This window comes from Cryptomeria japonica, chromosome 6 (assembly GCF_030272615.1).
Source record: "Cryptomeria japonica chromosome 6, Sugi_1.0, whole genome shotgun sequence".
NCBI classification, from domain to species: domain Eukaryota; kingdom Viridiplantae; phylum Streptophyta; class Pinopsida; order Cupressales; family Cupressaceae; genus Cryptomeria; species Cryptomeria japonica.
The window spans coordinates 238,858,242-238,930,330 of NC_081410.1; the positions used below are offsets into that span (position 1 = coordinate 238,858,242).

The following is a 72,089-nucleotide window of genomic DNA, read 5'->3' on the forward strand; positions in this document are numbered from 1 at the left end:
AAATAAATTGTTGGTCCCCAAAGAAATACAAAGAATATCACAACTGCACATAACATCACTATGTGACTAGCGTCTAGCCACCAACGAGGAAGGAAGGAACAAACGCCTAGCTATTGCAGTAGCTCATCATGTGGTGCGACATAGTCACACTACCCACATGGCATGGCGGTGTGCACTTCGACATCACCCCGCATCACGTCATCACGCGGCATGGCAATACCCCAAGCGGAGAAAACACGCAATGGATGTATCCTGCATGGTAGTGTACCTTGCAGAAAAAGCACACACAGGCCACATCCCACATAGCGACGTATCTAGAAGGATACTCGCCGTAAGTCAGAGGTATACATGAATAAGGTCCACCCACATGCCCACCAGCACATACTAACTGGAAGCTCATGTGGATAAACCTACCTTTCATGAAGACAAGGCAAAGGATCCTCCAAAATACACCATCACTATGCACAAGAAATGCCATCAAAATGCTCAAATATAGGAGAGGAGTAGGCTGCCACACATAAACCTATAAATAGACTCATCAAAAGGGAAAGTATTGAGTACACCTTTGATACAGTTTTATAGTATAACTATATCATTCCTCGAAATAGAGAAGCTAAAGTCGCTTCGCGCCGACATTACTCGGACACCAATCCATACTATTCAAGGAATGGTGACTTCTAATACTACCCCTAAACATACTGAATTACCCACAACCTGAGGTTTGGTACTCAGTAGGGAAACAAATAAGCAACATCGTATAAACAGTATGGTTTCCCATACTCATAAGTAACATATCCTCCATGGTTGATTACTTCACCAATCCATGGGCACATATAATAAGTACTGGTTTCTTACAATACACACGAATACACCAGTACTGGTTTAATCACATTTACACGGAGTACTTTTCAGTACGCTATCATCTACTCAAGGAAGGTTTAAATAATGCTTCCCACATGAATAACTGAATAAAGTTTACTCTAGATTTAGGTACTGAAATTATTAACAATTCACAATTACATAAGGAAATAACATCATTCCTCTATCTTTCTCGAATCTCACTAAGCATTCGTAACTAAATTACTAGCTATGCAAATTCTTTTCCCAAAGAGGACTTTCATCTTTCAATATGAAGCCAAAATGCAATAGTACAATTTCACATGTTTTATAAACATTCTATTTAAATCAATGCATTCTTCGTAGCATTTCTAAAAATCTTATGATTAGGCAAGGAGAAGGGAAAAAGAGTTTGATAACCAAACTATTTCCTACATAGACACAAGATCAACAAAATCACACTATAATATAAAATTTCTCACTGAAGGCCTATCATTTTAACTGCACAGTTTTCATTTCACTACCATTAAGAAGGATGCTAAAATAGTCTGACATGACGTTTCCAAGGATTATGGTTGCAACAGAATGTTCTAGTTTTCCAAACAAAACAAAAATCAAAACAGGCAATCTTTTCGATAATACCAGACCTCTTGTGAACACTCACTTATTCTTAATACAATACAGACACATGTCATAATTTGCAACCTATTATAGAAAATCAATTTATGATCGGAAGGTAAGCGAGGAGCTATCAACAAAATAATACATATTAATGCATGCACATCAAACAAGCTTTTCATTTGCACTTTCTAAACATAATAAGGTAATTACATATACCCAAAAGCAAGTTCAATTGAGCATTGCTAAAATAGATCCTCAAATGAACTGGTTTAATGAAACACATAAAACAATCTTTCGTGGAACACATTATCACTCTCAAAGCTACTTTAACATGTTCCCTCTTTATACATATTTTACAAACAAGCAGTTTCACATAATTCAACTATTCGCATATTAATGCACCTTACTAAGATAGAATGTAATTATGTTACTCCTACAAAACACATGGAGAATTCTTTAATGTAAACATATAGTTTTCTCCCAATAACTAAAATGAACTTTTAAACCCATAGCCCTTTTATAATCTAAAAACATAGAAGCGTCATAGGGTTCACAAAAGGGTTCAAGAAGTCACACCTTTCTCTTGCAAAAAGAAACCTCATATAAGAGATCATTACACACATCACAAACATTTTTAATTTCCAGAGAGAGAGAGGGATGGTCATAATCATTCAATTTGCTACAAAAAGCATTCAACATTTACCATACTAGTCTTTCAAGTGGACAACACTAAGCTAGGACATAATCTTAAACAAGCACATTTCGCACTTTCAGATTCCAGACAAGCATTGCCCAACCCAAATGGATTAGACTAAGGAGTACAACAATCAATGAGGAAGGTACATACGAATCTCTTTCATAATATAAGTAATCGTAGACCAAGACATCAATAAGCACAAAAAGCACGATCAATCACTCAAAACACCAACATCAAGAAGGTGAGAACAAGCTGTGAACACACACATTACACACAAGTTAAGGTTTTCTCAATCACTCACATACACAAGGGAGGACAAGCATGCACGTAAGGTCGATACACCTCACAACAACTAAGGGCACAATGAAACTAGAGATCCCAGTGTTTGCAACATGAGCTCTGATACCAAATGTAATGCCCCGCCAAGAAACCCCGAAGGGATAAAGTCATAACACAAGAATAGAGTGCAATAACTTTTTTTAAAAAGTTAAACACAACATTAAGATACAATGAGATATCAAAATTCAGCTTACATAGCAAAAGACATCAACTAACACCTAAAGAGTTTCCCAACGTGATTACTTAATTACACATTTAACTTAACTCACACAATTAATCCAATAAGCTAATTATCTTATAATGAGATAATTCTTAAACAAGGATAATTTCTTTCAAAAGATGGAAATATAATTCACAAGATAAGGTTCATCCATTAAGATTTATCTATATCCTTCATTCATACTTTTCATTAAAATATAAGTCATGCATCTAATATTCTAACACACTAGAATTTCATCATAAACATATGAGATCTTCCATGCACACTTAATTTCCTTAACAATGACTGAATATAATCCATAATCACAAGCTACATTCTTTCATAATCCAATTTACTACATTCAAGAAAGATGATTGCATACATGCATTTACAAGTAATTCCATCTTATCCACTTATACATTCTATCAAAATGCCATTCATACATGCTAACACTAAACATGAAACATAAGAATAAAAACATCACATAACACCAAGATGATCTCGGAGTTCACCCCTAAAGGGCTACATCTCCGGGTCTACTCAATTGCACGACCCCTCTGATAATTAATAAAGTTACGAATACAAGAGGTTCTCATTATTTACAATCTAGCCATCAAGGTGAAACATAATCAATATACAAACGACCACATCGGTCAATAAATACATAAACAATCCCTAAAAAGGAAAGGATCCAGCTGAACATAATCGAAGCTAATACAAAGGTCCATTAGAGCATCCACAAAACTGAGTCATCACCACCCAAGGTCTAACATGAAACCCGATACTCACAAGGGCATATAAAATAGGACGACCCACAAACGTACTCCTATCAAGACAATACAACAACCCACTAGCGAACATAGGGACAAGTGTCATCACACAACCTAGTATGGTTACCAAGGCAGGTCTTCATAGGTTTCGGCCCCATACACTAGGTTACCCTGGCAACCTAATCCGTACCTCCATTCCATCCAAGCCTCATGTGGACCCACACATCCTTTCGTGAAGACAAGGATGATGGTTTGCCATTTCAGGCCTTCTCACAGCATGTCGAGTCTGTGTTAGCACTCATCCCATGTGTGAGGCACAATTATCTTACTTAAAGATTAACTTTCTAATCTACTGTTAGGTTATCACTCATTAGACTCACTTTCGATGGGTTACCCAACAACCACTTTGGGCACGGCCCCCAATCGAAAGCCACTTTCCTATACGACACTAAACTATACTCAGACGAACTCAAAAACCCAGGAATACACATGGTCGGACGAACGGAGTTCAAAAAGGAGGGAACATCCATTTGGTCAAACACGACTCAAAAGAGGCACACTTACTGGCGGTACTCTAACCAAAGGCCTAACCAACTATGGTCAACCACGACTCATCATTCGACACCCACATAAAGGATATGACCAACTACGACACCACCACAATACAATAGTCAACTCGAAACCGAGGACTGAAACAGGTACCCAAATCAATCCATACGACAGGGTCCAATCGAACAAATCAAAACTTGTCATTACTTAAGCAAAAGCGAATACATAAATTAAACTCGCATAGGCAATAACTAGCAGAAACAATCTTTTCCGAAATGATTTAAACATTAAAAGTCGATCAAGTTTTCTACATGATCTATATTAGATTGCAGTTATCTACCTCATCTAGGTATAGGTTGTTCTTGGTTTTCTAACTCTCTATGGTTCATTGCATCAAACACACATAATAAGCCATAATGAGTTCTTAAACCAATTTCACATGAATATAATCAAACAACCATTAACCAATTAAATAAGATATTTAATCTTCAATTAAAACATCATTGACATACTGGTTCAAAATAAATCCTACAAATTTGTCTTTTCCAGAACCAATTTACACTATACAAATCAAGGAAATATACGTATTTAAGGAAGCCAAATAAAGAAAATTCATTCCCAGATTAACAGATTGTTTCCTTGAGCATATAAAGAAAATTACTAAAATTAACTAATAATTAATGAATATATTTATTAATCCATGATTAATTAAATATAACAAATTAATAATTAATAACGAAATTAACAAATTAAGTATTTAATTACAAAAATATGCATTAATAATGAAATACAATTTTGAAAATTAATTAATGTATATTGCCTCTCATACAATTAATTAATTACAACTAATCATAATTTATTAATTAATTGCCATATTTAAGCTTTATTTAAACTTAATTTAAAAATCATATTTAATAATAATAAATTATTATTATATATATTTTTATCATTAAATATATATATATATATATATATATATATACATATATATATATATACATATATATATATATATATATATATATATAACATTTTTAATTTGCAAGTATAAAAAAATATGGGGGAGGGTACCCACGTGGACCCCCACGTGCCCCCCCCCCCCTTGGGAGCTCACGCTTCCCCTTGGGGAAGCGCTGCTTCCCAATGGGAGCACGCAGCCCCCATGGGGAGTGTTGCTGCTCCCAAGGGGACGCAGCACAACACTCCTCCACGAGGTGGGGAGTTTAATATTTTTTTTAATTAATAATTAAAAAAAAATTTACTGTCATAAAGAAAACACAGTAAAAAAAATACAGACCCAGCAACATGGTTTTATTTTTATTTTTTTATATAAAAAGATTTAAAGTAAATCAAAACCATTAAATTTTTTGATTGAAATTAATCTCTTATCCAAAAGATAAACCCCCATTTTTTTTAAACAGACTCATCTTGAGACTTAAAATGAAAATTTCCTGCAACATGTTTTATATTATTTTTTTTTTATCAAATACCCAGATTCAAGAAGGGAAATTTTTCCAAAACAATGCCATATTGGCAAAATGATAAGGATTAACATCCATTATCCAAACCCAGGCTGATTTATCTAAATGAAGCTTGGATTGAAAGCATTTATTTGAGAATTTTATCAAATTTTCAATGTAACCAGCCAATCTAAGTTTATTTTTATTTTTAAAACAATCAGAGCAACCATGATCTAAACTTGGAATGGAAACAAATGAGAAGGGTTTGGATTGGAAATTAACTTGCATCTGTTTCATTTTTCCCAAATAGCTGAGATTTTTCAATCTTCCCAAACAGATTTCTTCAAAATCCAAATCAATTTCTGATAAACAAAGAAACCAAAAAAATATAAACCAAAATCTTACCTCATACAGCATTCCTGGAAAGGATCTGATGAAGAGCCCCAACCTGCAGCTCAAGAAATCCTTCTCCTTCCAAAATCCCCAAATTTTCCGTCCAAAATATTTTCCAAAAATATTTTTCCCCAAAAAAATTCAATCCCCAATATTTTCCAAAAGTCTAGGTTAAATGGGAAAGATTGACCAAAATTTATTTTTGGAATTAAAATTTTTATTTAAAATAATTCACAAAAATCATTCTTTTAAACTATATCAATAATTTAAATTTGCTCTTCAATTTAAAAATTGATTTTCTCAATTAATGGAAATTAACCTTTCTATTTCGAAAATGCCAAAAGATAAAAATTAATTCTATTTCAATTAAATTAAAATCTTTCTTTTCATAGGCATAAACATAATGCATTTAATATTTAAATTTAACCATTTAATTGAACTTGCTACCAAACTGACTCGAGCAATTCAAATAGCGATTAAACACATAAGGAAACCCTGTTTGATCTAGTCCATTAATCTTTAATGCATGAACACATATTTAATCATATTAAATACTAAGGACCAATTACTCAATTTCACCATACACACCAAACACGCAACCCAAGAAGCCAAACAGACAGATGACCCGCATACCCAACCAAAGGGGATATCGACGACGACTAAGGACGCTCACTTGAGCACGACTATGGTCAAACGAGGTTATCACATCCACCTAATCCAACTCTAAGGATTAAAGAGGTACACTCAAACCTGCGAATCTAGGTGAAGATGAACCTCGCACTCATGCGGTACTGTACCTGAAATCTCCTGCAACCAAGAGTCATACATGCATACATATATAAATTTAATGAACGCGTTAGCCTAAGATAATAACATGGAATAGGAGAATTAATAACTTACATACGAATTGGTGCGAAAACCACTTCAACAGCTATGCACTAAAATCACAACATCTGACTATAATCATTATATTATGATAAACTAACTTAGGTCAAACTGAGATTAAAATTTGATTAGGGCAGGGATACTACATGAAAACTTGTGGATTTTTATCCACATTGTGTGCAGGAAATTCGCGGGAGAGAGGGCCTGCATTGACTGTTTGTGCAGGCAGCTCGGTCTGCAGTAGGGGGCTGCCACAACACCATCGACAGATTGGACGCACGGTGGTGGCAGGGACCCCGTGATCGTTGGTGAGTGCAGGGGACGAGATGATGGAGATCCCGTGGCATGAGAACAGGCAGGGAGCTCACAGGAGGAAGCCTGCAGAGGAGGCACAAGCCCCATGGGGACATGAGGGTGCGGGGAGCAGAGCAGGGAGGGCCTGTGGGGTGGAAGGCCTGCGGGAAGCTCGTGGGAGGCTTGTTGCGGTGGCGAGTCACGCGAGGAGGGAGAGATAACTGCGGGGAGCTCGCAGGAAGGAGTGCAGGCTGCAAGGTGTGGGGACTGCGTTGGGTGTGTTGCACGTGAGAACTACGCAACATGCCATGGGGAGTATGAATCATAATATGTAGAATGCTTTGGAGGTGCAGAGCACCGTGAGGGATGCCCAAACAACGTGGAATAACATGATCCATCATGCTCACCGTAATAGTGATCAACCAAGTTTCCTCTAATATCAGTGCTATTTTTGGGGAGGATTTGTTCTGTTTGGCAGACCCCCAATTTCAGAATTGAACGAAGACCATTCATTATTGGCACTTTCTTCATCATTCTCAGACTGAGAATTGTATTCAATAGATGTAGACGTCATAAGAGCTCCCACTAAATGAGAGACCAGAGACAAAGAGTTGGTAGTCGAATTCTGAAATAGAGACATAGGGACATATTCTGTCTCTGATTTATTTGCATCTTGTAGCGCAGGAAAGGAAGTTTCATGAAAAACTACATCCCAATTGCGAACAATCTTCTTGTGAACTGAATCCCATAATCTAAAACCAAACTGCTCTTCTCCATACCCCACAAAGATACATTTCAGCGACTTTGGATCCAATTTCGTTCGCTTTTCCTTGGGTATATGCGAGAAGGCTTCACATCCAAACACATGAAGATGCGAATATGAAATCCTCTTCCCTTGCCATTCCTATTCTGGAATACCAAAATCCAATTTAGATGATGTAATATCCCCACATTTTTTTTCAATTTTTTTTCAGTTACAATCACAACAAGAACGTGTTAAGGTTAGTAAATGAAGATACAATAATGCTAAAATTGTAACCCTTCCACTTTCTGATCACCAAGTGCCCAATATGGGAAGGTGAGAGCATACGGTGTTGAGGGGATCGTTAGCTTCAAATAATTGGAAATAATACAATGCTTGGGTGGCAAGCCAACCCCTTCCACTTTTCAGCGGGATATGGAGAATATTAAAAATCACTTGGCGGTAAACCAGCCAAGGATGACGCAAGAACTGAAGAAAATCACTCTACCACTTATGCAACAGGAGGACTAGAAATGAAATAGCAATCAACTCCACCGCTTATTCAGCGGGAGGACTGAAAATGAGATTACAATCAATTCAACCGCTTATTCAACAGGAGGACAAAATTACAATAGATAAGAAGGTGGCAAGCCAGCCTCTTCCACTTATGCAATGGGCCAAAGAACAACAATCCAAGTATATAGTTGTTAGTACTACTAATCAGCTTTACAATGCAGACATGGATTACAAAATTACTAGAATCATTGTCCAAACTAGGCAACAAGGCCAACCTCTTCCACTTAAGCAGTGGGACTAAGAGTGTTCAAATAAATTGTTGTTAGTACTACTAACAAGCATTACAATATGATTCATCAAGGATATTCAAATGTCAAAACCCAAACTAACAGCTGCATCTTATTACCAAGACTCTTCACACCACACCCATAGACTCACACACCTAAAAACCTGCTTCAACCCCAAAAAACTAAATCTGATATGAATGAATAGTAGGCTGGAAATACAAACCATCAATATTAAAATCCTCACAAACACTTCTAAATCACTCCCCACACAATCAAATTATCTCTAAACACACTCCATAGAACCCACACACTCTAAAACCAACTCCACTCAAGGAAACACTCCAAACTAACAATTTTTCAGATTTTGATATGTAACCCATGCGCTGGAAACACACAGACTAGCAGCTTAAAAACTCACAAAAATGCTTGTAACTCTATTCACACTCAACGAAATTACCCCCAAACGGATGCAAATGAGAGATACAAGACAAGTGATGAGATTAGAACTAACAAATTGCACCCAAAATCCCCAAATGAATTTATACACGCATTCCCAGGCAGCCCAACATAGTACTGCTAGGAAAGAAGTACGATTTGCATTTAGAAATTAAATACTCAACATTAAGCTCTACAAACTTACAAACTTGATCGCCTGTGGCATAGGAAGAGAACGAGCCACTACCCAGAATGATCTGACACATGAACTGAGAGTTATGAACTAAAACGTGCTACAGCCACACCAAACACCAGCAACATTGAAATCCACACCACACTGAAAATCTGCAAATGCACACTAAAATCGAACCACACATTCAGAAGATCCAATCAGAGCTAGGAGTGATATCTCACACTCGAAGTCTGTCAGGAGCCCTAGGAGGTATTCACCCTCAAAGACTGTCTAGAGTCATTCCGACAACATAACAATATGTTTTCTCTCGATACCAAAATGAGAGCCCAAGTCACTTATAAATTTTTGCCAACCAAATTCAAATTCAAATGCACTCCAAATATGCCCAAACCAAATGCCATTCCATTTCATCCACATTTGGCATTGCATTTCATTTCATTTCCTTGCACAAGTTCGTCCAATTCACATTCACCCAAAATTGCCCTTTATAATAAATATAAGTGTCATAAAATAAAGTGTAAAGTGGGCGCCCAACTATGACTTCCAAATAAAAAATATTACTAAGGCAATATACTTAGAAAATCGCCCCATTTGCCTTGAGTTATAATTTAATTATCAACACCATGATGACCACCTTGAAGTCATATGCAAATTTTGCCCAAATAGACTTAGGATAAAATTAATATTTTCTCCCTTCCTAAGTCTTCCATTCATAAAATAATCAAATATTAATACCTCATACCTAAGGTATTAATATATTAAAAATACCTTCTCCTCAAATACTGATTATTGCCAAATTGAGCCGAAGACTGAAGTGCTCGAAATCACCAAAACTGAACTAAGTTGGGGCTCTGAACTGAATTGCTAAAAATAGTCATTTGAGTGAATACAAGATCCTGCCAAAATAATACTACCAGAAATAGCCACTGAGCTGAGTTGCAGAATCCTTGCCAAGAATAGCACCAAAAAATGCTAAAAGACCAACTGCTCAAACTGACCTGCTGGAAATAGCCATCTAAACAGGCCTGTTGACATCCTGGTAAAAATGGTACTTACTAAAAATAGCATACTGCCAAAAATAGTAAGTGTTTCCAAAGTGATTTTAACCACATTTTGAGCAGTCGTCGCACTTACTAAAAATAGTAAGTTTGGAAAAAGTCACCCAATGCATATGCATGTCAAACCATCTCGAAGCTCTCTGAAAACCCAAAAGGAATCCAGAATCCAAACTATCAAACTCCCACATATACCCCTTGAAAACACCAAAGAATCCTCCTAGAAAATAGGAAACCCTAATTTCTACTCCTGACTAGCCTACGGGCCTCCGAACTAGGCTAACGGCCAACTAAACTAATCACTGCGGAGAAGGGGACATTATAGATGATGGACTTCGGTTGATTAAATATATGGTTGTGTTACACGCTTCTGCCCAAAATTCTTTGCATAAACCTGCATTAGACAACATACATTGTGCCTTTTCAAGAATTGTTCTATTCATCCTCTTGGCTACACCGTTTTCTTGAGGAGTGAAAGGAACAACCTTGATTCTTCTAATCCCATTTTCAACACAAAAATCATCAAATTCATGTGAACAAAATTCCCCACCATTATCGGTTTGTAAGCATTTAATCCTATGCCCAATCTGATTTTCAACTAAAGCCTTGAAAATTTTAAAATTTGAAAATACTTCAGATTTCCTAGAAAGCATATAAATCCATACTTTTCTTGTACAATCATCAAGAAATGTTACAAAATAGTTAGCTCCTCCAATGGAGGTTACCTCGGTCGGTCCAAAAACATCCGAGTATACAAGCTCCAACGGTGTTGTCTTTGTGTCACGCCCACCTTTCAAAAAACTGACTCTCTTTTGTTTGCCATAGAGGCAATGTTCACAAAAGGCCAAGTCAACAAGCTTGAGGCCCGGTAGCTGATTTCTTGTATGCATAACATGGAGACCTTTCTTGCTAATGTGCCCAAGTCTTTGATGCCAAAGATCCGCTTTGCTGTCCTCAATCACCATTGCAACTCCCACTTCACCATGAGTCTTAAATATGTATAGACTTCCCACTTTATTACCATTTGCAATTAGCATAGTACCATGTGTTTCTTTCCATGTATCTGGGAGAAAATTAACATTAAGACCTTGATCAAAGAGCTATCCAACGGATATCAAATTCTGCTTCAATTTTGGGACATGGCGAACATCTTTGAGCAGCCATGTTTTACCACCTTCTAATGGCAGCAATACATCCCCTTTGCCTGTAATTTCACAAGCTTTGTTATCTCCTAAAAAAACATTGCCAAAATGACCTTCATGGTAGTTAATGAACGCTTCAAGACATGAGGTAGCATGATAGGAGGCACAGGAATCAAGCACCCATGAATCTGGAGTAGTGTCGGTTGTTGAAAGGATTAAAACACTATCATCTTTATCATAAACTGTATTTGCTTCGTTGTCCCGCACTCTCTCTTGTACTCTTTTGAAATTTCTGCAATCCTTTTTCACATGACCAGCTTTGCCACAAAACCAACATTCACCATTTCTGTTTCTAAACTTCGATCTCTTTGCTGATTTCAAACGTCTATGGTAATTATTTATGCCTCTATTATGACTTCTACCTCTATTATCGGTGCTGACCACTGTTAAGGCTTCACCGGATGAAGGTTCATCATTCTTTCTTCTCAAATCCTCGCTGAGAAGAGTAGCTGTGTAATGCCCCGTCAGGAACCCTATAGGAAAAACATCATAATCTATGCAGCTAAGGGTGAAATAATTTTATTTTTTTTAAATTAAGTGCATGAATTTAAACCTTAGCACACCTAATAACATAGCGGAAGTCTAACACCTGAGTTTCCTAAGGGTTACCAACGAATATTACTTCGTAAATTAAATATTTAAGATAAAATTTCCACAATGAAAGAATTTAAAATACTTCAAGCAATCATATATTATATACAATAGAATTAAATAATTGAAGTAGCATACATTACAATATTTCTTTGCTTTCAATATTCGAAAATACATGTTTTCAAAAAGAAATTACATCATGAGCTAAAATGTTACAAAATGAAAGTTACATAAAGTTTCTTTTCAAAACCTCTAGTTTTCAACTGAAAAATGGATATGTACAAGAGTCGGTACATGAATCTCGATCCAAGAACATCAGCGAAGTCCTTCCTCACCTGAAGATACGTACCAGAACATCCGATGGGAAGTGACACTACCACCCCACCGTGCTGGAGATAGTAGATAACCCTCAAGCAAGCAAAATGAAACAAGAACGAAAGGACTACAAGACTCCACTTACAATCATGTGACCCAACTCACAAAACACTAGTGACTCTAAGGAGAAAGTGTCATCGCATGTCTTACGATGGATACCATGGTACAGCCTCCATAGGTCTCGGCCCCCATCCTGGGTTATCCTGGTAACCTCTCCCGAACCTCCGATTCCAACTAAGACTCATGCGGACCTTACCAATCCTCTCACGAAGACAAGGTGGTAAGTTTGCCATTCCAGGCCTTCTCGCTACATTATGAGTCCTATACTAGCACTCACCTATGTGCGAGGCACATTGCTTTATTTAACTTTTATTCTACCCTTCCCTAGTCATTTATTAGATTTTCACTTTCTTAACCAACTTCCAACGGGTTATCCTGTCACCACTTTGGGCACGACCCCCACTCGAAAGCCACTCTCTCTCTTAGGACACTACGGGTTAGTTCTATCTACAGAACTCTATGGCGACACAGACAGCCATTCCCAATCTTGACCTACCTCGAATGAAAGATACATAATTACTAACCTAAGGTTGACCATTACGAACAACTCACAATGGCTCATTTCCTTAAGGTTATACATCTAAATAACTGGCCAAGACACAGTACACAAGACATACTGACAACATGACTTAATATACTTAGTTGTGACCACCATATAAAACAAGGTAATCTTACGTACCAACACCTATCACAAAATTAACTGGTGATATGAATATACGTTGTCAAGACATGAAGAACAATATGGTCGGTATAACACAAAATTTTACACTTATTGACAAGTTTAAGAGTTCAATTACTCTTGTTAACTACTATAGGTACGCCACCTTAATAATTTCCATTTATACCATAGACGAGATTAAAATAGATATATTTATTTCATCAAGGAAGTCTTACAATAAGACATAACACATTTCTTCATAGAATAATGTCTTTATTTTTATTTATTTTTTACACTAGAGTGTTACATCATTCTTCCGGAAAATACGAAGAAGTGCACTTGTCAGACTCTATATGATCTAAAGGAGTATATCCTTCAGATTTGCTTTCACTCAGGGGAAAGTACCCCACAGACTCATTATCACTTAAGGGGGTATACCCCTCCGACGAGTCAGAACTTATAACTATCAGCTTTTCTGGTGAGCACTCTAGCTTGGGTTCTTTCCCTTTTCCAACAGTAACTTCTTTAGTTGGACTCTGAGTAGGACCTTTATCTATCTCTTTGCTCTCTTCAGGAGCTGGGTTCTCTTCAGGAGCTGGGTGGTCCTCCACAATAGGTTTGACAGGTGTCAAAGAATTTTTCTTGACTTTTAAGTAGTGAGCATAACCTGCTACGGATTTGCGAGCTGTCTGTTTGACTCGCATCATCTCTGTAACGTATCAATAGTAAACTATTACTTCCCTGACTCTCCTAGAGCAACGTCTAATAAATCTTAATAACTAGGTTTTGAACGCAACCATACATTTCTTCCATATAATAACAAGTGTGAAATTTGAACTTAAACACTATTCCACTTCTATAGTCATCACGTATTCACAACTTCTATTATATGATTTTATTTAACAATCCCTAACGATAAATAAAACATAACCATAATTATTTCATAAGCAAGACAATAACATGACATATAACAGAGATTGTAAATAATAATGAACGTAAACTAAGAAATTCCTGACCTATTTGAAGTGTTGATCAATATGCAAGACCTTAACGCCCTCTTGCCGATAAATGCGCCTTGCTTGCGATCCTTTTCACCAATACTTTCCAACTCTATCAAAGAAACAGGCAAACAACTCTCTTGATACTATCAAACACTATCCTTCCTAAACAACTCTCTCTTGATACTATAAAAACACTATCCTTTCTAAACAACTCTCTCTTGATACTATAAAAACGCTATCCTCTCTAACTCTATTCTTCTTTCTACAATCTACCGTCCTTCCTTTGATGTCACAAATGACTTCTCTCCCTTTCCTCTCTACTCCCACCCCTATTTATACTGAAAATCATCCATCGCTTCTCCTAAATCTGGGGCTTAGTAATAGTTATCAACTAAAACTCTTTTACCTCTAACTCTTCTTCTTCCTCCACGTGAGGAGTCCATCTCCAGTTATCTATAGTCTTTTGTGCTCCTTGATTGTGGCTATAACAATTATCGGCTGGGTGGAGAGATCGATTCATTACTTCAAACACTTATGTGTTTGCAAACAGCGACTTGTGCGTTTAATCTGCCAGGTCTGCAGTCAATTAAGGTTTATGATCCAGTCTTCACCTTACGTGTCAGTCCATTCTCCTCCTAAACCGGCCAATCTGCAGTTGAAGGAAATGGATTGCAACTCGTGGAAGAGTTCGGACGTGGAGAAGTGTTTGTTTATCGCTTTGGACTGCGAGAGGTGTCATTCATTACCCACTGACTGAAGTGTAAATGCAGGAAACCTCACATCGCTCGTTGGCTGTAGTGTTAGAGGGAGTACGTGGTATGTGAAGGAGGAGGGTAGTCGGTGGTAATACCGACCCCTCCCTATATTAAAGGGGGTGGTCAATATTACCATCGACCACTGTTGACCAAACTGCAAACTTTAACCCCCGCCACCTTTTATAAAGTCGAAACTATTTTATTTGTTTTAATATAATTGTCATTATTATATTTTAATAATTAATTAATAACTTTAATTAATATAAATATTTAAATATTAATCCTTCTTAGCAAATTATATTTGTAAATGTATATTTTGGTTTCCAATATTTATAATGAGTGGCGTTTCATATATATATATATTCAAACAATTGAATTATATATATTACACGTTCGAAAAGTTTATAAAATATGATATATTTATAATTCTAATTATATACATGCATATACAAAAACATAATAGTTCGAATTGACGATATTGTCTAATGATAGTTCATTCACTTGAGCATTATTTCAAATAACTACATATAATTGGTAGTTGCCCTCGTGTATATAATATATTTATATATACTCAAACGATCAAGTCACAATTATTGAACTATCATGCATATGAAATTCATATATTTGTAAACACAATATTCATTAATGAAATCACATCTACTTATAAGTGACTATTGCCTTCCGAGTATATTATGTCCTTACATATATTCAAACGATCGAATTGCAACTATCGAGCTAACAAGTTGATAAAATTCATATCAACTCATACCAAGATATTAACTCGTCCTTTATAAACAATATTAAGTCACTAGATCACTTGATTCTTTTTCCTCCAATTACCAAAACTACTCTTTACTCTTATAGACGTAATAAACATAACAATTACCAATGACATACAAACATTGGAAACACTGGACACGCAAACTGAGCAAGCATCATGCAACTTTTATAAAGATCAAACAATAAAATATGAAGACCAAACCAATTGACAGAACGACTAACTGAAGGCATTCACCCGAGTGTAACTGACTAAAAATAGGGTCAACTACTATCTCCTTCACTTCCATCAGAAAATATAAGGCACGCTCAGACCTGTGTAGCTAGGTGGAGACGATACCCCGTACCTACCCGGTACTTGTACCTGCAACATCCTGCATCACCGACCACACATGCATATATACATATATAGAAATTTCAACATACACACCGATGAAGGAGATTCGCGACGTTCCCTGTCTCACCGAGATGAGTGAAGGAAAATCGTCCCCATGCATCCCATACACTCGCAGATACACAACACATAGTGCATAGATGAAGTAAAGCGTCAGTACATAGCAATGAACCATATAATGCCATAAAACATAAGTACATAAATACTGCAAATAAATCATATATCTCATAATCAGATAAAACATGGAACAATGATATATAATTCTAAATAATAAATGATAATGTATCCACTGAGAATAACAAGAACAAAATATCAGTTCAAATGAGTAAGGGTATTACAAGCTGCTACATCATTAAAAACTAACTTATTTTTACCGAATATAGATGTGCTAACTGCTGTTACAACACCATCCCAGCTGCTTGGTAAAGAACATAATAATAAAACAGCCTTGCTTTCATCATCTTGTGTCATCTCCACCGAAGTCGCTTGACTAATCAATGTATTGAACTCATTGATGTGGTTTGCCATAGCACAACCTTCCTTCATTTTCAGTTTGTACAAGCGCTTCATAATAAAAACTTTATTTGTAGTCGATGCCATTTCATACATGGCTGAGAGTCTATCCCATACATCTTTTGTTGTTGCATCACCCGTGACATTGAAGAGAACATTATTGGATGACGAGGGAAAAATTGTCGCTCTCGCCTTCTTCTCCAATTTTTCCCAATCTTCATCAGCCATCTCAGCTGGTTTCTTTGCTTTCCCTTCAAGCGCGAGTGAAAGGTCTTGCTTTATCAGCAAAGACTCCATCTGCACTTTCCATAACCCGAAGCTCTGACTAGAGAACTTCTCTATCTTCGATTCTTCCATGATTCTGGAAATTCAAACACCAAAATCTAAACAGCGATCTAACCTCGCTCTGATACCAATTGTTAGGATGAAAAATCAAATTGAAAACAACAGATAAACATAAGTAACAATACACAACACAAATAAAGAGACACAGATTTATCATGGTTCGGCAATTGCCTACATCCACACTTGAAGCAGGGGTATCAATCTATTAGTCACCAATCTGGTTTACATATACACAGCTGCAATCAGCTCCAGCAATTAACTTTTAGAAATGAATTACAATCAGCTCTTAAAGAGCTTGCAAAGAGAATATGAATAGCCAAGAGTTTTGGCGACAAACAAGGAAGGAGTCTGTTGGACTTCAACTTCCAACACTAAGAACACGATCACACCACCTTAGGTGTGAGACCGGTAGGTGGAAGATACCCAAGTAAACATGGGAGGAAAGAGCTTGCATATTCTACAATATGGGGTGGTGGAAACAAAATGGCACTTCATCATGGAGTGCATGGCTTATGAGGACATCTGCACTCGATACGAAAATAGATTAAAGGTTGACAACATACACCAATTATTTGAAAAAGATAAAATTAACCAAACACAAGCCTCCAGTCAAAATCAATAGTAGAAGATTTGACAGAGAAAAAAATCTGAAGATTAATTAAGGATGTCATTTTTGGTTCTATATGAACGTCATTAAAATCTTTCATTTATATAGAAACTTAGGGTGTGCAAAATAAGCTAAAATGACTAATGGTACCCTTCCCCCAAAAAAGAAAATTGGAGAATAAATGTATAAAAAAGGAAAATAAATATATATATATATATATGTGCAGCCATGAGAAAAAATTTCCATTGTGCAGTTGCCCCATAACTTCAAAGCCCCTTTCTCATAGTATAGTTTCAATTACTAAAACATAACTGCGTAGAAAAAGATTTTAAATGATCATATCTAATTACTACCAGTTCTCAAATTTAAACAGACATCTTTGCCTGTGCCATGGACTGGGTTATATTAAACAGAAATATTTGTTTGTGCCATGGACTGGGTTATATTTAGCGTAACATTTGTTGAATTACCCGAGATGTAAATTTTTATTTCAAAAATAAAGGAGATTTTCTGTTCTTTCCATTAGTTTTAAGGAATATTGTTCTGGCTACTAGCTTTACTGATATATTCGTCTTCTTTATGCTGCGATTGAATCTTTATCAATGGTGAGTTTCAACATGCAAATCTCACAATAGAGAGTTCTGTATTTTTCGCTGATATGATTTCGGCATTGCTTATCTTCTTATATTTCCCTTCTATTCTGCTGTGTTCGATTCTGACCTGCAATATCATTATTTAATTGGCAGTAACAGAGCAAGTTTATTTAACTGGTCGCAACAGAGGTTCTCTTCATCATAATGCCTCTGAAAACTTTTCTTGAACTGTAGAATAGAGGAGGTTATAAAACAATATGTAATCCTCTTGCTTTAAAGCCTTACGTGAACTGTTGAACACCATTCATATTTATTAAAGCAATGGGTGGCATTTAGGAAGCTATTCCAAAAAGTGGTAGATACTGTGCAGGATAGAAGAATACGGTTAAAACTGGAATTGAAGCGGATGATTTATACGGTTCTCACAAGAAGATAAAATAAACCTATCTGATACATTGGATGAATGTGCAAATGCCTATCTTCTTTGGAAATTTAGCTTTTTAATGGCCAGACCAAACGAGGTAGCAAAGCCAACAGGGATGCAAACAATTACCAATGCTACAATTCCCAGAAAGTCAGGTCTTATCCCAAAATAATTCCTTATGAATTCAGACACGACCACTTTCCCATCTGCTGTCTCCATCTCCGTATCTACATCAGCAAGCTGTGATGCAACCAAACCATAGAATGTCCAGGAAACAGGTGTCACCCAGTTGTACCATCTCCACCACACAGGCATTCTCTGTTCAAAGAAAATAGATTTGATTGTGTTACTAATCATTATGACTTGCTGCTATACATTTTAAAGTTTATTCTAAACTGTAATATATAAAGTTTGCCTCAACAAAAAAGCTTTAACATGGCCTTACAGGTCGAGGAATGATGAAGCCACAAAAGAGGTTCCATGTAGAATAAAATGCAGATGCAGTGATTGCTGCAACATGAAAGTTTGGAGTCATGGCAACTGTCACCATTCCAAAGAAGGTGAAGTATAGAAAAGTGAAATACATGAAAAAGAGGAACCAGAAAAACTTGATTGCTGTCCACTCAAATGCGATCATGGAATAGACCAAGAAGGCATAAACTACAGACTGCACAAGAACATAAGGAACCTCAATTGCCACCTGCACAAGTAAATAACAAGAGAGCCATCTAATTAATCTAAGGTTGCATTGTTGAACATTAATTAAGAAGAAGACAGCGACAGAGTTTAGAGTACCTGTCCAAAGGCATAAGGGAACGCTGAGTACATTCCAGCGGCTCTTTCTCTATAGAAGACAGTCCTTTCCACATCGACCACAGGTTGTACACCGGATGCGTTGCTTACTCCAAGAAAAATTACAGAGCAGTACATTACTCCCAAAATATTGAATAAATCTTGTTGATTGCCTCTACAAAAACAAATTGTAGAATGTTCAAAAAGTAATTTGGTAGTATTACAGGTGACAGCTGAATTGAAAAATGTTGTATCTTGCAGAAAAACTCTTATAAATCGCTGTAAAGGTGCTAAACCCAAATCTGGTGGCTGCAAGTGCATATTGGAAAATCTAGACTATTGTACCAGTGAGAAGAGCATCTAACCTCCTTGTCCCAAGGTCCCAATAGATGCTTCCAAAGAGCAGGGCAACCATTGTGCTGTAGAAAAAACGCACAACAACATAGTGTGGATTACGCCAATATGACCAATATTGCTTCCAAAGGCATGCCATGCACTGAACTCGGAAGGACTGTGCATACTGTGTTGGAAAATTAAGATCCTTTTTGCCCGGAGCAGGGGTGCTTAGTTCTTTAATACGTTGTTGATTCCATCTGACAAACAGAAAATGCTTCAAGCAAAGACATGACGTTTTTCCATCTAAGTGAAATAAGGATGACTACAGTTTTTCTTCAAGAAAAGTTAAATCATTAAGTACTTACTCATAAAGTGAAGATTTTGTGTAGATATCAGCGAAGTCTATGCCCAGATTTTGCTCAACAGCTGTGGTGCTGATTTCCAGCACCCATGTTGCTGGATTGTATCCTTCTTTCATTGGTGGAACACCTTCCACAGACTAAATAATGGCAAAAGAAACAAACTAACATTATTCCTTTCTGCAATGTGTGGACAATGTCATGCTACATGTATTAATCAGTAGCTGTCCCAATAAACCTTAAAGTGAATAAAAAGGTCAGATGTACCTCAAAATATTCAATAAGTTTATGAGAATGCCGACCCAATGGTCCTGCATAGATCACTTTACCACCCCTTTTCATGAGTACCAGCTGCAGTTCAGTAAGACAAAGAAGTGAACCTTTACCATTGATTAAAATTTAAAATAGACCTGCCTTATTTTAGATATTTGCACTCCAATTCTCCTGTTGGAAAAAAAAAGCTATTAAGTTTATTGGATCCTATATAAAATATTGTTATTTATGGTGTCTGTGAATCATGAAAACACTTGAGTTTACCTCATCAAAAGATTCAAAGATATCAATGCTAGGTTGGTGGATGGTACAGACAACAGTACGACCAGTATCCACTGTATTGCACACAGTACGCATTACTATAGCTGCAGCACGGGCATCTAATCCAGAAGTTGGCTCATCCATGAAAATTATGGAAGGGTTAGCAACTAGCTCCACTGCAATGGTAAGCCTTTTCCTTTGCTCTGTAGAAAGGCCTGTCAACCCAGGAAGCCCTACCAGAGCATCCCTCAGAGGAATAAGCTCCACAAGTTCCATCACTTCTTGCACAAACATCTGTAGTCATTAAAACAAAGATCACCAAAAATACCTGCTGGCTTTGTTTCATTAAAAGGAAAGACCGTCTATCCAAACCAATGCATGTAAAGACAGGAACTTGAGATCCCACCATTCGAGTTCTGTCATCAACATCTTGTTGAAGACGGAGCCATGCAGAATACACAAGTGATTCATGGACTGTGACATTTGGGGAGTGTATGTCATTTTGTTCGCAGTACCCTGAGATGCGAGCAAATGTTTCTTGTTTCTTAGGGTATCCAGAGATGCTTATACTTCCCTCTATGTAGCCTCCTGTTTTTCTCCCAGCCAAGACATCCATCAATGTGGTTTTTCCAGCTCCACTAACTCCAACCAAGGCTGTAAGCACCCCTGGCTTGAAGGATCCACTTATGTTAGAAAGGAGTTGTAACCTGTTTTGATCCACACCTTCATTTTTCATTTCCTGACACAAAACTAGCTATTAGCTCCAGATTTCGTATTGGTGAGAAGCTAGGCATGTTAAACTATTGCTAAATAAGTCAATTTGAATCAAGCAAAATCTCGCTGCACCAACCTCTGGCAAGTCAACATAGTAGTTAATATTTTCAAAAGCAATCGATAATGGCTGGAAAGGAAGGACCATTCCTTTTTTGTGATGTACCGAGGCTTGGAGATCAGAAAGTTCTCCATCATGAATAGAATGGAATTCAGAGTTCGAACTTCCTTTTCTCCCTAGCGAGTATTCATGGCCTGACAAAAATGTTACAATCTGTCAATGAACAGTGCTAACATTTTCAGATAGTTTTGGAACTATACAATTGATCTATTCCTCATGAGCTTTTCATTTAAGCATGCAAGAAACCTTTCTCTGTAGCATATTTTTCAGTTCATTTGTCATTTTTCTTTTTAAGTAATAGTATGCTTTTAGGTACAGTTCAAAAGACTTTCTAAGCTCTGACTCTACTTTATTTTGTTACAGTGTTCTCTTACTCAAGATACAGAGAAAATTTATAGTTAAATTCGACACGATAATAAGTTTCCATCACAATATTTACAATAGATAGTAAAAAGTACCACTCACAGTTTGAAACATGTTTAGTCCCTATCTGAGAAAAGGCATTTTATCTTTTATGGCAGACTCACGCAATCACAAGCAGTAAATGTATTTCAAGAAATCTCTTGATTCATCACTGGTTAACTTTCTAAACTTTATATACGTTTCTGTGCTTGGCTAAAAACAAAGAAATTCAGCTTTGAGGAGTAGATTCTGACATTCACATCCAGTGAAAGAATTTCAAGAAATCTTTTGATTTATCGCTGGTTATCTTTCTAAACTTCATATATGTTTCTGTCCTTGGCTAAAACAAAGAAATTCAGTCTTAAGGAGTAGATTTAGACATTCACAAGCAGTTAAAAGATTTCAGGAAAGCTCATGAATTACCTCTGGAATGTTTTCTAGATGCATCTACAGGCATAAGTTTCCCTCCATGTTTACTTTCTCCAGTTCTGTTTACATGTTTCTCTTCAATTACATCTTCAGATAGTACACCCTGTGACTTTCCAAAAGCTGTAAATGAAAAGGATTCTAACTTCTATTAGATCTCCCATCTCATCGTAAAAATAAAGAATTTAGTGAGAAAACAGTAGTGCATTTAAAATTTTAATAACATCATAAACTTACAATTGAGGTAAGCTAAAGCCAAGGTAAACAGAATATTAAAAATTACAGAGAACCCAATCAGTGCTCCGATACCAATCCAATAAAATCTAGCTTCAGCAAATAAACCACGAGCTTCTATTATGGCATGCCCCAATGTCTTGTTTGAGGTAGTACTACTAGGCTGCATATAAGTGAAATATTTAGATGAAATAATGTACATAATATGAGTAGTACTACTTGATTGTATGTAAGTGAAATATTTAAATGAAATTAAGTTGGTTGCCAGTGCAAGCTAGCCTTCGATGATTAATCCAGGAATTCCCTCACTTACTTTATTCCATCTGGGAGCCAAAAATTCATTTACAGCAAGGGCATTCTGGCTGTAAGACAATGGGGAGCACCAATATGCCCAAATCCACCAGCTGGGTACATTCTCTGTTGAAGAAACATAATAAAATCAAGCATTTCTATTATAGTTAAAAGGTTCAAGATTGCTACAAGTCAGTTGCTTCAATTTAAATAACTGCATGTGTACAATGCTGTAAGGTGTAGACTATACCTCGAGAAATCACAAATCCTCCAAGAATCAACACAATAAATAAAGCAAATGATCCAAATGTTTGTGAGATGATCATATTCCGGCCCAATGATGCTGTGAATTTGAAGAGTCCCAATGCCATTTGATGGAGCATAAAGAGGAGAAGTAATTGCCTAAAAAATCTGCAAACAAAAGAAGGGATCTCTAAGAACAACCTCTCACTATTTGAATGTCACTGTGACTATTATTACAGTTTTGGTGTAAGTCTTGTTACTAAGAGGGGTAAAAATTTATTCAAAACAAAGAGAAATACAAAGCAAGAAGGCCAACAGCTCAACAAAGAAACAACACTACATAGCCTTGTCCAAATCCACTAACTGCTGTAACTAAAGCAGTCAACAGTAAGGAGGGACCTCAAAGAGATCAATCTAGACTGGTCAGCAAGAGTAAACACAACGGAAACACACAGGTATGATGGAGGCAATGCAGAACATGTTATATTATTGCATGAGATTTGATTACATCCAACCGGTAACAACCGGCTTACAACATACCGACACACAGGCCTGGTAGACTAGGTCTCACCGGGACCTTGAATTGAAAGATCTATCTTCTATGTACGGTCTAGCTATCTCGTCTTCTTCTCCCATTGCATTCTAAAGCATAATTACAAATATATATATTGATCCAAAGAATCCAGTCAGCCCAAAAGAGATCAAAACTTGAAGAACCAAACCTAACGTGCAAATAAACAAGGTCGGCCTCCACGAAGAGATTCCTCCGGAAAATCCAAATGATGAAATGTAGCTTGCGGGGAAAGGGTATGTGGTAGCGATATCTTGCCAGAAAGTGTTCCAAATGCGATGCGGTTTGAAGGCAAGAAAGATGATCAAGTCTTCAAGTATAATCCAACTCCATAGGATCCGATGAGCCAAAACTGGCATACACAGAAAGGAAAACTGAATCTACAAACAAAAAACAAAATAAAAAGAATGTTTTTGGTTGATGCAAGATTGTTGTGAACCGGGGATGCTCTTGCATCAATAACATATGAGACAATTGCAAAGGTAATTGATGCTGATCCAAAATATTCCAATATTGAGTATGATCAGAGGCCCAATTGTCCAAGCAATCTGCCACTCCATTCCATTCCTTAGGGGTGTGTATAAAAGTAACGGATTCCAAAGAATCGCACAACCGAAGAATTTGTCTAATAGCCAGAGCTATATGCAAACTAACTGATGAACTTATAAGGCACTGAGAGGGGGGGTGAATCAGTGCAAGTAAAAACAATACAAATCTAATTATCAACTTTAGTAACTTGAAACTCAATAAGCATATAAGAAATAACACCAAGTATGCAATCACCACATAAAGTATAAACCACATAACACAAGAGGTTATACATGGAAAACTCAGATGGGAAAAACCACGGTGGGAGTTGGTACCCACAAAGATCCACTATCTGCAATATAGAGATCTGACCGGTTAAGGTCTACAATACCCAATTAGGGGCACACCCTGATAGGAGTGTCTTAGCCCAGTTAAGAGCTATACAATAAGGCCTGTGAGGACCAGCCCTGTTAGGAGCTACCCACGTTACTGGGATTTGCAAACACAAGCTAACGTGTCACCTAGTTAGAGGATTTAATGATCAGACTTGTTAGGATCCGACTGCATCCTGTTAGGAGTGACCTTGTGAGAGGATTTTCTTGCTGCAACTGTTAGGGAGACAACAAGTTCAAGTGATCTTAGTATAACATCATTAGTGTCTAATAAGATTCGCTTCAGAACATTACAACATCACATATATTTCATCTCAGAACTCCTTTGATCATTGCACAATCAGAAATACAAAATTCGCTAATGATTTCTCACACATTCAAGCTCATACTCATAACCGACTTCATACCTCATCACACATCTTAAAAACATTATTAGGTCGGCTAGAATCTTGGAACAATTCCTTAGGTTCAATGAATCTAGATAAACTTGCATTACACGCCTTACTTATGTCAGCCACCGACATAACAAATCAAATTTTGTGCCAGTTTACCGATCTCAGTGATTTTTATCACTACCGGTTAAGTCTTCATCAACTAATCTGCTCTATCAAGAAAATCTCGTTCACCCGATTGAATCTACGGTCACGAACATAACTTCATCTACTAGTCTTCATTGCTGCTGCAAAACTGCATCATCCTATTCTTCATGAATTTCCTATACCGGTTGTCAAAATATTATTTTGTCTGTCTTTTACCGGTTAAAGTCCTAATTACCGGTTCTGATAAAAACTGTTTCTGCTTACTGGTTGAACTGTAGGACTCAGATGACTATAGAAACATAGTTGCCATCAATGACAACATACAACATAGTCATCACACAACAATCTAATCTCTTTACAAATCAAACATGTACCAGTTGCATCAAGCAAACAAACATTTACCGGTTCAAATCAAATGATCAAATGCCAACACTAACATCATCTAAACATTGATCCTTCAACAAAGTACCCACCACCTGAGAATCAAATTTATAAATAATCCATTGCCAGCCAAGAATACAACTATGCTCCACAGCACACAAAATGGCAAGAGCCTCCATATTTATTCGGGTGAAGACCCTTATAAATGGAGAAAATAAACTAGACAACTCCCAAGCTATCCCTCCCAACCCCATCAATACCAACAAGACTAGGATTCCCCCGGGGTGAGCCATCAGTATTAATTTTTAGGACTCCTTGAGGAGTACAGGACCATCAACCCTCCCAACTTATCTTCCGCAAAGGATGTTGACATCTGATCCTCAGCATTTGACGACTTCTCACCCCATGAGAAGGATCATCTCCTTGAAGAGGAAAATTGAAACGATTACATATATCAACATCACTCATTTCCACACCTCCAACAAAGTCACATTTAGCCAAAACCATCACTTGGATAGAATGAATAATTTTTCCCCACACATGTTGAACAACCATCCTAGTATCTTGAAAAATCCTACGATTCCACTCCAACCAAATATGCCAAAGAATGAAATTCTGCCCAAGAACCCAAGCCACCTGAAGAAAAGAGGTCTTAACTTAAGGCTTACCCCAATGGACCCAAAACTCAGCCAAAGAGGAAACATGCCAGCAAGACTGGTTCCAAAATCCCCACTAGGAGTGCCAAATCTCTCACAAGAAAGAGCAATGGAAGAAAATATGAGACACACACTTCTCACTCGTGCAACACAAAGAACACATGGAGGGACCATGGAAGCCTCGCTTACACAAGTTATCCCAAGTTAAACAATGATTCTGAACCACAAGCCACATCAACAAATTACACTTGGGCCTAGAAAACTTATTCCACACCTGTTTCCACCAAGGCACCTCAACACCACCCAAAGAACTATCTATCAAGCTCCAAGTATCCTGCAGCAACAAAGAACTTACCAGACGAATCCTTACCCCAGGCCAAAATATCATGCCCAACCAAGGAGTTACACTCACAAGAAGCAATAATTTGAGTCAACTCATGACAAGCCTCCTCAGACCCACCTGGCAGCCACTCACTAGAATTCTTCCACCTATAGCCAGCAGCCAACCCAAAATTCTCCATTTCTCATAATTCACAATTTTATTCCAACTAGCTGTAGCAAAATTATCACAAAGGAGTTATAAGTGCGGATACTGGGAAAGAATAGGGGAATGATCGTCCCACGAATCAAGCCAAAATAGAGCTTCTGAGCCCCTATTGCAGATCCAAAAAAGCCTACTTTTAATAAGCCGAGCCCCAATCTTCAAGGTATGCCAAATCATAGAACCGCGTCCCACCAAATGACAAAATGGAATTTCAAAATTGTGAACTCTTGGCAATTACTTATACGTGAGAATGCAAGCCCAAACCTGATCTTGACTAATATACCAATGCCAGTACAACTTGGCAGCCAAAACTTGCCCATTCAAGATTGTAGAATGAAGACCAAGGCCCCCCTCTTTCTTTGGCCTGCACACAAACTCCCACATCACCAAGCTCCATTTAGAAGCATGCAAATCACCACTCCATAGAAATTGGTGTGAAAGAGAATCAAATTCCTTGAGGAAATACATAGGAGCCACTTGAACAAGACACCTATAAAGAGGAAGAGCTTGGATCACTGATTGAAAAAGAGTGACCCTAATAGCAGTAGAAAGCCATTGATGAGTCTAGTGATTAACCTTACACCGAAGCTTATCCAACAAGTCCTGCCAGTAAGGCCAAAGTTGCCGACCAACAAAAAGAGGAATACCCAGATAAATCAAGGGAAGAGACCCAACTTGAAACCATAAAATATTAGCAATCTTGCGCTGAATGAAATCAGGAGTATTAAGAAAATAGATAGAAGACTTGTGCTCATTGACTTTCTGACCCGAAACAACTAAATAAATATCTAGTGTCCTTCTAAAGGAGTTAGCCTCACGATGACAAGCAACCCCCATAAGAATAATATCATCCACAAATTGAAGGTGGGAATGCCTGAGAATCCCATTACGCCAGCTCCACCCCTGAATCAAACATTGGCAAACCTGAGACTTAATAAATCTACCCAAGCCTTCAGCCATAATAATAAACAAATAAGGAGAGAGAGGATCTCCTTGACAAAGACCCCTCGAAGCTCCAAACAACTCAAAAGGCTCACCCTTAGTAATAACCGAGAAAGAGGATGAGGTGACACAACTCATCGTCCAACTGACCCACTCTTGACAAAATTTGAAGGCTTTGAGAATATTCTACAAAAAGCTCCGCATAACTCTATCATAAGCTTTGGCCATATCCAATTTGATAAACATAGATCTCTACTTAGAAACTGTCATAGAATGAATGGCTTCCGAAGCAACCACCACTCCATCCAAAATTTACCTCCCTGTCACAAAACCCGTCTACTTAATTGAGATCACAAAAGGGAGACAGAGCTTGAGCCTCTCTGCAATTAGTAGCAATAATTTTGTACACCACATTACAAAGAGCAATAGTGTAGAAGAAATCCAGTGTATTAGCATCCTACTTTTTAGGAATAAGCACAAGAAAAGTAGAATTCAAGGCCCTACGAATTTGCTTGCTACCATGAGATTCTCAAACCATCTTCAACAGATCCAACTTAACAATATCCTAAAATTCTTGAAAAAATTCAATAGGGAATCCATCCGGACCTGGAGATTTGCCCTTACACATCCCAAAAACAACCTCTTCCAATTCGGACAGGGAGATTGATTGGATGAGAGAAGCATTCATCTCATTGGTGGCTAAAGAGGGAATGCAGGCTAGAATCATATTCTCCTCATCAATTGTGGGAGGTGAGTCTTCCATAAAGAGATTAGAATAGAATCAAGTAGCCTCATGAGACAAAGCCTACAGACAAGACAACCGAATCCCCTCAGAGTTAACTAAAGAGGAAATATAACTCCTATTCCGATGAGCTTGCACCGAGTTATAGAAGAAAGTTGTGTTCCTATCACTGTTTTGGAGCCAACCAATATGAGCCTTTTGCTTCCGAAAAATCTCCTCATGAAGTTCCCACTCCTCCAACTTCTTCACAACCTAAAACTCAACTCTACCCAAATCCTCCAAGAAACCAAAATCCCGAATTCGGTGAGTGATAGCATCAAGATGTACCTAAATATGCCTCTTCCTAGCGTGGAGATTACCAAAGCAAAATCTATTCATATCTCTTAAGTTGAAATTTCACAAACTACAATTTCTTAACAAAAGAATACATAGCAGTGCCATAGGCCAAGCCACCATGTCTCCACCAGCAGTCCATTAAATCACGAAGGGAAGAGTCACGAAGCCACATTAGCTGAAATTTAAAAGGAGGATTCTTAGAAGTTCTAAGAGAAGTTATCGAAAATTTAATTGGCCAATGATCAAAACCTCTCCAGTCAAGAATCTTTGAGCTAGTAAGCAAGTTACCAGCCACCCAATAGCTGGAGACCAGAAATCAGTCGAATCGCTCAGAAATAGCTTCTTCTCCACATGTCTATTAGTCCAAGTAAAGACCACATTGGATGGCTTAAGATCAAATAAATCAAGGAGATCCATATTTGCCCGAAAGAGGTTAGAAGAAGGACCTAGGTGAGCAAATCCCTCTCTTTTTTCTGCCAAATTTAACACAAAATTAAAGTCTCCAGCTAAAACCCAAGGAAGATAAGGAGCACAAGTCTGAACATACCTTAGGTGAGACCAAAGCAGAGTTTTCCCACTGAAATCAGTTGGAGCATACACATTAATAACCAGAATAACCTCCCCAGAAATTTTGTCCCCTAGAGCTTAATTTAGAAGAGATAACTGTTTATCTGTGATGATTTCATTCTCCAGTTTTCATTAATAGGCTAATAAGCTAACATAGGTTGATTTTAAGTTCAGGGGAAGGGAGCTTTATATTCCTAACCAAAAGAGTAAAAAGTCCCATCTACGGTGCATTACCGTAATTTTATGGAATCGTGGAATAGAAAAGCTAATTATACAGTGCAAATTATATTGGTCAAAATTCTATTGAGGAAGTCCATGTGACAGCTTGGAAAAAGAGCTTAAAAGTACATAAGAGAATGCACAGTCATGCTACAAATTACATTAACAGATGATTTGACTATTAAATTCTAGAAATTGATGTGCTATCAGTACTTTGTTGATTAGCTATCGCAGGTTGTACAAGTTGGAGATCATGTATTGGATCCATTTAATTTTTACTTTAACAGTAGCTTGCACATCTGTCGAAGGATATTAACCCAGTTGATGGAATTTATGTTGCTTTTCTTTGGCACTTCAGCACTTTAGTATTATACTCTACCACTGAAGACCACAATACTACAGCTCTTGTCAATGCCAAAATCTAGATACCAATGACACCTGAACAATGTTTTTTCTACTTTTGTAATGCTGAGATCAATAGACGAACCTGAACTAGTTTTCAATGTCTTATCAGACAAAATTGCTTCCTAAAAAATTGGAAATGAATTCTTCAGCTTTCATCACACAATTGCAATTGTGGTTTGTCAATTTAGAGCAAAAGGTACAATAAAAATAGTTAAGTTTCAATTCCAATTTAGAGAGAAATTTTTTGGCAGATTGATTGCTGGCTTCTATCATGTAACTATGTATTCTGAGGGTTGTCTACCACTTAATAGCTAAGAATACTCTAGAAGCCGCTTAACCCATTTAAGAGCTAAGATTCGACACTTGAGCTAGGTGCTGTAAAAAAGCAATGTCGTTTTCCTGTTCACTTTGCTCATAAGAGATTCATGGAGCATGGAGGGCAATTTCGAGACCAAATAGTGCCTTATCAGTGAGTGATAGAAAAGAGATATGTGGTGCCTTATCAGTGTCAAATAAATGTGCAGATAAGCTATAGAGAATAGCAACTTAAAACAAGCAATATCCAAAATAATTTTCAATAGTGGTTATGCAATTGAGAGTCCCAATCCAGAATAATGGTATGTGGAATCAATAATATGTCTAAAGGGTATAGAAAAACAAACTCTTTATCTGTTATTGCATCAATGGTCTTGTCACAGGGAAATGAAGAGAACCATTTTGAAAAATTAACTTATACAAACATATTATCGTGCTAACACTGAATCATAGGCAAATCACTTATCGAATGCATAGGATAGATTCCCATGGTCAATAAGGCGTTGGAAACTTCCGATACAAGCAAAGATTCTAATATAAGGGCTTAGATTAGCCGGCTACATGCACAATTGGAGAGAATAAAAGCATTGTGTGTTTTGCCAATATTGTTAAAGTAAATAGTTTATTCTATTTACAATTACTTAAGTTTAATTTATGTAGAAATTAGTTGTATTTATTATTTCTTATGTGTATTGTTATTTGTACTGGGGTAGTTGTCAATACCTGCTCTCGCACATGACTAGGACACGTCTCCTTCTGTGCCCTCTATTCTTCCTTCTGTGCCCTCCATTCTCTCTTGCCTTGCCTATATAAGTAGGCTTGTATACATTGTTATATAATCAACCAAACAAACAATCATTTTTTCTTGCATCTCTTTCTTGGCTTTCTTTGTGGTTGATTGTCTCCTAGTGCGATCCTCTCCTAGTGTGATCCTCCTCAAGGCTGCAGCTTCATGGTATATCCCTGATTTTTCCTAAAATACAAATATCTCCAAAGGTTTATAAGGTGCTTATGTACTTAAGAAGCCAAAATATGTACCACTTAAGGTTTTAAAGGCCTTCTTTGCTTCAAAATGTTTCCCATAGGCGGAGGAATGTGCCTATTTAAGAACTATCAATTTATGAACAGAACGAGTTAAGCTTTAGCCACATCGCAAATTAAACGGTATAGTCCAAGAAGGTTAGTTGGTTGAGAACTATTAGTTTAATTTTATCCAAACATCATGATTACTGCACAACATCTAATATGCAAGTACAAGTATTGAGTAAATATTGGAGAGGTTTTCTACCTTGTTGATGGCTCATTTCCTGTACTTAATTATTAGACGAATTAGACGAAATTGGTGAAAATAAGATGCCTAAATTGAAATGACAATATTGGGTTGCAGGTCAAGAGTTAGACAATGTAGACATTCGCCTATTCTTGGGTGCCTTTACAAGGGAATACAATTTATTTTCATTGTGGATGTAATTCAGCTTAGAAAGTGATGAAGATTTCAGATGGTAAGCAATGTGATTCCACCCCACTTTGGGATGGACCATAAGAAAAATTGAGGTGCATGTGCCCAGTTCAATAGGATATTGTACGTCAAATAAGCATAAGCACTTGTGTTGCAAAAATAACATCTTTACGGGTGGTCTAGGATCCCATTGAAATGCTTTGTTGTTTTTTTGCTTTAATTAGAGGGATGAGCTATAGCAGTATATTAATGGACAAAATTTTAAAGGACTTTCATATTATCCAAGAAGCGTTAAACAACAATCACATTGTTGTGAGGCCAATTCTTTGAAAGCGCTAACTTTTATCTCATCCACATGAACCCTTCAAGATTCAATCGTAAACCCCAATAATTAACTGAATTTTGTCTGAAGAAAAAAAAACTTGTCTCCAACTAGCGAAGATATCATCAAAGAAATTTAAGGATGGCTTGTGTGTGTTATACTATACAATCTTCTCAGCTAGTGCTAAAACTAAAATATCGTTAACATAGTTAGTTTTGTAAGATGTTTATCATACATCAGCAAGCCGTGTGCAAACTTGATGGCAATCCAAGACAAACAATCTTTGTAAAGTATTTGGCCCAGTGTAGTTCAAGAAGACGGTCCATTCGATGGAGAGAATATTTAATTCTTACAGCGATTTGTTGAGGGCTTTGTTATTGATTAAAATCACCACTCATCTACTTTCCTAGTTCGTGGAACAAAGATCCTTAATTTGACATGTTTGTACAAGTTAATTCGCTTGTCCCATATGACATGTTAGTGAAAAAAAATATATTCTTTTCTCAAAGAAAATGAAAATGCTTATAGACAACATAGAGCGAAATAAGTTTGCATTAAGATGATAGTTGGATAAACTAGACACTTAGGAGCTCAATTCTCTAAAGAATTTTGATTAGATTAGATTTAGCAGATGATAATTTGTAAGAAGAATCTATTAAGCTTCAAGACTGATTCCACAGCTCTACCTAACAAACTGAGCTATGTTCGCATCAATATTAAAGATTGAGGAGTTGAAATTTTATAGGTCTCTTCGTTCATATCACATGTTACTAATCATGTAACTCAAAGAGAATCAATATGAAAGAGTTACAAAATCCAATTGCCACCCATTGTAGGCGATATAAATTTGATTAGATATCAGATGACATAAAAAAATGTTATTATCATGAAGTCCAAGGTAAACTACAAACTATCATAGTTAATAGCCACACATGGGATAGCATGAGCAGGGGTCACAAGCTCATGGAAACTGGTAAAAAGTTCGTAGATGCATGGGTAAATTAGGGTGAAAGAAATAAATTGCATGATCCAAATTATCTGCCAAAGTTTCAGGCCAATTTTTATTCTATACAGTTCTTGAAATCATCATGAAGATAGTTGCTTAGTACTCTGTTAGGATTAAGGAAACGACAAATTTATAAGTGAATAAGCTCAAGTATTTCGGAGATCTAAGGATTCTATCTACGTCTCTCAACTATAGATGGAATGTTTGTGGTGAAAAGGATCACTTCAAAACAGTATTATTAACTTAGCAAGTGATTTATAAAGCAATCCTTAAGATTTAATATCATTATATTTCTTATTCTTCCTGTCATACCTATGAAACATTCGTATGCATCCAGCATTGCCTATGAAGCAAAAATACAGAATCACAAGAGTTACCTCTCAGCTTCTGGTGCAAAGCCAATAACATAATATGTAACAGAAACCCATATCAACGCTTCTAGAAAAGATATTGGGATCTTCACTATCCATGTTGGTAATGCATAAGCCCAAGCTGGATAGAATAGGAGGTCTCTTTGCTTGTAGAAAACTGGAAGGCGGGCAACCATCATTGACATTTCTGGAAATCCATTAAACATCATATGGACTAGACCAAAGAACAAAGCTCCCATGTAGAGATTTCCATCTGTAATGCTCCGCTGGTGCATTTCCGTACGCAAAAAAAGAGTCATAGTGATTGTCGCAATAACTGTAATCTGTATTATCTATTTGTCAGGATTCATTCTTCTTTCTCTCATAAGATGAATATAATAAGGAATGCTTGAGCTCTCTAAATTTGGGATCCAAGTGACTCACCTGTACAGTTTTAAATACGTAGACAAAAGAGTTTCTCTTCATAAGCAGCATTTCTCGAGAGAAGCATGCTTTAAGCATGTTCATTCTACTAACACCATACTTGGTAGATGTAAGAGCAGCAGGATGACTCTTTGTTCTGTCATATGAATGTGATAACTCTTCTGTGAGACGCTTGCCAACATGAAATAAGCGGAAAGCATCTGCAAATTCCTTGACAGGTATGTAGTGATATGGCTGATTTCTTATCATCCAATATTGCTCTTGGTCCTTTCTTGAGGTCACCTGTTAAATTCAAGCAGCTCAACGTAAAAGCATAGTTAATAAATGAGATATAACAGAAAAATTATCCAAAAACGATTGAGTTGTAGTATTTGTTCACTGTTAATACATAAATAAATATTAAAAAGGGATAGTTTTATGCTAGATTCCTGAAGTGATATTATGCTAGATTCCTGAAGAGAATCGAGTACAAGCCTAGGTTCACTCTAGCTAGAATAATGGTAAGGTTAGCTATTGGGTCAGTAGCAAGCAAGACATAAATTTGGTATATGGAACCCCTCTTCAGAATTCCACAAGGAGATTGTTTTCCACATTATGTTCAAGTTTCGTGCTCCTCGATTGTGGCCTCGTGACCAAGGTCAATAGTAAACTTGAACTTGCAAATCAGTGTACATTCAAGTACCATATCGTGTGTGCAATTGAAGTGAATCTTTATGCTTTGAAGTTGCCACTTAAGTATCATCAAGTCCTACATAGTGGATCACAGACATACTTCCTGCAAGAAATCGGCAACCCCCTTTCTATCTGGGCATTTAAAACCCATGGACTCAAAGAATTCAAGCACATATTCCCGAGGTCCTTGATACACAATCTCTCCTTCAGATAATAAGAGGATGTCATCAAATAGCTCGTATGTTTCAGGAGCAGGTTGCAGAAGAGATATCAACATTGTGCCATCCAGTACATGGACTATTTGGCGCAGACACTTGATTATCTGAAAAGTTGTAGCGCTGTCCAATCCTGTTGAAATTTCATCCATAAAAAGAGCTTTTGGAAGACCAACTAGCATTTCCCCTGCAAGAAATGTTCCATAACAGTCACAAAAGTGCAAATTCAAATTTAATTGCTTCAACTTTGCCATCAAAGAACTTTCCTTGGATATCCCACCTGTAGTGACTCTTTTCTTTTGACCTCCAGAGACTCCACGAATCATTTGATTTCCTATTATTGTGTCAGCACAAATGTCCAGTCCCAGAAGCTAGAATGCATAGGGGCACGGTTACCCAGGTGAATAATCTTAATACTTAAAATTTATGAAGAATTTGTAACGCTCAATATAGAATTTTTGAAAACAAACCTTCAACACATAGTCTGTGATAAGGCTGGTCTTCTGGCCCTCAATTGCCGTTTCCTGTGGCCATAGTGCAGCTCTCAGTGTGCAATATGTGCCAGAAATCATAAAGCAAAGATTTCATTTGAGGAATTTATAATAAAAAACAACCCTCTGAAAAAAATACCTACCTTCATAAAGACATCAACATCCGGATCTGGTTTGATGCCCTGTTCCTTCTCACGTCTCAGAAGTTCTTGCAGTAGATCTGTAAGCAACACAAATATCAGTATAGTCACAAAATTGAGAAAAAAGTGTAGTTGAAAGCAATGCATGCAAAAAAAACTTACTATATCTTGACCCGACACCTTGACATTGGCCAGAGAAATCCAATGTTTCCCTTACAGTCATTTCCGCATGGTGTAAATCATGCTGGCTAATATAAGCCGATGTTCTTTGTGGCACAAATTCTGTCAACGAGTGTCCATTATAGGTCACATTTCCGGTAATCTGTGGAACAAACCTGTGATCACATTAGTGTTTTCTCTATGAAATAAAGACTATAAGAAATAATTTGTTGTAATCAACACGATCACTTTAATGTTTTCTCTATTACAAACAGACTATCAGAAAGGTTGTGAGACCAAATAAAGACAACAGATGTATCCAAACATTTCAACAGGGATGAACAAGCTCAGTTTCTGTAAACAACAAATACTGTCTCTAGGTAGGATAAAATAAGTAGAACTTCAAGCTACCCTGAGATTGCGGTCAGGTCTTCCAGCCAAAGCTGTTAGCAATGAAGTCTTCCCAGCTCCAGGTGGACCGAGAAGAAGCATCATCCTGAATAAATCAATGAAAGGTTAATTACAAGACAAAACAAACCTGCAGTCCTCCATTTCTATATTTTGGACATCTTTGATCATATTCGGAGATGGTAGAATAAACTCACCTTGAAGGCTTAATGATGCCACTTATGTCATGAAGGATAGTAAGATTTGTCCTCTCTGACCGCAATATGTGCATGGAGTTGAGAAACCCCTGCACAACAACATTTGTTAAATTGAAAGCTCCTCAAATTCAATTACGTTCTCATCCCACTAAAAGAGTCTGTAAAGTGTAAACAAAATCATATAAGCACGCAAGCTGCAAGCAGATTTGGGCTCTCAGTTTACCTCAAATAAGTTTGAAGTAAAATTGATAACAGTGGGAAGAGCTCTGCTTCCAACATGCACATCCGCATCGACATTCAAGTGTTCGAACCGAACTTCTATGGTTGGCAACTGAATCCTCACTCTGTAATCACACACATTATCATTATCAGCACCCTACTCTGTTTTGAATATCATTACTGGAGAAAAGTAGTGTTTTTTTTTTACCTCTCAATTCTTTCCCTGAATTTCGAAAGAAAGCGCTCGTTGTCCACTTCAGCGACCTGCAGAACTCTGTGAATGAACTTCCTCCGCGTCTCAGTAGAGAGTGTTGTGACATCAACATTCTGGTATCTGAAACTTCCGGTTGCTGCAACTTCACTGAGAACGGACTTCCTGAGGCGATCATAAGTTGGGAGATTTTCGAGAGCAGCCCATTTGAGAGCCTCTTCGTCATTCTCCACGCCGCTGCTTCTGCTGATGCTGAACGATCTCGAAAACGCATTTTCTTCACTCGTCCATGCATTGCTTGTTCTACCCAGCGCCATCTTTCACACAGAATTAAAGTTCTTAATACATATTAACACATATTTAAAGCGGAATCCAGTTGGGAGACTCTCAGCAATGACGCAGAGTGGATCTACGTAAGCCATCACTGAATTATAGCTGATACATACAATTAGTTAATTAATAATTAATTAATCCGCATTGCGTCACCGATGAATGACTGATATCGTCAAAGAATTTTTATGTGGAACAGAGACATCCCTAAACAACCAAACAACTCATTAGTCTTTCGGATCATGAAATATTTTGCTGCATTTTTTTCACGAAATGACTTTTGTGTGCCTTTGGATATTATTTGCGCGTCGCCTCAGGTCCACACTGTCTAATCAATCATTATATATCTGTTCATAATGTTGGAATCAAAGCTGGTGTTAGTGGGAAAAGGAAAAAATCTTATCCTGTTGGGTTTGCAACAAGAGGATAGTTAAATGAAGAAAATCCAAAGGAAAAAGCGAAGTGGACAAGAAAAATATCAATCAAAGCTGAAGTAATTCGCTCTTTAGATTCACACTTACTTATCCAAAAAATTATTGTTATTTCATGGAATGTTAGGTGTCTGTACAGAGCAAGGTTGTTGGAGATCTCATTCAAATTCATGAATCTAAGTTTACTATTCGACTAGAAATTTAACGAAACGTAGGCTTTATCTGTACTGCTTTGGGAGAAAAGTTAAATGTCAATGGGCAGGTGCACTGAGTTTTACGGGTGGTTTAACTTGTTTCTCAGATCCTTGTCCAATTACACCATCTTATTGCTTGTTCTATAAGCATTCATTATTTTTGGTTGGTACTTTTTTAAAAATCTGGTAGGGAAAGATTTGACAAAGAGTACCGTATCGCTTAATAATTGTTCATTTTTTTTTCACATCTAATACTTCAATCATTATTTTAAAGAAATTAAAAATCTATTAATAAATTTTACGTACATTAAATCTATTAATAAATTTTATGTACATTAATAGCTGTTTAATTTTTATCATTTTTTGGATCATAATTGATTCATTTGTGCACCATTATTGGTAACCGTAGAACACGATTAATGGATCATTTATCCATAAGTATTGGCAATTTTAAGTACACGGTTAGTGGGGCATCTTTAATATGTATCGCATGGCACTTTGAAATATGTATTGTTTGACCCTTGTGCGCATAATAAATCTCGCAACGTGCATGGTTACTACCCAAAAACTTGAACAACAACTATAAAACAGTTAAGTCGCATTAAGAGACAACAAAAAAATCGTCAAAATCTGACTACCCAAAAGCTTGAACAATAGCTATAAATAGTTAAGTCTCATTAAGAGACAACAAAAAAATCATCAAAATCCGATGCACTATTTAGAATTTGTATGCTTCTCCTCGTTAAATTTTATTCCCTTAATGTTTTTTCACTATCACATATTCATTTTGTCCATTCTATAATTGCTTTTGTCTTATGGATTTTGGATGGAGAATTTAATATCATGGTCTCTTGATGAAAAATTTAGGAACTTGAGTAGACTTTGATTCATTTTCAATTATATTCTATGCAAAAAAAATAATTCTCAATTTTGTCGATATCAATACTTTTCTCAATCTTATAGTTATAGAGGATAAGAATTGTAGACACCTAAAATTGTCTTAGCCTAATTAAATAAATTTATCTTAAGCCTTCTATTAATGAAATAGATTTTATTTATTTAATTAATTCATTTACCCTTTTCTTCCATTTCCCCATTTAAATAAATATTTTTTAATTCAATTATCTTTCTCATTTATTTATTTAAATTATCCTTTCCCTAAATTAAATAGATATTTTGTTTATTTAATTGGCCCCACTTCTTCTATTAATTAATTAAATATTTATTTATTAAATTAATTCATTACCTTTTTTCTTCCATGACACTTATCAATCATCTCTTAATTTATCATTAACCACCTCTCTAATATTTTTTCTATTTTCTATACCTACTTTTCAATCCTAGCTGACCATTTATCCCTCCACCTCTTAATCCTATCTGTCCATTTCTAAGGCGTTCTCTATATAAGAGGATCCTTTCATCCTTGTCAACCCCTAATAAGCCAATCACTTTTCATGCGACCTTTCATAGCGATCAAGTAATTAAGTGACTATGCAATCACAATCCGTTCTTTGTAGAGCTCTTGTGTACAATACAAAATCTGAGAGCAATAATATCAAGCAAAATCAATGGAGATAGAAAAAAAAATGGAGATCAAACCCTACTAAGCATGTGAACGGTATAATCTTTCAATATTTGATTTTGCATGTTTTAGGTTGTTTATTGGTGTATGGTGAATTTCATTGTAGAATTAGGGTTTTATGTGGTTGGATCTTTAATTGGTTATAGTTTGGTCTTCTAATTTCACTATAAATATTTTGGCATGCTCGCTGGGACCTTAGTCCCTTGTTTCTAATGTTTAACAGTTTTTAAGTCTTTTTGTCAAGTTACAGATTGGATCAGCAAAAATTCTAGGTCGAAATCACAATTGCACATCATTTTGTTGCATCTATGTTTTTGTCCATTTTTTTTGTCTTGTAGGTTTCGACAAAATTGCATTTGCATTTATTGTCGACATGTTTTCATTTATTGTCGATATGTTTGTGATTATTATCGGCACGTATACATATCATTATAGTGAATATATGTATCTTTTCAGCGCATTTGTGATTTCCATCTCCCAATTTTAAATCAGTTATTTATGTGTTTTTGTTTAGTTCTATCGCGTTTGTGTCTCTCAGAATCGCATACATGTTATATTTCATCACGTATGTGATATTTATTGTCGTGTATATGATCTATTTTGTCGCATATGTGTTTTCTGTGTTTTTGTAGGTTACATGTTTTTGACAAGTCTCAATTTGGGTCTTTTTGCGTCTGTGTCAAGTATAACAACGTCTGTGTTTTCTGCATTTTCTTTTTGTTTTGCAATTGGGGTTAAATTTCAGATTTGATCTGCTTTTTTTTCTTAACCCTCATGGCCTAACGAAGTGGTGCAACTATCTCTATCATTTTGTCAAAGGCCCCTTTTCACATTTCGTTTTGGGATTTTCAAAATTAAACTAACAAATTTGCGTGCAGGTTGGGGTAATCATTGAAACTACTAATCATTTGCTTGCAGGGATAATTTAGATGGGTGTTTGTCATTTTTTAGTTTAATTAGGTTCACATCATTTTTATTAAACATTTTCTTTGTTTGTTGAAGGGTAAACGAACTTTGTTTGAAGTGTCTTGTGTTTTTGACACATTTGTGTTTAGAACCCTAAAGTGATAACAAAAGTATCCTCTCCCCTCACCTTCTATTGGATCTTGGGTGTAAGAGAAATTGTTATTGTGTTTAAGAGGGTCTACCTCCTACCTTGTGAGAGGGAATGACCCAAGCGGTACTTTGTTTCGATCCATTATATAAATAATTGTGGTTTTTGATGAAAGTCTCTTATCAAGTAGTGTCGATGTGTTATACCAACAAATGTCTCCTCCAATATCCTTGTGATGTGTAAAACCTAAAAGGGCTAGGAGGCCATGAGTGAACCACCACATGTATAGCCACTAGTATACCCTGAAACATTACTAGACAACAATTGTTTTAGTGGCCCAAAATCCCTTTTTGTTTGCTAGTGCAAGAGGTTGGAACTTCGAAGCGACTCCACATTGTTACTACTCATTGTTAAGGTAGATGTCCCTTGGTGCATAAGATCTTTGAATCTTTGGGGTATGAGACTTTGGTATGCCCAAGAAGTGTGTCCCATGGTGGGGCAGCCAATGCCCAGTGATTATTTTAGTGGCTAATATTCGTCAATTGGCTATTTTTTAAAATTTAGGATTCAAAACTTGGCCAATAAGTTAAACTTTTAAGGTGACTCGAACCACCGCATTTATACAAATTTTTATTTTAGTGTTATTTAAATTGCCAGAGAATTTACTTTATTATTTTTTTAACTCAAAGATTCGCCACAATATTCGATACATGATTGGATCAGATTCGCCAATATTTTATAATTTATTGTAAAAATCTAAACTGATTTGCTAATAATATATCATAATTATTAGTTACTTTATTGTTATATCAACAATATTTAGTTGCTACCCCCATTGATTTAAAATATAATCTAACGACCTTCATTATATTCCATGTGGTAAATTGTACCTACAAGTTATTATGCTCGTGGGAATTGAAATTGCTTTTGAATTTTTAACCTCAATGAAAATCAACAGTCTAAAAGAAATTTTTGACCCCATGAGTAAATTGTTGGTACATTTTATCTCACAAAATACAAAGAGGGCTATTAGATTATTTTAAATTAATGGTAGAAACTAAATAAAGTAGAGTCTACCCCTTAAACTCATTAATGATTTCCACCTCTAGGCCTCTACTTTTCTATAAAAACTATTTTTTTTAAAATGAAAGCATTTGCAATAGTAATTAATGCATATTCTTATTATTTTCCAAGATTTGCCAATATTTTCTACCCAAAAAAATTGATATAAAAAAATTCATTAATAAAATTAATATTTTTCTTTTAAAAAAAGAAAGATTCGCCAATAAAAAATATTATTATTTTAAATTAAAAATTCACCAAGATTTTATACCATTTTTTGAGAGGGGGTTTCTTAAAGTTATCATTGCCAATACCACCGAGTCTCTTTTTGTCCACCTTGTTTTAGTATTTGGAGAAATCCGAGTGGGGACTTAGCAAGTAGTATCCTCTTTCCAAGCCTAGGTTGTACATGCTTTCAAGTATTTTCGATTGTGTTGAGACCCATAGAAATTGGGCTATTTTTGTCTACAAAACATACACATTTACACTTAGATTTTGTTCAGACATTGTGTCTTCTTGTTTGTTGTATTTTCTTGCCATAAAAACATCAACATTGAGATATGGTCACTTATCAACAACATCACAAATTTGGATAGAATTCAGAGTTTTTTGTCTAGAGACGTGTCTGTGTTCACCTCCATCATGTATACAATCTCTCTAGTCACGTTTGTGCTCATTTCCAACACATATATGACATATCTTGTTGTGTTTGTGTCACTTTCTATCGTGTATTTGAGAAAAACTGAGGAAACATTATCAACAGTGAAATCACGTATGTGCATCATCTTATCGCGTTTGTGTCACTTTTTGGCACGTATCTGGATAAAATTGAGAAAACATTATCAATAGTGAAACTACATTTGTGCATTACCTTGTCAAGTCTATGTCATCTTTTGGTGTGTATTTGCAACTCTTTATTGCGTATTTGAGCAGAATTGAGAATTGCATTGCAACTTTGAAACTGTGTTTGTGAATTAATATTGTGTTCGTTTTTATTAGATTATAAGAGCTTATAAGGTTGATTCCATTGGTTTCTATTTAGGTCAACCATCATTTTATCATGAATTTTTCATATGTACATTTTTAGACATCACTTTCAATCTCCCATCACACTTTTCAACTAGAGTCAAAAGGTTGTTTAGTACTCCCTATCATATCTTGCAAACACATTACAGTACGTCTCTAGGTGGTTCCCACATCAGATTTATCATCTTGGGTACCATTCGAGCATCTCTAGTTAAGGTCAACTTACCTCATAAGGAGTCTATCATCTCCTAGAAAGCCACACCTTGCATTAGATCATCGCACTTATCTTGGAACAACATTTTGGGACATTGCAAGACAACCTTAGATTCATTTTCCATTTCAAAACCCTCTTGATCTTCCATAGTCTTCACATTTCTTCCATCTTCCATTTTAGCCAAGGTTAGTTCATGGTTGAAAAATGTTCACAAAGGTCTAGAAGACAAGTCGAAGAATCTCAAAGATTTCTCAAAATGGATACATATGAGTTTGATGGAGATGACAACGAATCTGTTGCTACAACAAACATTCAAGACACTATATTCAATGCAAGATTTAATAGTGGTTGAAGAAATCATGAGAAGAGACTATCAATAATTCTTATAATTGTTTGTTCAAAGTGGTGCAAGACTACCCCATGACTTTGATGTGACACAATTTTTGGAAGAGGATCCAATCAAGCTAATGCTAGTGGTCATGATGGTGGACACAGATGTGAGCATACCATACCCAAGTCATCCTCGTCCTTGTTTCAAAAAATCGAAGTGATTGATACTCATGCTCATACTAATGATGCTAGAAAAACTCATGAACAATCTTGTACTCGTCCTCACCAAGGGTGAAGGAATACCAATGCATATGCTCAACAATGAGAAACTACCCAAGATCATGTCAATCCTTATACAAGAAGACCAAGTGTTAGATTTGGGGGCAATACTCAAGATCAAGCTTACAATACCAATTATGCCCATGGTCATGACACATACAATCATCCTAGGCCTAGTGATCCTCGTCATAATACCATACCAAGTGGCCCTTACAACAATTACATGCCTCCCCCATATGAGAATATATATGATCAATTATCACCCTTACATGCATTACATTCCTCCTCCTCCTCCCAGTGGCTCAGGCATGAGAATACCTCAAAGAGATAAAGCACAACCTAGTAGCGATTTGAAACAACAAATTGATGAATTAAAACAATAGATAGTGAGTATACAAACACCAACAAAGGACTACACAATTAATGGCATATGTCCTTATCTATATGATAGAAGCATAACGATGCCTCTTTTTCCTCCTCATTTTGTGCCACCAAAGTTTGATAAGTATAAGGGAAAAGGAGATCCCAAGACACACATTAGAGAATTATTAACGGCTTGCATAGAAGTGGCAAAAGAGGATTCCTATTTTATGAGATTATTTTCACAAAGTTTAGGCGGACGAGCCATGGAATGGTTTTCACAACTTCCACTTGGGATCAAGTCATGGGGTGAATTGGCAGAGGCGTTTATACAACATTTCTCATACAACATTGAAATCGTAGTATTAGTGAGTACTCTATGCAACACAAAACAAAAAAATGGAGTCTTTTGCATCATTTGTACAACAATGGAGAAGTTTGGCTAATTATTGCTCTTGTCAAATTCCACAAAAATAAATGGTTGAAATGTTTACCCAAAATGTGAACAAAAAAATTGGATATGAACTTTGAATGGCATGTAACTTGTCTACCTTTAATGAAGTTATTGAAAAGGGTCTATCAATTGAGTAGCTTCTCATTGAGCAAGGCACCTTTAAATTATTTAAAGAGAACAAAGATGATTCCAATGAAAAAGACAAACCCCAATTTTGGAACAAAAACAAGAATACCATTAATGATGGGGTTGTGGATGCTAATGTGGTAAAACCAAAGATAAATTTCCCCAGTGCTAGTTCATCCAACAATCAAGTGCATACACAAAGAGAACCAATACCTCCAAGGAAGTACACATGTTTGGGAGAAGCAATTGAAACCACATTGAATAAGTTGGTTGCCAATAATCTCATCACATTTCCAAACAATCAACCATTTGAACCAAGGGTAAAGCCTACATGGTGGAATGATGATGAATTTTGCAAATATCACAAGAGTAAGGTTCATAAGACTAGCAATTGTCACAAATTGAAGAATCTCATCCAAGATCTTATTGATAATGGTGTAATAGAAGCTCATGGTCACACTTCCAATGAAGAGAATGTGATGTTCAAGGAACCGTTTCTAAAACATGATAAGGGAAACGCCCCTAAGACAAGCAATAATATCAATTATACTACTGTGTCCTATGATTACACCAACCATATTTCAGAATTGGACAACCATGTGTCTACCACAACCATAAAAGGCAAAGCCCCCGAATGTAATTGTCACTACTCAAAGGGGCAAAGTTACTTTACAAGGTGCTACACCCAAAATGACTTAATCTTCATCCAATAGCCAATATGACCCTGTAAATCAATTAAGAAAGACACTCGCTCTCATTTCAATCCTTGAGCTTTCGCACATTTCACCCTCACACAGGGCTATTTTGGACAAAATCTTGTGAGGGACATTCGTTCCTACCGATCTGAACATGGACCAGTTTCAAGCCATGGTGGTACAACTTTTTACCCCCCATTGCCTTACATTCACCAAATCAGATGACATATCTCCACAACAACCACACAATTCATCACTTCACATTGAAGCCTTCCTCCATAAACACTACATAAAATGAGTCTTGATAGATGGAGGAATAGGCCTCAATATTTGTACATTGAAATCTACCTTAGCATTGGGATTCTTTGAAAATGCTATGGATTTTAGAAAGAAGATCACCTTAAAGGTATATGTCGATGAAGGACGGTCCTCAAACAAAATAGTCACTCTACCTCTGAGAGGGGCCCAAAATAAAGGATGTGGTTTTCCAAGTCCTTAATCTTGATCTCACATACAATATACTTTTGGGACAACCTTGGATACATGTAATGAGAGAAGTGCCTTCGACTTATCACCAATGCATCAAATTCCCACACAATGGAACATAGGTCATAGTTAAAGGGGATCCAAATCCATATATATATTGCAATAATCTTCGACAAAGACCTGAAACAATAGTCCCTATAAATCGAGAATCTCGTCTGTCTTCAGCATATATTGATCCAAAATCACTAAAATCTTCCACTTCCATGCAACATGAGCTCAAGGCCAATAGTAAGGTTAAAGACATGGGATGTGGTGAGTATATCTTTCATGTTGATAAACTCCCACTATCTCCTAAGATATTTGGTCGAGAATATTGGGGCATTGTGGATGATGGTGTCATAGAGGAAGATATCAAGTATGAGAATGACCAACACAAGCTCAAGTTACAAATTATGGGCTATCAAGAAACAAAACTTGGTGTACATTAGCAAGGAATGCTACAGATCTTATTGCCTACAAATAATTTGCAATGTCAAGGAATTGGTTATGAACCACCTAGTGTTGTGGATACTAAGTCTAAATGTAAATCTCCTATAGTGGTGCAAGCAACTCTTGATATCAATAATCCTAAAAGTGGTTCCAACAAAGAATTGATTGAATATATCGCTGGCCCTTTTGAGAATTTGTATATCCTTACCATTTTATCAGTTTCTTCCATTTCCACTCCTCAAAATCAAGCTTTGAAAAGAAAAATCTAAAAGTCAAAAATAAAAAGAAGTCCTTTAGTCCAAATCAAAATCAAAAGCTATTGTAATCTACAAAAATTGAAGCCAAGTAAACAAATTCTATGAAGAAAAAATAACAAGAGTTGATCTCCCCTAATACCTGTAGCATCCTAAAAATGCGACACTTGCAATTTTGACTGCATTTGGGTCTTCACGATGGCGTCGCAACGTTGAACCTAAATGGAGACCCCGAAACCTGTTTACAACACCAAAAACTGCATTTTCTGCACCTTGGCCTGATCCCTCCTTGCACCCTGCTGTCTTGGGAGGTGGGACCATGGCGCCCAGTGCCCTGGTCCTTCAGGACTAGGGTGCCCAGCGCCCTGGTCCCCCAGGACCATGGCGCCCAGCGCCCTGGTCCGTGGCCCTATTTTGGGCTCGGTCTCTTTTGGGCATTGGGTCTTTAAGTTTGCAATTCGGGAAATAATGTTTCCTGGTCGGCCTAAGGTTGGGAAAATCAGTCTATCAGTCCTAATTGACAAGTATATAAACTACATTTCCTCTTCCAAAAAAGGGAGGAAGACATATGTGTGCAAAAAAGGCGGAAGCGATATTCGAACATTCAAACATTCAAGCATTCAAGCATTCCTTCAAGCAATTGAGCATTCTAAGTCTCCATTCAAGGCTAAGTGTTGCATTCAAGACAAGGATTCAACCATTGAAGAGGAGATCACATACAACATACTACATACATTACACCTTCGCATGTAAGAATACAAACATTCTTACAACAAGGTATCAGTACTTGTTTACATTACAAACATTTACATTTACAACATTCTTATTTCTTGGTTAATTCCAAAACCGGGGTTTGACCTAAAGGCAAACCCCTCATCCCTAACCCCCCAATCATCCTCTCTTTTCTGTGTGTAGGTTGCAGGTACGCGGCTGTAATTGAAGATCTGGAATCCTTGTGCAGAGACGAACAGATCCCCCTTCGTTTCGCGGATTTTTCGGAGGACCGTGTGCACGCCGGGCGCCATCGTCCCGTCAAATTTCGCTCAAATTTACAGAATAGCACCGTCTCGACATTTTACTGCTAATTCCAGGTCCGCAGCTTCATCCCATATCCCTATCTCTGTTTATAAGCGAATCTTTCCTACTTTACATGCATTCCTAGTTCAGTCATTCTATCTACATTCTTTACAAAAGAGGGTATCCTTGATGTCACAACCCTTGAAACTCATTTAGAATCCAATCTTGCATTGTGTGGGATTGGATCTTATGGGTTTCAACCCCTCTTTTTAATGTAAAGTCTCTCCTAAGTGAAAACCATCAACCCTAGTGACTCTCCCTTCTCTCTCCTTGGAGATTGGGGAGGGGAGAACGACTAGGGTTCGATTTTTCTACTTTACATTTTGGTGAACCCGACATGAACATCTTCATTCTGATTATTCATGGTTAGATCTGAAAATTTTGTTTCCTTAATTACATTTCCATGTTTGATCTTTTGCAAATTTTAGAGGTTAATTGCATAAAAATCGTAAAATTTTCTTTTTAAGTAATTAAGCTTGTGGAACGTTTAATTGTTAATATTTGTTTCAGATCTACCCTTCTATTGCAAATTGTCAATTCATATTTGTGCTTTAATTCTGAAAATTCAGTGGTTAAATGTCAAAACCCTAATTTTTAAGACCTTCTTGATTCAACCTTTGACTAATAATTTCACTAATCAAAACACCTCCAAATCGGCTATAACTTTGGATTCTGCAATAAAATCACAATATCTTTCATCCCTGAAAATTTGGAAAAAAGTTGCGAGGACCGTGTGCACCCCGAGCGCCATCGTCCCCGACATTTTTCCCGAAATTTCGGGAGCTAGATCTTACTGTATTTTTCTGCTAAAATCCAGAATTTTGGCTGATTTTATCAATTTTAACACTTTCAAAATTAAAGTCAAAGTTGGTCTAGCGATTGCTTGGATTGAGGCTTCTAATCATTCAAGAATTGTTGAAATTAAAATTCATATCAAAATTGTGTTTCTTACAGTCCTAAATCTGAAAAGTGTGTTGGCATTCATTCGAAATTTCAGTGTTTTATTCAAATTTTTGCAGTTTGTGACTTTTGAAATTAAGTGTTTAATTGCAACAACTTTGATTTCCACTTTCAAATTCGAATTTTGCATGAAATTGAGTCAACTTTTAAATTTCAAAGCCTGCATTGCTTTCAATATTCCCTCTAAAATCATAAAATTCAAAATTTCAGTTTCCCCCTCTTTTTCAAAATTCAAATTTTACATTTTTCAACAATCTTGGTAGGGTTCAATTTTGAGATTGCAACTTTAATTTGGCCTATCTACAGATCATAAAATCACTCAATTTTTTCAGATTAGCTTTAAAATCATCATAACTTTCATCCCTGAAAATTTCAAAAAAAGTTGCGAGGACCGTGTGCACTCCGTTCGCCACGGTCCTTGACATTTTTTCTGAAATTTCAGGAGATTGTCTTGATTGCATTTAACAGCTTAAATCTAGGAGATTGGCTGATTTTATTGAAATTTGCTACCTCTAAAATTCAAAATCTTCTCTCTTTCTTTAGTGCATGAGTTTTACAACAATAAGTCCTACTTACACTATTCCCATTAGACGAAGCCTTAGAATTAAGTCTTTCCAAGGTGTAATTATTGAGGAGATGGAACCTAATTTGAATGGCCTTTTTAATGAGGACATGGGTAATTCCTCTAATCCTCTTAATGATGAAGAAGCTCTCCATGAGGTTTCTGTAGAACAACTTTCAAAATTGGATAACCAATTTGATGATTTTCGACAATGGATGTCTCAAGAATACCCTGATAGTGAAGCTCTTTCATTAATTGAGGGTCTAAAACGTATGGTTCAAAGTGATAAGAATGGAATTGATATTTTGCATGGTACTGCACACATTGTGGATTCGAATGTGATGCCTATGAAGAGTTGTGCCAAAACTTTAGGTTATACACAACCTCCTACTCAAGTTAATCATTCTATTCCTTTGACAACTCCTATTGCTAGTATACCTACTTTTACATCAAACATAATGACTACTTCAATACAAGACATTCCTCCTATGATCACAAGTCATGGGGGCAATCCTTCTTCTTCAATCAACCCTCTTCCTTCATTCAATCCGACTTCTTCATTCATTCCTTAAATGAGTGTTCCTATTATATCTCCACAAATAAACACGACGCAAGGGGGCAATTCATTTAACCCTTCCATTCCTCCTTGTAGTGTTCCTCCTTTCCAATCATCTCCAATGACTAACTATCATAGTGTCCCACCACCTTACTCTCTACCTTCTTTCAATAACATAACACCTCCATCACAATCTAACACGTCTAATATGAACTCTTCGACTGAAGCGACCATTAACAATCTTGCACAAACTATCTCTTCCTTACAGCAACAAATTGCCTCTATGAATCAATCTAAGTTTAGTGTGCCCACATTTGATGTTGCGAGCCCACTTTCTCTTGACATTGTTCGAGTTATCCCCCCTAAACATGTTGAAATTTCGCATTTGGAGCTTTATAATGGTAAGGGTGATCCTCTAACACATGTTAAGACCTTTCAAATAATATGCACTGATTTTGCTTATGACCAAAGGTTGCTTGCAAAACTGTTTACTAGAACATTAAGAGATAAAGCCCTACAATGGTATTGATCGTTGCCTTCTTATTCTATTACTTCTTTCGAACAACTTGCAAATGCTTTTATTCAACAATTTCAAAACAATATAAGTCCTAAAGTTACTTTGATTGATTTAATGCATTATAAACAAGGTGTTAAAGAAAAAGTGACTGATTTCATTGGTAGATATAAGCATTTGTATGCTCAAATTTCCTTTCCAGTACCTAACAATGACATTCAAAGAATCTTTATTTCTAATTTACAAAAAGATATTAGAGAAAAACTTTTGTTTTCTGAGTTTACTTCTTTCCAACAGTTGTGCGCAACTCTTCACAATTATCAACTGACTGTGAGTCAAATGGAACAAGCAAATCCTATGGCTCCGAGTGATAAGGGTGATAGTAGTCAACAACCATTTGGGAAGTTTAAACCAAATAGAGAGTCCATTAAATTCAATGAAAACATCATCAACAACAATGTGAATGCGGCATCAGGTGTGCCTCCTATTTCTAAGTTTTTCAAGAAAGAAAGAAAGTTTACTCCTTTGAATGAATCATTGCATAGTATTATGAATAAGTTATTGGAACAAAATGTGCTTACTCTTCCTCCTATAAGGCAAATAGATCCTGCAAAGATTAACTCACCCTATTTTGATAACAAATCTTTTTGTCAATTTCATCATCATCCTGGGCATGATACTGAAAAATGTTTTGCTTTAAAGGGTAAAATTCAAGATTTGATTGATAATAATACTATCTTTGTTTCTGGCGTGAATGGTAAAGGCAACACATCTGTAGCTCCTCCTAACCAAAATCTTAATATTTTTACTGATCCATTACCTTCTCATACCTCTAATGCGATTGATACTAATGATTCCTCTGTCTCACCTGATGATCTTGTGTCTATGACTCCGAATGTGATTAACTTTGTAGAGTAGCAGAAAATCCCTAAAGAACCTTCCATCACCTTTGATTCTAGTGAAACTATCAGGGCACCTGATGGTCCTTTATATATAGTTGCAAAAGTCAAAAATACACCTTGTCGTGGAGTGCTTATTGATCCTTCTTGTATGGTTAATATCATTACTGAAGAATTTCTTTTTACTTTGCAATTGAATCAAGTGATCTATGATGAAACAAATGTGGTTGTGAAATTATTTGATGCATTTTCTTCTCCTGCAATTGGTTCTATTACATTACCTATTGAGGTCCATAACAAATCCCTTGATGTGGACTTTGCTATTATTCCATCATCCGAACAATTTCGTGTGAAGCTAGGCTATCCTTGGCTATCTTCCATGAAAGCTATTGCTTCTCCTATTCACAAGTGTTTGAAATTTCCCCATAATGGTGAAGTTGTTACTATCAATCATAGTCTCTTTAAACCAGCTGAAAGAACTTCTAGCGTTCCTATTGATTACTTTTGGCCTAAACAATTCCAATCTCTTCCACCGCGAAGTGATCATCTTTTCAAATCTTATCAAAAGTGGAAAAAAGATATGATCCTATCTCTAAGTGAACCTAGAACACCTAAGCTTGACATTCCTATCATTCTTGAGAAGGAAGTTCTTCCTTTGAAAGATAAAACTAATGTCTTCCCTCAAGAAGATTCCCAACCCATCCCTATGGATGTGACTATGCCTATATCTAATAAACTTCCTAAGAGTAGACCTATACCTCCTCGTCATGATGGACTTGGTCTCCTTCCTAAACCAAATATTCCTCCTTTATATGGAGCAGTTCCTCCTCCTTCCTCTTATGGAGAGAAGAGACCTTCTCCTATTGTTCAACCTAAGAGACCACAACCTAAACACCCAAGTGAAAAGGATGAGAACATTCCTCCTCCTCAATCTTCTCAACTTCCTACTAAGACTAGACGAAATCGTTCTGCACGTGAACGCCGACAAAAGCGTCGTCTTAGAGCTCAGGCAGCTGCTTCTCAAACTTTGCAATCCCCAAAAACACCTTCAACTAATATTATTCCATTTTCTCCTCAGCCGACGATTGAGCCGAAATCTCCTAAACATAAGATGCATGATGGTCTTGATCCTGTGCGAGTTAAAGATCCTATTTTTATAAATCTTGATGATGATATAGATGAAAATGTTACTCCTATTCATTCTAATAGTGAATATGAACATGTTGATGTTGATAACCATTTATCTAATGAATTTTCTAAAGCACTTATCCTAGCTCCTAGACAAGAACACCGTGGCTTGGGATATGAACATAGCCCTTGTTTGGATCTTGTGATAGCTCCATCTGCTGTGTTGGATGTTCCTCCTCTAGCGTGTTTCCTACCTTCCTGAAATATCGATCAGCAAGATCGGGGGGTAGATGACGTGCTAGACTAGTTCATTAGCATAGTAGACTCTCTCCTCCTCTCTTTTGTCACTTCTTCTATGTGTTATTCTCATTCTTCTATTTGTTGTCCTTAGTGTTGTCTACTTGAGGACAATGCAAAACATTGAGATCTCTTTTGGTCTCTCTCATGTTGACTCAAAAGACACATGTGTTCCGTTCTTCTAGGTGACCTTCCTTGATTGGGGAATGAAGAACAATTATGCATACATACATATGAAATACATGAATTATCATACAGTATACTGACCCCGAGGAAAGTGAAGTCACCTTGTGCTTTGTGTTTTGTGTCTATTATCCTTGGGCTTATCTCACACTTGGGGGCTAAATCCTTGTGATAATGTGCTCCTTTCTCATTTCTTATATGTATCACTACCTTAAAGCAATCACCCCCGGTGAGGCGTGTGCGATCACTTTAACATAGGGGGGCATACATCCCGTTCATATCTTTTCAAGATACTTGAAAATTTCTTGACAAATTTAGCTTTGCCTTGAAAATTTTTGATATCTTTCTTGCATGACTCATAGTGAGGGAACCTTACTACTGACAGTCATGGTTCTCCCTCGTGATCTTCCCTTTTACTTTGTCAATCAAAGTCGTAAGATCCTTAGTCCACTGGGGGCTTGGTGTATCTTGCCTCCTTGACGTGGTGAAAGTTTTTCAATGTTGTTTCCTTGTACTTTATCGGAAGTATGAGCGTACGCTTATACTCCCGCTAAAGTGGGGGCTAAATGTAGCATCCTAAAATTGCGACACTTGCAATTTTGACTGCATTTGGGTCTTCACGATGGCGGCACAACGTTGAACCTAAATGGAGACCCCGAAACCTGTTTACAACACCAAAAACTGCATTTTCTGCACCTTGGCCTGATCCCTCCTTGCACCCTCCTGTCTCGGGAGGTGGGACCATGGCGCCCAGCGCCCTGGTCCTTCAGGACCATGGCGCCCAGCGCCCTGGTCCTTCAGGACTAGGGCGCCCAGCGCCCTGGTCCCCCAGGACCATGGCGCCCAACACCCTAGTCCCTAGCCCTATTTTGGGCTCGGTCTCTTTTGGGCATCGGGTCTTTAAGTTTGCAATTCAGGAAATAATGTTTCCTGGTCGGCCTAAGGTCGGGAAAATCAGTCTATCAGCCCTAATTGACAAGTATATAAACTACATTTCCTCTTCCAAAAAAGGGAGGAAGACATATGTGTGCAAAAAAGGCGGAAGCGATATTCGAACATTCAAACATTCAAGCATTCAAGCATTCCTTCAAGCAATTGAGCATTCTAAGTCTCCATTCAAGGTTGAGTGTTGCATTCAAGACAAGGATTCAACCATTGAAGAGGAGATCACATACAACATACTACATACATTACACCTTCGCATGTAAGAATACAAACATTCTTACAACAAGGTATCAGTACTTGTTTACATTACAAACATTTACATTTACAACATTCTCATTTCTTTGTTAATTCCAAAACCGAGGTTTGACCTAAAGGCAAACCCCTCATCCCTAACCCCCCAATCATCCTCTCTTTTCTGTGTGTAGGTTGTAGGTACGCGGCTGTAATTGAAGATCTGGAATCCTTGTGCAGAGACGAATAGATCCCCCTTCATTTCGCGGATTTTTCGGAGGACCGTGTGCACGCCGGGCGCCATCATCCCGTCAACTTTCGCTCAAATTTGCAGAACAACACCGTCTTGACATTTTACTGCTAATTCCAGGTTTGCAGCTTCATCCCATATCCCTATCTCTGTTTATAAGCGAATCTTTCCTACTTTACATGCATTCCTAGTTCAGTCATTCTATCTACATTCTTTACAAAAGAGGGTATCCTTGATGTCACAACCCTTGAAACTCATTTAGAATCCAATCTTGCATTGTGTGGGATTGGATCTTGTGGGTTTCAACCCCTCTTTTGAATGTAAAGTCTCTCCTAAGTGAAAACCATCAACCCTAGTGACTCTCCCTTCTCTCTCCTTGGAGATTGGGGAGGGGAGAACGACTAGGGTTCGATTTTTCCGCTTTACAATACCAAATTAATTGGGGGTGTAAATTCCAAAATTTATAAGTCAAAAGACATACTTGTTGATCCCAAGTCTCCATCAAATCATCCTAATTTCACTTCTTCCAACACTTATAAGCCTTCACCTCATAAGAACTCATTCCATTCATCCATCTCCCTTGGTGGTATATCACATCAATGGACCTTTAATGAAACTTTCTTGAGGGGCTTTGTTCTCAGAGACGCCCAAACTTCTTTAGGTGACACGCTTATGGGCCAACATAGTTCACACATTAGTATTCTACCTTAGTTCCTTCATTAAGGAAGATAATCAATGGAGCTACACATCATTGACTCAAGGAACAGGTCTCCTTGTGTGATCTTATCAATGATGAAGACTATAGGGTCTCCCGCAAGCAAGATTTGGAATTTTTAGATGAGCATCGAGAAACTACATTCAATCACTTGAAAACATATCAACAACGTATGAGTCGTAGTTATAATCATAGTGTAAAACCTCACACATTTGAGGTAGGTGACTTGGTTCTAAGAGAAAACCCCAAAAATCAACAAGATAAGGAGAAAAGGGGTAAGTTTGAACCAAATTGGCTTGGGCCTTATGTCATCATAGCAGCCTATGGATTAGGTGCATACCAGTTATCAACACTAGAAGATGAACCATTGGATGATCATATCAATAGCATGCACCTTCGTAGGTTTTATACATAGCTTTTCAGAGATCCTAATAAAATATACAATTTTTTTTTTAATATGTCAAAAATACAAAAAAATGAAAAAAAAAAATGTCACTTTGGTGAAAACCTAGCAAACATGCACCTTATGACACAAAAAAAATGAAAAAATGAAAAAATTAAAGAGAAATAAATTTTTCCAACAACGAAAAGCACTTCGATGGTGCCCTAGGTAAGTACCTTGGTGAAAACCAGATTAGCGACGCTATGTGTAGAGACTTTTGCTCATCCCTCCTTCAGGACTCAGTTTTGCCCTTTCACTTTGCACATGCTCATAGCCTATCAATCCATAATAAACCTACCCATCCCCACCATGGCTTGTTATTGATCTACCTAATATTGGTTCACCATCCATAATGAAACCCCTTTCCATTGTATTTCTTCATCCATAATAAATCAGGTCCTATTTATAACTGGGGGCATATCCTAAACCTATTGATGGAAATGGATCCTTGGCATCACATGTTTTGAGGAGCATCGTCTTTTCATTCCTTCCTTCTTTCTGCACATAGTTTGTAATAAAAGATCACTTGCATTGCCACTCCGCAATAAATTTTCACTCTTCTCTATAGTTAAGTATCGGTTTCATGGAGCAAGTTAGTTTCAGATGAGACACAAGCAACAGTGAGATTTCAACAAATCAATCTTTTGGTAGACTTTCACTACAATAGGTTTTTTCATTATTATCTATCCTTTAACAAGATGACAACATTGTGACTAGATCAAACATGTTAACATATGTGGCAAGATACACTTATGACTTGAAGATTTCATTTTATGTTGGTACCAGGTCTTTGATTTTTGTTTGATTTGATCTTTTGTGGTGTCATGTTTCCTATTATTCTAAAGAATGTCTGTGAATAAAGTGGTCAGGATGGGGCATGATTATCTATTTGGTTGTTTGTGGATTATCTCTTAGTAATACTATGGCTCGTCCAAGGACATGAGGACATTGTGAGTCTAGTGTGAACAAGAGCATTCCTTGTTTTTGACTGTCTGATCTCCATGCAAATGATATGTAATGACCATCTAGGTTGATCCTATATCTGGATGCTCACAATACATTTTCCATAATAAGATGAATAATGATAATAGCACAAGAAGCTCATTCACCTCCATATCTTCTACCTTCCATCCCCATTTTTTCGCGCGTCCTCCATCGTTCTTCCCTGCACTCATGTAGTCCAAAATCATATGACCAAGTATAATAACACACCAAAAACATTTGCATCTCATGTAGTGTCCATCTATATTATCATATGTTATTATGCATCATACATATCACATATATAAAAATTATATAGCATCTATCCTACATATCAATAGATTAGCTTGCATATCATCATAACACATTTTGCACACACCAGTTGTCAGTAAACACATAAACATGATTGCATACATCACATTATCATACATAGCATAAGTGTATAGAAAATAAAATACATCTCATAAGCATCACATTTGCATCATTAGATCACACATAACATTGTATAGATTAGCTACATCATGATGTTATAACATCATATAAGCATCATAGAATCATAACATGGCAACTCATCATAATACATATAAGTAGCATCAAGTAAGCATAAGAATAATCACACGTGGATCACATAACATCATAAGAATATAGTCCTCGTCAAAATAGATCATCTCTTTCATATATATTAGAAATAATGTGTCATGATACAATAATGTCCAAAATCATATGACTACGAAATATCCCAATTGTACATCATCATACAAAAATAATTGATACAAAGTGGACTCAATAGAGCTATGATGAATTCCCTCCCTCGGAGCCGGTAGGCCTCAACTAAATCTGAGCTCTCAATGGTCTAGCCCCTAGATCCCCTTGTTGTCCTCCTCTTGAACCTGCTTGTGGTGGTGGTCCCATGACCCACCACTAGATGCCCTATGTCTGTCTCTCCTCGAGGTAGTTTGTGAAATCTACCTTATCTCCTTGCCTTGAGATGAGGAGGAACTGTTGCCTCGTATAGGTTCCTCCAATAACTGATCTCTTCCCCAATCCTTAGGAAATATGTATCATGAACTTGAATCCCCCTGCTGTGTATCCCTCAATGTCTAGATGGCCTCTTCCAAAATAGTATATCTCTCAATAGCCTTGGCTCACTCATCCTGCACCACCTATAGCTCTTGTATAAGTCTAGCTACCTGTCCCTCCATGCCCTTTATGTCATTGAATTGAGCCTGTGATAGCTCCCAGAGCATGGATACCTCATATCTCTCCCCCTCACCCTCTGTAGTGCCTAGGTGGCCTACCATCTCATCCTCCCTCCCCCTATCGACCTCCATCTCCTTCCTGTCAGCCTCCATCTCCGTTAGTCCCTCTACTTTGCAATATCCTCCTCGCTCCTCCTCTTCTTTATCTCCTTTGTTTAGGCCTCCCATCCTCATCATCATCATCATCTAACCTGGGTAGTGGCTCTACTCGTCTTATTAGTTGTGGAAATGGATGTGCCCTAAAGTATGTCTCATAGTTTGGCGTCATCACTTTATCCAATACATCTCTCTACACATCCATAGGCATCAAGACAAGTGTTTGAAAATCAGCCATTGTGACCTTGTATGACAAAATCGATCCCTAGTGAACCTGCTCCTGCACTATCTGTGCAAACTACCCTGATCCTCTCGGCATCTGTTGCACCCTACCGAATTGTATAGAATCTTGTTAGGGAGTTATCTATCCAAAATGTAGGGTGTTCGACCAATCAAACACCTAGTCCAATAACAGAATGGTAGTGTAGACACTTCAAAATAATTATTTTAATTATTTTAAGTTCTTTGCATAATTAATTTATTAATTGGGTCAATTCTTATTCCCCCTCAATATTAATTAAATATAATTAATATTGTCACTATAGTTTTTTGATTTATTTATTTAATAAATCAATCCACCTTTATTCTTCTAAAAATCCCTAGTATTAAGTCTCCTCAAATTTCCTCCTTTTAATTAATTAATCTAGGTGATTCCTACAAATCACCTTTTTTCTAATCCATCATTAACCTAATGAATTCTTCTAGAAGCTCCCTAAACTCACTTAGCATTATTCTTCTAATTTTTAATTCCCTCCACTCATTCTCTCTCCTAATCAAATCCTCCTACAAATCTTATCTACCCTAATCCCACCTAATCATTCTTCTAATCCCTCTCCTAATGAGTTGCTAGTGGCTAATCATCATAATTAGCCACAAAGTCAACTCCTTGTCCCTTCCATCCAACCACCTTCCTTAAATGCTCTTTTCCTAGGTAAATGTGAGATTTTCCTCTAGGCATCCCATCCTCCAAGGAATTTTTAATTCCTCCTTATTCCTCCAATCCCCATGATCATCCTTTTTGAAGAATTTTTAAATCTTCATCCCCATCCCTCAAGGAATATTTTATTCCTTTCTCTTCCCTAGGCACATTGGGAAGTCTTCTCAAAGATCCTTGAGGAGTGTGGAGACAAGAAATGCCTTTAAGGCATATCTCTTGGTCTCCACACTTGTCTTGTCACCTCCTCTTGGGTCTTGTGTGGGATCACAAGAAATCCTAACCCTTCATCTTGGGTCAACCCTAGCCCTCCATTTCTCCTCTTCTCCTCCTATATATTGACAACTCCATCCCCTTGTATCTCATCTCCAAGTTTAGAAAATCCATTATGCTATATTGTGCCCAAGAAATCATCCTCATACCCTTATTATGCCAAAATTTGCACTCATCCATACTTAGCCATTTCATACTTTGATCATCAATCCATCCTTCCTCATCCATCCATCCTCTATCCATTTTGCACAATATTGGAGAGCCAACCACATCATTCCTATTGGACCAATCAGATCAAGCTAAGAAAGGGCGCGTTCTTGGCTTCAACAAGAGTCCAAATCGGAGGAACGAGAGAACTCTCTTAGAAAGGTATAAAGATTGCTTTTATACTTTGTTATTTGAATGTTTTATGTCTTTTGTGCTTTGATTCAATCTAACTTTGCAACAAGAACTTTCCCTTGGTTCATTTTGGCATGCTCAGTGGGACCCACGTCCCTAAAAATTTATGTTTTTTGAGTTTTTTGTAAGTTTTTAATCGCAGGTACTGGAATAACGTGAGCATCTGCAAATCAATGCGACCGAACCAGGTTCAGCATGAGCGACAAGACTTTTAGCGCGTGTGCATGCACATTAGTGCGAACGCTGTGTTTTCAAATCTGTTTTGTTGCTCCCCTGCAGGTCTGCACATTAGCGCGAGTGCTTCAGGAATGGCCCATCTGCTTCAGGAAGTCTTCTACTTAAGCTAACAATGTTTTATGTTCCTTGTTTTGTCTTTTATCTTATTATCAACATCTAAAAACACTAAAAATATTAAAAAAGAAAAAAAATTAGTTAGTCTTGCTTCACTAGCATTTTCTTTTCAGTAGACTCGATTCAGTGCGAGTGACCTGCGAATAGCGCAAGCGCTCTACTGAGTCCTTGCCTAAATTTAAATTTTTGAATTTTAGAATACTGCTGACTATATTGACCTCATTCAGCCCGTACGCTCGCGCTTTAGCGCAGGCGCATTTGTACCGGCGCGACTGTTTCTCAAAATCCCGCTCAACTTTAAAAATTTAAATGTGAGGCCCTACCCCAACCCATCCTATCTCTTCAGTTATTTTCATTTTGGAACTATTTTGGATACTAGTTTGGACACACTATGGATATAGAACTTTTCATGATTCCGCGATTTTGGTAACATTGATATATGTGGATGCTTCATTTCTATGCCTTGTGGATTATAGAATATTATATGATTCTAGATTAGGGTAATGTTGTGATGATGCAGGTTATTATCTGAATTTCAGGATTTGATATAATGTTTGGAAAATGTTTGCATATATTGTAGATGGATCAAATTTTGAGGATTATGAGGAAATTGCTTTGAATTGTGACAAATTATATTTCATAATGTCAAGTCTTTGTAGAATGAATGTATTGTATTCTGATTATGTGATTTTATATTTTATATGAGGCTATTTGGGAAGTACTAATGTTTAAATTGAGATGTGCAGGAAAATATCCATGTGACCATGGAAATATTAGGGAGAATCAAGCCTAGGCCAATGTGCGTTAGTAAAACTAGGGGTTGTCTATTTGGAGAGACAACACCCCGTATGTACTGTATTTTATTCGTAAATGTAAAATGTTGCATGAGTGTAATTTGTATTTATTTGATTGATTAAATTGTTTAAGGGACAATTGCCATGTGGTTATTGTGATGTGGAATTATTTTGTAGTGTCACTTGACACCTATGTAGTATGTTGTGTTGGCAATTGTCATGTCACCTTTTTGAAAGTTTTATTTTTGTTAATGGTTATATCCCCTAATTATCCTTGAAGGAACCAAGAAATCTAGGTTAGAGAGCCACAAGGAAGGTCAACTCAGAATTGACCCGTAGGTTAACTTCAGGTGGACTTTCTGAAGGTCAAATCAACTCCTAGAGTCAATTTTAGAGCTTTTCTATTAGGCCTCATGGGGTACCTATGGGTGAAGGCCAAAATTGGCCATGTGTCTTTCCCTTAGGACTTGTTTAACCACCCAAAAAAGTGGTTTTCCCAAGATGGACGAATTCCATCTATAGGAGTGCCATCCTTGGAAGGAGAACCTTCTTGGAGATAGTAATCCCTCTTCCCCATTCCATTTCCCTTCTCTAGGCACCTAGGTTAGGGAGTGTGTAAGACCTAGGGAAGACCAACCCAATGGGAGATCACTCACTCTATCCAAGAGGTTGGAAGGAGTGAGAGAGGCCTTCTTAGGCTAAGAATGGAAGCTTAGTGAGTTAATCACCCACTCTCCACTTTTGGAGATTTTTGGAAAAATTTGAAGAAAAAACCAGTTTTAGGAATTAGAGGAATTTGGAGGCCAAGGATTGCAGAAAGTTGGGTGGATTGGGCAGCTCATCTCCAACTAAGTTTAGCATACCTATTGGCAGAATAAGGTTGGTTGTTATCTCCTCTTGTTCATGTTGTTTATCTTAGTTATGTTGTTTTGTTGAAGGAAAGAAATGCTTGTAAAGAAAGTGTGTATGTATAATGTTGTTGAAGAAAATAATGTGTAGTTCTTTCCTATGTTTCTTTTCTGTTTTGTGTTCTTGCTTTGGGAGTGTCCAAGATCTTCTACTCTTGGGAGAGTAGGATGATCTTGGGGTGGAAGAAGCATGACAGCCTTGGGTGAGAGGCTCTCCTTAAGGAGAGTGATCTCAAGGGTGTCCTTTGTGACCCTTGCTGCATAGCCTTGTGTATGCATTTGGGGGTCATAAGGGGAGAGAAATGGCTTTGAGCCTTTGGGGGGCATAAGGTGTGTGAGATGAATTCTGTTGGGTATTTTGTGTTGCCATGAGGTGGCTTGTGTTATATTTTTGGCTGCAGTCTCCCCAATGGTACTTGGTCCACTTCCACCCATAGATTGATCTCCACAAATGTGGTGATAGTGTAGCTTGGGATGGGAAAGTGTATGTGTTGTGTGTTTTCCCTATTGTTATGTTGTATTGCTTGGTTGTAACCCGTCTAAGTCTTGATTCTCCTAGCTCGGGGGTGGCTTCTGGTAAGCCTAGGCTGGGAGGTGAGCATCCCATGGTCACAGTCCTAAAACTTTACTTGCAGGTGGCTTGGGGAAAAAGACTAGGAGTTGCAGATTTTGTGTTGCAGACTTCTATTTCAGATTTCTGATTTTTATTTAAATGCAGAAAAGAAGAAAGAAATGTAACCTTAGGATTTGTAGCAAAAAAGAAAGTGCAGATGTAAATATAGGACTTAAAATGATTCTGTTTTCTGTTTAAATAGATGTAATTAATATTTTCTGTGTAAAAGATTAGAGAAAAAAAGGACTGTTAGTCTATCTACCCATTATCATATTTGGGTTATTGTAACTATCATTCTGGAAAAACAATGTAAATGTGACTTTTATTATATTTGATGACTATTGTGTTTGTTGTAGTCTACATTTAAATCTGGTTTGTAACATGTTATTTACTGCAATATTAAAGAAAAGAAAACAGAAAAAAAAAAAGATGCATTAGGATTTCTTATTCACTATTTACTAGTTTTATTTACTGCAAATGTTAAAGAAAGAAAAAGAAGAAATGCAGTAGGGTTATTATTTACTTGCTTAGTTTTATATTCTGTTATTTTATGTCTATTAGAAAGAAAGGAGAACCAGTATTGCTTTATTGCTGTAGAAAATTTTAAATAAAAGGAAGAAGAAGAAAATAGATCTAATCTAAATGCTGTTAGAAAACAAAAAAATAAGAAACAGAATGTAGATGTTTAAAATCTCAAGACGATATAAGGGTTTTTAACCCTATTACTTCAACATTTAGTCATATATATATTTCTATATGTATATAAGTATATATATTGAAAATATATGCCTATATATATAGAAAATATATATATATATAAGATTTCCTGTATATGTATACCCCTGTAACAACGAAATAAAAAAAAAAACAAAAAAAAACACAAAAAAAAACATGTATTTTGAATCCGGTGCATCTCTGTTCAAATCATATAAAATATAATGCAGAATAAGCCCTTTAATCTTATATATATATATATATATATATATATATATATATATATATATATATATATATATATATATATATATATATATATATATTCTGCATCAAAAAAAATATGCTCTGTGAATGCCTGTAGAAGAAAGTATCTTCATATTCATAAATGATATGGTGCATAATATATATATATATATATATATATATATATGTATATATATATATATATATATATATATATATATATATATATATGTATATATATATATATAATATACATTTGATATTTCAAAAAAAAAAACACAGCACATATTATCCACCCCCACGAACTATGCATTTTAATAATGTTTTTTTAAAAAAAAAAGAGAGAGGAGACACGCGGGTCACTGTGCGTAACACAGTGGACGGCCACGGCCGAGCCACTGTGTTACACACAGTGGGCGGCGCCGAAGGGCACCGCACTGTGTGTAACACAGTGGGCGGTCGCAGCCGCCACTGTGCTATGCACAGTGAACGGCGCCCGCCACTGTGTGTATACACAGTGGGCGGCGGCTATGCCGTCCGCCACTGTGTGTACACACAGTGGGCGGCGCTGCCGCCACTGTGCGTATGCACAGCGGTGCCCAAAACCCTTCCTCCTCCACCGCTTCTCCCCGCATGAAACCCTCCGCCTCCGTACCTGCAGTTACATTTCAAAAAAAAAAAGAAAGAAAGCAAACAAAGAAAAAGGGGTAATATAAAACCCTAACCCATTCGGGTTAGGGTATAAAATGGTAAAGGGGAAATAAGGTAAGAGGTAAAATATATAAAAAAAAGCAACCCTAACCCAATTTCGGGTTAGGGTTAGCATTTTAGGTAATTAGATATATATATATATATATATATATATATATATATATATATATATATATATATATATATATATATATATATATATATATATATATATAGGAGATTTAGATTTGAAACATTAAAATTGATTTTTAATTTATAATGAGGGTTAGAATTTAAGAATTTATAATGTGATATATATATATATATATATATATATATATATATATATATATATAAAGGGAATTTAAATTGGAAATTTAAAGTTAGATTTTAGTATATAATTTGGGGTTAAGTTTATAATTGAAATATTATGGAATTTTGAACCCTGATTTTAATGTATATATTTGGGGACAAATTTAATAATTGGATTATTATGGGATTTTAGACTTTTGATAATAGGGGTTAATTTAATATTTGAATTATTATATGTCCTCATTCTTTAGAAATTTAATTTTAATTAATTCAAGGGGGTTAATAATAAAGGATTACTATAGTTGGATAAACTATACGTTTAACCCAGCAATATATTTAATTAATCAATGGACTTACCCCCCCCCCATATCAATGGACGTTAGGAAAATTTATTTAGGAACCTTAAGCCCTTGAGATCGATTTTTGGTCGGATTGAAAATTAATTGACAAAATCAAGGGGTTTAGGGAAAATCAGAATTTGGCCTTAGCTTATTGTCGGTTTTAGTGGGCAAATGACATTGTAGTAAATTGAAACCCTCATCGGGTGGATGCGTATAATAAATTTTATATAAGCATCAAATAATCATTAGCAATATCATTATATGACCTGGAATGATTTAATACGTTAAGATAGCCAATTATCCCTTGGTTTAATTAGCGACAACTTGTCTTAGGTAATTGAGCTAGCTAACTAATCGGCAATGCAAATTAATCTTCACCAAATCAAGTCACTCGCTCGAGTTGGTTATTTAACTTAACCTTAGTAAGTAAGTTTATTTACATCCTAGATAAGACAAAACTTTAGATACAGTTGTTATGTATTAGGATTTATAGCGAGTTCATGACGTCAAAAAAAAAATTTTTGTTGTTCCGTTTTTGTGCCCTAAAGTTTGGGCACGACATCTAAATCTAACCGCTAACTTGCTTATGAGTTTTTGTGTTTTAGCGCAAGCGTAGGCGCTTCAGTGCAACTGAATCAGAATAGCGCGACAGTCAAGTATAAATCAACAATTCTCTTTTGTTTTATTTTTTGCATTTCTTTTTTTGCTTTCGACCCACTTTAACGTGTATGCAGGCACTTCAGCGTGGTTAACTACAGATCAGTGTGTACGTTGTTTCTACAGGCCTGTGTCTACTAATTGCATTTTTTGTGTTTTGCATCTTTTTCGATTGTCCAAGACCTAAAAATACAAAACTACTAATCAAGTGGTTTTGCAGGTTGCCTAGGAGTTTCAAACAAACATTGTGTTTCTTTTATTAGGCACCTAGATCTAATTAGGGGGTAAAATAATCTTGTGTTTTCCTTGTCTTGAAGATTCAAAGGGTAGGAGAGTATGCTCTTTCCTATCTAAGCAATCAGAAATCTAGACCCCTTTGGTCTTTTCTAGGTTTTATTGCATGTTTACCCTTAGTGGACGTGCTCTCCCAAGTTTCTCTTAGAGCCGGTGAGAGGGGAATGACCCAAGTGAGTACACACAAACCTGGGGTTCCCAAATCACTATAATCAATAGGTTATTGAGATCGAAAGACTCAATGGTTGGGGCTATATGAGAGTTCACTCTCAAATTGGGTGCTTAGTAGGATCCTAGAGATCTCAATCATGCTTGCGTGACTAGTAAGTTCTTGGTGCTTCGTTGGGATATAAGCCTCAATTGCGCTTGCATAATTGCAAAGGGTAGTTCTTAACAGGAAGCCATACTAAACACCTTGTGCATAGTGGCCAAAAACCTTCTAGTCATTGGTGTAGGAGGTCGGACCTCGGAAGCCACCCATATTTTTACGACCCTTAGTAGAGACACAAAGTTCTCCATGAGGAAGTGAGTGTTGTGGAGGGGAGCCAGTGGGGTCAATCATCTAAGTGTCCACTCTGGGTAAGTGTTGCTGGGAAACCAATTGGGATCCAATGACTATTGTCCTTGCTAGCCTTAAGAATTTTGTATATGAGCATGAGTGTCTTTGAGTTAAAATTTATTTGATTATTGTGTTTGCTTTTCTTGATACTTACTTGCTAAGAGTAGATTGAACACAACATTATCCTCAAACACTTTGCAAAAACACTTGTCTAAAAACAAACAATCATCCAAGTCAAAGTCCTAGTCACAATTCCAATCATAGTCATACCCAAGTCACACCCTAGTCACCTTCCACACAAAGTCCCAATTACGTCAAAACTTCGTCTATCTCATGTTTCATAAACCCAAGTCGTATAAGCATCCCAAGAAGTCAATCCACTGACCTATCAAGAAGAAGAAGCTCACACAAGCACAACTCATTAGACGTCAGAAGTTTTGGTACATAAACCGCAAACTCTTGCTTAAACAGAGGACCTTCTTGCATCATTACCACGATTACGTCCATGGTCATAGCAATGAGTTTGATGCTAGTGATGAATTAAGAGTCTTTGCCCTCCATCAAGGTTCAGGTTTGTCTTTTATCACCAACTATGATCAGAATCAAGGTGGTCGTATCCCTTCGTACAACTTGCCATCCGAACCAATCATCTATTGAGTCATGTTCATGCCAAGGATAGCCTAGTCATCAAATTTCTTCTAATCATCACTATCATCCCTCTTCAATCAATCATCCTCAATCTTTTTCTAAAGATTTAGCACATCAATTGATCACAAAATTAATCACCTTCAATTATCAAATCATCCTTTAATCCAATTTAACCTCACATTAAGGTTTTATGCCTTGTGAAGTTTCATTTAGACCTCATCCTTAATCAATCAATCACTTGGCTTTGTTCTTGAAGAAGAATCCTCTCCAAGTACCTTTTCCCTATCCTTTGAGTCAATCAAGACTCTTATCTCATGTCTTTATTTTTCTTAGGGTCATTAGTCAACCCTTAGTAGAAGAAAGGCTTTGATCATCATTCCAAGATCTAAATTTTACCCAACTTGGTCATCACCTCACTTGTGGTTTGATCAACATTTCCCATCTAAAATCCTCATCCAAGGACTAAGGTGCAATCCTAATCAAATTTGTGTCCTAATCCAAGGACCATATCAATCAACAAAATCCAATTTCATCAAATTTAAATCCTAAAATCCAAGATCCTTGCTAAGTCCTTTCGTCAAAATTTCTTCCTTCTCCAATCAATCTTTTCTAAGGTTATTCTTGTATGGTCACAACTCAATCTAAAAAGAAAAAGATGGCCAAACAACAATATGGTATGTCGGACATTAGTGTCCTATATGAAGAACCTACACAAGATCCTACACAAAGTGTGCAACCTAGTATTCAAAATCAACCACAAGATCCTAATATGGTTGACCAAGATGAACTCTCTCCGGAAGTGTGAACTTTCTTAGAAGACTCTTATAATCAAGAAATGTTGAAGAAATTTATCCGACACAATCCTAGTGCTCTTCTAAAGACTCTACTTAAAAATGGAGCTCAACTCCCACCTAATTTTGATAAATCTACTCTTGGTCAACAACCACAAGGAGACCTCGCTCCTACTCATACCGTCGCACCCATTATTCAAACTCAATCAATTACGCCCCTACCAATCATTCAACCCCAATCAATAGCATTCGCGGCATCTGTCCCCATGGTCTCCATTCCACCTTCTTCCTTCTTAGCATCTATGCCACCATCAAATCCAATCTCGTCTATTCTCCAACATGCCTCTATACCATCTTCTTCTACCCGACCATACGTTTCTATTCCACAATCCTCCATTCCTATCAACAATGTCGCTAACTTCATTCAAGCCTCACTTCCTCCTGTCACAACAATCTGTGGGTTGCAACCAACTGTCACTCAGGTCCCTGTGACATCGATCATCACATCTTAGATCTCTACTTCCTCATCATATCAATACATTAGTGGTGGTGGACCTTCCATGACTCATCTGATTCTAGGGGCAAACACAATTCATCATGTCCAAAATCCACAACAAGACCTCATTAAAGAAATTCAAGACATGAAAAACATCATCAAAGACATGAAGGAAGGGACTAACAAAAGGAAACCTTACTTGTTTGAGGAATTATGTCCTTGTCCTTATGACTCATCTATAATAGTTGCACCATACCCACCAGGGTTTGGGATCCCTAATTTCATGAAGTATGAGGGCAAAGGGGACCCCCAAGACCATGTTCGGGAATTTCACATCCTATGTCAAAAAGTCTCCTATAGCGACCTATACCTTCGAAGGCTCTTCCCTAAGAGTCTCACGGAAGATGCTCTTGCATGGTTCTCGTCCTTACCATGAGGTTCCATTACCTCCTTCCCATACTTAGAAGAGAAGTTCATGGCTTACTATTCCTACAACATGGCTAATGATGTTTCCATGATGGACCTTTGTAACACGAAGCAAATGCCTGGAGAGACTTTTGCTAAATTCTTGCAAAGATTGTGACATATCATCAAGAAATTCCAATGGGACATGTCGGAACAACACCAAATTGAATTATTTCAAAAGAATCTGGTGCCCAAACTATCAAGGCCTCTGACATCTCAATGTATTAAATCTTTCCAAAAATTGACTGATAAGGGCCTAGCCCTCGAATGTGTCTTTTTAAAGGAAGGAACCTTGAAACATTACCAAAAATCAAGTCAAAATTCTTCGTCTTCTCATAATGATAAACCAAAATTCTAGTCTAAAAACAAGAACGTAGTCAATGATGGTGTGATTGATGCAAAACAGGTCCAGACCGTGGCCGCTCCTCGAAAGCCCACCACCACCAATTGCCAATTCAACAATCAAAATAATCAAAATCAATCTCAAAAGCCTCACAACAATTTCTCAATCCAGGGGCAACCACCCCGATCCAATAACGGGACTCCAAAAGATTTCACTCCTCTTGCTGAGCCCATTGAAGTGGTGTTTCAATAGCTTGTTCAACTGGGTGCAATGGTCTTCCTGATTACTCACCCGTTCGATCCTAATCAACCCAAACCTAGGTGGTATAATGAGAATGAATATTGTGAGTATCATTATATCAAGGGGCATGATACACGAAAGTGCATGAAGCTTAAAATCTACATACAAGATCTCATTGATAGGGGTGAGATTGAGGTAGCAAATTCAAAACTTGGTAATAGCAATGACAAACTCAAAATGTACCAAGAACCCTTCCAAAAACATGATAAAGGAAAAGGCTCATCATCTAATGCTGTGAACTATGACTACACTAATCATATAACAGGCTTTGACTCTTTAGTAGGTCACATTGAGCCCACAGAAAACCATGTCAACATCATAACTATCCAAGGAGCTAACCCTCCCCCTTCCCAAAGAAGACCTAACTCTGCTAGGATATTCATTCAAGGTGCTACACCTTCTGCTTCCCACTCTCAGAATGACTACAATGTAACCACCCACCAAGGCAGAGTCACTATTCAAGGAGCCCCTTCCCCACCAAACCCTCCCCCCATGTCTTCCACCTGCCGATATGACCTCCTTGACCAACTTGGGAAGACCCCCGCACAGATCTCCATCCTAGAACTCCTCAAGACTTCCCCTGTCCATAAGGAAATTTTGGAACAATCCCTCCTTGAGTCTCGCATTCCCAATAATATCAATGCTATCCAATTTGAAGCTCTCATTGGAAACCTTGCCGCCCAACAACACCTTGTGTTAACTTCCAATGATGCTCCTGCAGATGAAGACCATAATAAACCTTTGCACATCGAAGCCCTTATCTAGAATCACAAGGTCAAACGTATCCTAATAGATGGTGGATCCGAACTCAATTTGAGTACATACAAGTTAATAAAACAATTGGGACTTTCTGAAGACCTGGTAGATACATTAGGAAGAATCACAATAAAAGCATATGATGATGCAAAAAGAGTTTCTAAAGGCATGATCACCTTACCTCTTCAAGTGGGCCCTATCACAATTGAAACCCCTTGCCAAGTCCTAGATCTTGATCTCCCCTACAATATCCTTCTTGGTCGCCCATGGATTCACTCCTTGCAAGTTGTACCCTCCACTTATCACCAATGCATAAAATTCCCCTTCAATGGAAGAGAGATCACTATCAAAGGTGATCCACAACCTTTTCAATATTGAAAGCTCTTAGAGGGGAAGCATCCATATCATTTCCCACTAAATAGAACCTCACCAACTCCTCCATCTGACACATCAAATGTTGCCTCCACCTCATCCCAAGAGGACCCACAAATCAAGATCCTAGATAATGGTTGCGAAGAATACAAATTGGAGGATGTCTTATTGATAGGCAACCTCCCCTTATCTCCCAAGTCATTTGGCAAACCAAAAGAACTAAAAAAAGATCAAAAATTGGTTATACAATGCAAAGATACCACCTTTCAGCAATGGGGCCCACTTGATGAAGAGAGCCTCGATACAGATGTCTCTTCATGGTTGTACCGGGAAGAAGATGAAGACCTGGCAAAAATACCTAAAATGTATCCAAAAGAATCAACTATAGTCGAAAAAATGGGTTACAAGGGACGCGGCTTGGGACCAGAGGAAAAAGGAAGAAAATCACCCATAAATCCTATCTCTTACAAGTACAACAGAGGCTTGGGGTACACTCTAGTGCCTAAGATCACTATCACTGGTGCCCCTTCATGTCCTTCTTTGGATATCAAAAACTCTGATGAAGAGGAGTTCCATGAAATGCCTTATGAGTATGAAAATGACATCTTCTTTGACACTCACGTCAACACCATCACTCCCATAATCCCTCTTGTTTCACACGAGCTACATCTTGTCCATCCCGAACTCATAGACTGGGGCCAATGAGACAAACCCACTTTAGATATCTGTGTCGATGATAACACTCTCATTACTCTCCTGACTATGCAAAATTTGGAAGACTGCAACAAAGTACATGGGATTCAACTACATGAAAAGGGATACTTTGGTAGTCAGGTCAATGCCCTTAGCCACAAAAAAGATAATAAAAAGAAAAAACTTGATTCCCTAGGTGAGAACCTCTCTAAGGCACCTTTGGATGAGCAAAAAGTAAAAACAAAGGGCATATCCGAAAGTGAAAACTTGGAAAAGGCACTTGAGGATGAGGGACTTGACCTCCCTACCATTGGTCATCTTCCACGGGACAGGTCAAATTTGTTAATAGAGGAAACAAATAGTATCAATATGGGCACTGAAGAAATTCCAAAAAAAATGTGCTCATTCCCAAGTCCCTCACGGATCAAGAGAAGCAAGACTTCATCAATTTCCTCATAGAGACCAAAATCAACTTCGCATGGCCCTATGCTGACATGCCAGGTCTAGATCCTAACTTGGTGGTTCATAATATTGCTGTCCACCCAAATGCAAAACCTGTAAAACAAAAGTTGCGCAAATTGCATCCACATATTGCACTCCTGGTCAAAGCAGAACTCCAAAAGATGTTGGATGCAGAATTCATCAAGCCAATAGACTACGTTGAATGGGTATCCAACATTGTACCTATTGGCAAACTTGTTGGGTGCATCTGCATCTATATGAGTTTCTGAGATCTAAACAAGGCTTTCCCTAAAGATGATTTCCCGCTCTTCAACATAGACATGATTGTGGACCTTACAACGGGACATGAGATGCTATCACTTATGGATGTATTTTCCGGATATAATCAAATTAGGATCGTGGAAGAAGATCAACACAAAACTGTGTTCACAACACCATGGGGGACTTTCTATTACTGGGTCATGCCTTTTGGCCTCAAAGAAGTCGGAGCCACATATCAGCATGCAATGACAACAATTTTTCATGACCTCTTGCACAAAATTATGGAGGACTATGTGGATGATCTTCTAGGCAAATCAAAGACAAGAGCACATCCCTATCTTAAGGCAGATCTTTGAAAGATTGGAAAAATACAAACTGCGCCTCAATCCTAAGAAGTGTGTTTTTGGTGTCACATCGGGAAAACTACTAGGTTTCATTGTTTCTCACAGAGGCATCAAGGTTGATCCTACAAAGGTGGAAGCCATCATGGAAATGCCTCCCCCAAAGACCCTCAGACAATTGCATAGCCTCTAGGGGAAACTCCAATCTGTTAGGCATTTTATTTCACAACTTGTAGATAAATGCCATCCATTTGCACACATGTTGCACAAAGACACAAAATTCCAATGTGATTGCTTGTGTCAAAAGGCCTTTGAAAAACTCAAAGAATAGCTTGTGTCACCTCTAGTTGTTAAGCCTCCTACTCTTGGAAAGCCTCTTATCTTGTACATATGTGTGACTACAGTGACATTTGGGGCATTATTGGCACAAATAGATGATCAAGGGAAGGAACATGTCATATACTACATCAGTCGAACACTAATGGGGTATGAACTCAATTAACCCCCATTGAAAGAGCATGCTTGACATTGGTATTTAGTACACAAAAACTCTGACACTACATGCTAAACAACAAAACAAAATTGATTGCTAAGATTGACCCTCTTAAATATCTCTTGTCAAAAGCTGCCCTCACTGGCAGAACCACTAAATGGGTCATATTGTTAAGCGAGTATGACATTGAATATGTAGATAGAAGAGAAATCAAGGGACAAGTTATCACAGATCAGTTGGCTGACGCTCCACTTCCAGGTGACCATCTGATCCTTACAGAACTGCCAGATGAATTCATAATGATTGTCACCACATCCTCCACATGGTAGTTGTACTTTGATGGCTCTTTCACCCAAAATGGCTCGGGGGCAGGAATACTATAGATCATACCTCAAGGAGATTGCATCCCAAAGTCATGCAATAGCTTTTGCATGAACCAACAACATCGTAGAATATGAGGCACTCATTACTAGACTAAACTTGGCTATCCAATGGAAGATAAGGGAATTACAAGTCTATGGTGATTCCCAACTTGTCATAAAACAAGTCAATGACGAATACCAAACAAAGGATGACAAAATTCTCCCCTATTGTAGCATGGTTGAAGATCTTAAGC

The 72,089-nt window shown here is 37.1% G+C and overlaps 1 protein-coding gene across 3 annotated transcripts; it reads right to left on the bottom strand.

Moving 5' to 3' along the window:
- Nucleotides 1–16,423: 16,423 nt before the first annotated feature.
- LOC131077319 (ABC transporter G family member 39) lies at nt 16,424–37,204 on the bottom strand. Of its 3 annotated transcripts, XM_058014791.2 has the most exons (24): nt 36,504–37,204; nt 36,300–36,420; nt 36,077–36,165; nt 35,883–35,967; nt 35,475–35,634; nt 35,316–35,392; nt 35,152–35,205; nt 34,962–35,052; nt 34,567–34,868; nt 33,795–34,076; nt 33,378–33,694; nt 23,084–23,244; nt 22,856–22,959; nt 22,546–22,705; nt 22,306–22,431; nt 21,439–21,614; nt 20,995–21,327; nt 20,592–20,882; nt 20,322–20,405; nt 20,061–20,194; nt 19,725–19,952; nt 19,363–19,534; nt 19,013–19,267; nt 18,529–18,885 (listed from the first exon to the last, which is right to left on the bottom strand). In XM_058014791.2, exons 1-24 carry the CDS (start codon nt 36,821–36,823, stop codon nt 18,619–18,621), a joined length of 4,389 nt encoding a protein of 1,462 aa, XP_057870774.2. In that variant the 5' UTR covers nt 36,824–37,204; the 3' UTR covers nt 18,529–18,618. The 3 variants fall into 3 exon arrangements, with proteins under 3 accessions (XP_057870772.2, XP_057870774.2, XP_057870773.2); XM_058014789.2 differs by lacking the exons at nt 36,300–36,420; nt 36,504–37,204 and adding an exon at nt 16,424–16,959 and having other exon boundaries at nt 18,697–18,885; nt 36,077–36,184; XM_058014790.2 differs by lacking the exons at nt 36,300–36,420; nt 36,504–37,204 and having other exon boundaries at nt 19,013–19,077; nt 19,152–19,267; nt 36,077–36,184.
- Between the last annotated feature and the right edge of the window lie 34,885 nt (nt 37,205–72,089).

Bases quoted from the DNA above. Each gene is read 5' to 3' on its own strand.
- LOC131077319 (XM_058014791.2), bottom strand. From the start codon at position 36,823: ATGGCGCTGGGTAGAACAAGCAATGCATGGACGAGTGAAGAAAATGCG. The intron at 35,635-35,882 runs GTAGCTTGAAGT...TTTGTTCCACAG, and splicing joins GACCTGACCGCAATCTCAGG to ATTACCGGAAATGTGACCTA. The intron at 23,245-33,377 runs GTAACTCTTGTG...TTTTGTTTGCAG, and splicing joins TTTGCACCAGAAGCTGAGAG to ATTTTTTAGGCAATTACTTC.